General features: G+C 32.7%; 5 protein-coding genes across 5 annotated transcripts; 2 read left to right on the top strand and 3 right to left on the bottom strand.

The window, feature by feature from the left end:
* Positions 1 to 3258: 3258 nt before the first annotated feature.
* On the top strand, positions 3259 to 16449 carry LOC107162575 (chorion peroxidase-like). The gene is made up of 18 exons (XM_089223721.1): positions 3259 to 3370; positions 3434 to 3548; positions 6192 to 6332; positions 7114 to 7190; positions 7314 to 7404; positions 7548 to 7739; positions 7807 to 8003; positions 8080 to 8253; positions 8341 to 8565; positions 9406 to 9533; positions 9595 to 9708; positions 9819 to 9951; positions 10023 to 10353; positions 10737 to 10906; positions 10992 to 11100; positions 11202 to 11301; positions 12280 to 12872; positions 13402 to 16449. The coding sequence occupies exons 2-18, from the start codon at positions 3520 to 3522 to the stop codon at positions 14072 to 14074; spliced, it is 3477 nt and encodes a 1158-aa protein (XP_089079847.1). The 5' UTR covers positions 3259 to 3370; positions 3434 to 3519; the 3' UTR covers positions 14075 to 16449.
* Positions 14422 to 14998, bottom strand: LOC107162580 (uncharacterized). The gene is made up of 2 exons (XM_015509541.2): positions 14919 to 14998; positions 14422 to 14844 (listed from the first exon to the last, which is right to left on the bottom strand). The coding sequence occupies exons 1-2, from the start codon at positions 14996 to 14998 to the stop codon at positions 14577 to 14579; spliced, it is 348 nt and encodes a 115-aa protein (XP_015365027.2). The 3' UTR covers positions 14422 to 14576.
* Positions 16450 to 17240: 791 nt separating the features above from the next.
* On the top strand, positions 17241 to 20156 carry LOC107162576 (uncharacterized). Its single transcript, XM_089223478.1, has 6 exons — positions 17241 to 17358; positions 17505 to 17581; positions 17818 to 17925; positions 18028 to 18125; positions 18240 to 18654; positions 20040 to 20156. The coding sequence occupies exons 1-6, from the start codon at positions 17241 to 17243 to the stop codon at positions 20154 to 20156; spliced, it is 933 nt and encodes a 310-aa protein (XP_089079604.1).
* Positions 20157 to 21741: 1585 nt separating this feature from the next.
* On the bottom strand, positions 21742 to 24133 carry LOC107162592 (eclosion hormone-like). The gene is made up of 2 exons (XM_015509554.2): positions 22470 to 24133; positions 21742 to 22341 (listed from the first exon to the last, which is right to left on the bottom strand). The coding sequence occupies exon 2, from the start codon at positions 22305 to 22307 to the stop codon at positions 22047 to 22049; it is 261 nt and encodes an 86-aa protein (XP_015365040.1). The 5' UTR covers positions 22308 to 22341; positions 22470 to 24133; the 3' UTR covers positions 21742 to 22046.
* A 134-nt stretch (positions 24134 to 24267) lies between these two features.
* On the bottom strand, positions 24268 to 46453 carry LOC107162577 (uncharacterized). Its single transcript, XM_089222674.1, has 5 exons — positions 46320 to 46453; positions 28982 to 29075; positions 28689 to 28846; positions 28449 to 28584; positions 24268 to 26968 (listed from the first exon to the last, which is right to left on the bottom strand). Exons 2-5 carry the CDS (start codon positions 29040 to 29042, stop codon positions 25026 to 25028), a joined length of 2298 nt encoding a protein of 765 aa, XP_089078800.1. The 5' UTR covers positions 29043 to 29075; positions 46320 to 46453; the 3' UTR covers positions 24268 to 25025.
* Between the last annotated feature and the right edge of the window lie 7613 nt (positions 46454 to 54066).

Genomic DNA, 54066 nt, shown 5'->3' with positions numbered 1-54066 from the left:
TCACTACACATTATGTGGTGGACAGGGCAAGTATTTGAACCATATAGGTTATAATGTTATGTAGTTGTGCGGTTATTTTTCATACGTCATAACCACCAAATATTGTAAATGTTATAGGTACTGTTATAATGTAATTTTTTTTATTATCCAAAAAAGTATGTACACGTAATGATTTTAATAACATAACATTTTCACAACTATCCATATATTTTAAGCTAAGCTTGTGTTGGAGATAGAGAGTAACATTTTTTTAAATATAAAGATTGTAAATAACACAATCAATAAATAAATACAGTTAAGTAATATTATTTAGTAGGTACATGATAAAACGACTCAACACTGAATACAATATCAATCATAAACGAATAAAATCTTAAATGAAAAAATGACAACAAATAAAACATTGCTTAATGTATACAATAATTGTATTACAATTATTACAATATTTGATTTATGGTAAATATCACGATAAAATGTATGTATAGGTACTCGTACTTCATATCATTATTTTTACAAACAAATTAATTAAGTACTTTCTAGGTACTATAAATTGGTATGCCATTATACGTTATACTGTGATAAGTGGACGTCGGATATACTGTCATTAGTCTGTCAAGACTAGAATGTAATTTAGTTACTGAGTTGCTGATAGTATCTTTGTTTTAAGGTGCATTTACTCTTAATCCGGCCTGTTTATCATAAGTACTGGAATGTATTTAATTTTATTTCACAAATATAAATCAATAAATATAACAATATAAATTTGAGATTATGATGTCTCCAAAAAGTAATGATTGTGAAGGAGTCACAGCTGAGCTCTATAATTAAATATATATATCAATTTTTAACTTAACTTGTTAAAATATAAGAATATGTAATGTATAATATGAATAATACTAAAATATAAAAATGTCTATATATATAATATATTATATAACTTGCCACGCTCGGTCAATCAACTAGATATAGCTATAAAGTTGCAGCGCTCGGACCTGGTCGTATACTATAATTTTCGTATAATATATAATAGATAATACGACAATATGACGTTATATTGCTAAATGTCTGATGGAAACAATTCGCTTTTTTTAGTTTCACTGAAATCTGAGCTCACGAAAACCACATTTGACATAAGAAACATATTATCGACGACAAAAGGAGCCGATCAAGCGACAACTGCTGCAGGGGTCTAGCACCCTAAGCGACATAGTAGTCCAACGAAAACTATTTTATGATAATTCTGTGAATTTAGGGTATACACTACATCTTTAGTCACCTAGTCGATTACTAAAGTGAGGCCTAAACGAAAATTATTATGATGTGGGAACATATAATATTATTCCACGTATTGCAGGTATTGTGACGGCGTTTGTTCACCGATCAGTAGACTTGCAGGTTATCACTTTAAAGTGGACATTTCCTGCGGAAATTTTGTAATTGGGGACCGTCTTCATCTGCCATTTCTTCATCAAATCTAAAATTGACTAGAGCACGTGATTCTTCATATTTTTCTTCATTTTGGCTTAACCTACTCTGAAAGTTTTTTAGCCGTCATCATGACTTCACGGCACTTTTCCATGTCATTAATTTTTATTTCTCCAATCGATCACTCCTAAAATTGTTTAAGCCATTCTCGACCACGCCCATCCACCTTTTTCTTGGACGTCCTCGTGGTCTCTTCCCTGCGGGTTTTCAGGTCATCGCTGAATATGCGATAAAACAAAATTAATAATAATATCATTTTACGTCATTACATAATGTAAAGTAAGTAAAAAATTTTACACTTGTATAGTTGTATCCATTGTTTACAATAGGAGAAGTATTATACAGGTACCATATTCCAAACCATTAGAAATCAAAACGTCTACTATAAAGGTATTTACAGAAAAATGTATTAATAGCTTTAAATTTTGATTTAGATTTAGTAGTAAACGAATTCGGGTATTCAAAATTTCTGTCATTTAAAATTTGTATAACTTATAATTGTAATCATTGTTTTTTTTTTGTCTTTGTATACACCGTATAAGTTTTAAAGTAGAATAAATGCTTCAATCATCAACTTTGAGAGTAGTGCCTTATAGAAAATTGGACCTAGTTGTTATTTTTGAGAGGTAAAAATAATAAATGAAAATTTCCAGTTGGTACTTAGGTTAAAAAAATAATGAAAAGATTGATATTTTTACGTAAAATCAGTTTTTTGTCAAGATCAATCATCTTATTTTGTTATAATTCAATGAAGAATAACCGTTAGTACTTGAAATGTTCAACAAATGTTTATGTTGATATTCTTTATAAATTGTATTTTTTTTTTTGTTTTTACAATATTTTATTCAATCTGTTGCAGAAAAGAAAAACTGGGCAAGTAATAGATAGTAATAATAAAAAAAAAACAAATAGATAGATATAATAGAGCGTAGAAGCCTTCCAGTGGATGTACTACACTACAAAACATGAATATTAAGATTGGATTAGTTTTTCAGTAGATTTCTACACCATCTGTACTCAAATTGTATAATTTTTAAAAAATGTTTTGAGCTTAATTTGAGCAATACAATTAGTATGGACATTTTAAAATTTCTATAAATTAATGTCAATAAATATTTTTGCTTAGCCAAAAAGCCTTAAAATCTAATTCAACATTTCTCTTAACTAGTAATTGGTTCTAAAACCAAAAATCAAAATTTGATATTATACATTTTTTTGTAAAGACGTTTGAAGTTAAATTTTAGATAAAATTAGATATTCAAATTTTAAACAAAGAATAGTAAATTTAGTTATTCAATGTTTTGTTGTTGTTAAAAAAATATAATTATTTATAGTAATAATACTTGGCAGAAGCCGACATAAAAATACTATATAGACTATTTATCTAAAATGTCGGTATTCGCACACCCATATTCTCTGTATATTTGTAAAATAATATTTAACTGAATGCTTATAATTATTTATTTTACCATAATTAAGTTGTCATTTATTTTTTTATTTATAGTAATTAATGTATCTCTGACATTTTCATCTAAACTTATTCAATACACATTATTGTTTTATTTTAGTACGATATACCTATTGGCATTATTACACGAGTACCTAATAATTAAAAGATTACTTTTCTCTTTTTCCAGTCCCTTTTCTCGCAGTTGCAAATGAAATATTTAGATCCATGACGGATTTTCCCACTCTTCAATCTTCCCCACCCTATTGCTGCCGGGGTGTGCGCATCGAAATCAGGCACGAAAACTACGGTAAGTACGCGCTGTACAGCAACCAGTGTAGGGTCACTGCCGGACCGAATATCACTACCGTCTATAGCCACCACCAATCTGTTAACGATTCACTGACCGATTAATCGCTTTTCGCCAACTGTACGTCTGTACGTATATCCACATAATTGTACATAATTTATAACCATATTATATTTAAAACGCGATTTCAGACAATCGACGTTTCGGGTTTTGTATATCTTCCACCGCACACACAACCTGACTTGTCTGTGGAAAATTGCAAAGGCGATTACATTCCATGCGGATGGCCGCCATCATGGAGCTGCGGTAAGTTGACCAAATATTAAATTTTTATTATATGATATTAATTATTGTAAATTAATGATGGTCAGCTGGTCACAGTGATCGAGATAGTATATGACAAGAAAATAATGAAATGTTTACTCCGTATATAGTATGATATTATAATATATGCTTTAGAAAATTAGAAAATGCCAAGTTGAGTATTATTATTATTATGTATTATTAATTTAATAAATATATTAATGTTTTCATAATTAATGAATTATTTGAATTGAATTAAAAATTCGTATTGATGTTTTAATATTTATTCAAATAGAAATAAATTAAAAATATATTTTATTTTAAACGCTAGTTGGAGGATCAAGAAAGTTTAAGGGACATAATTTAGACATACGCTACAGAGTTTCCGAATTGAAATCTCTCGGTTGATCATAAACGTAAATCTCAAAGTCTTATTTTAAGTTATTAAATATCATCGCGATAACATTAAAACAACAAATATCATTCAGCTTTTTTTAAACACTCTCGTTGCACATTTTCTGTATAAAAGTTCGTGTAATAAACACTAACCTAAGTCTTAATCTGTCGCTGTTGCCACACGACAAAAAACTCGTATTAATTCTGTACAATCACACATCGTGTTTCATTATTATTATTGTGCATATTATATGTACAAAACTAATATGCTTAATTTTTACATTTAAATTGTTTTATTTAATATCCTTCCAAAATCTGAGCCCTACTAAGATGTTTATTGGAAAGATACACCTATATCTAATTTATATACAATATATTTTCAAATATAAATAAGCCTCTAATAGGCCACCTACACAGTAATATTAAAAACAACGTAAACGCAACATAGAAAATGTACGTTTAGCAGATTAACCCTGTGTTGTTAATGTCAATATTTGAGTACATTCATCTATTATCAAACTTTAAGTTAAGAACATTAACTGTATCCCTACGTTGCCGATACTATGATATTTAATTTTTCATCTAAGTTATGAGTGTGTGAATTATTAAAAATTAAAATATCGTAAAAAGGCCAATGTAGGTAATGTTCTTAGTTCAAATTTCGATAGTAATAGCTGAATTTGCTTTAATATCAAAATGAACAACGCAGGGACGACTCTACAGCTAAACCCTAATTCGGTATGCGTTGCTTGCGGGCCAGATAGATAAAACCATTCCACTATTTGGTGAGTTGACATCCTTTTGAGCATTCTGTAAGTATAATATGGTACATATTAGGTGTAGTAAATGTGCGTTGATTTTATCTTTGTTAATAAATTGATACGAATATTATTTGAACTGTTAAACTGTGGCTACATCAATGCACACATAATATGTTACGATCAACGTGTTTAATGCTCGTCATATTTGGGCAGCTGCTGAATCTGCTTTTAATTTGGTTATTATAAGAGTGCATAATAATTAGATATTGTCGATGTGTATGGATACAGGTTCGATGCGTATAATTATTTATTCGTGGGTGAGTATATAAGATAATATTATAACATTGGAAATCGACTATTATCATCATCTCGCGATGAAATCAACGACCGTCGTTTATTAATTGTTACGGATCCGTCTCTTGCACGAGTGCGCCCGCGCGTATAGCCGCAACGAACACACGAATATTATCATATTATTATTATTATTATGTTATATGGACGAGAAGAAATGTGTGTTTGCGATTTTAGAAAACTTTGTAATATATTCAATGTACAATCACATCACTATATTATACAGTTGTGTCGAAGAGTGAAATTTAAAATGTTCCTATTAATATGAAAACAAACACGCAAATAATTGAACGCTGCGAATTTCCATCGGTTCGTTTTCCACGTGCCAGGAGAAAAAACTTTTTTTTCACGGCTGAATGACTGGAAGAAATGAGAATCTTTTGCCCCTCCCCCCCCCACACACACACACCCGCGCGAGCGCGTATTTAGTCGGTTACGCATGCGACGCGTGTTACTTGCATGTGTACCATTATATTTTAAATTATTTTTTTATAGTATAAAATACAAAATATCACAACAAAAGAAAATTATTGTACCTATGCATATTATAACACACGCAAATTTGTCGTGAATTGATACATAATAATATTTGAATGATAATTATGCTTGTGTGTGTGTGTATGTGAACGTACATATTGTATTCTTTGAACGTTTGTAAAACTATATGTTATATAACCGTCGTGATTTCAATATATGTTTTCGTTCAAATATTATAGGTAATACGTCATGTTAGTTGTTACCTATAATAAAAACGATTAATATGATGGAAAATTATCTGAAAATTAAAATAGTAATCTAATTGTTTTCGTCCATGCGTATTATTATATTATACCTATATATTATTTGCATGGTAATCAATGGTGGAATTTTTTATTTTTTTACGTAGATATTATATTTAATTAGCATTGAAGCTTTTGGAATATATGATTAAGTATGGCTATGACTTACAACAATTATGAAGTGAAACATAAATTTCTTTATTTCATATTATAATAAATTGTGCACGTGCATGCATCTATGTACCTATATTTGTGAAATTAAAATTAAACTCATTTATCACTATGATTATTAAATTAAAAGAAAATTGGTTTATTATTGATCCTACCTCTCATTATAACCTTAATATTGTTGTTTACAGAGTGTTCGTGCTATGTTCGTTCGTCTGGTGTTTCGGACATGCCGCACAATACGCGCCGATCGACGGTGTGGACGGCAACGACTGTGCCGTTGTGCTAGAAGGATCAAAACATTTCATTTACAACAGTGGAAAGGGTTCACCGTAAGTCGAACAAAATATAAATGCTTCCATACGAGGTTTACTTCCGTCGATTCTTTCGACGTGAAGTATCGTTTACATCAATCTTCGAATGCACCCATTTTAAAAGTGAACTTCAATTCGGTTTTTATTTTCTTGCAAATGTTGTGCAATAATTATTAGAGAGTTGAATAATTTTTACTTTAAAAATATTCTATTGGTTTGACGTCCGATATTCATAAACATCAAAATGTTATGTCAGAATAGAAAATTAGTTTTTAAGAAAAAAATATATACCCTATAGTTTTTTGAACCACGTTGAAAGAATTGCCGGTCTAATACATTATAATAGTTATTGTTGGATTGGAAAAAATAGATGATTAATGTTCATCAAAAACATAATTAATGAATATACGTCTTACATTTATTAAATATTTCAAAATTAACCGCAATAATATAATGATAATAAAACAATTTAAAATTTATTAAATTTTATAATTATTAAAAATAAATAAAACAAATGTATACCTATCATTAGAGATTGATTTCACTAAATAGTTTATTTTGTAGTAAAATTGTATTTATTATAATAATATCAATCTAAATTATATAATGCATAACTTTAGTTCTTTATTATTTACAAATCAATGAAATTTAGTAAATTTAGTTACTTATATTGAAATTTACAAATCGTAAATACATTATATGGATGCTTTCATTAAGCAATTTAATCATTGAGTTTTTTTCACCCAATACCTATAATCATATATATGTTACAAAATTAACATAAATGTTTTCCTGACAGACACCGATCGGCGGCTCACATGTGTATCACGTACGATACGGTCAATAGAGCTTTTCTGGACGTCCAAAACCGTCACAGTGAGTAAAAAAAACACGGAAGACGTTCTTGTCAAGCCCGATCAAAATTTTAACGATGAGCCTTATAATAAAAATTACTATAATTCACAATTCATATTGTAATAATATAATGATATGTTTTAGCGCTGCTGGAACCCAACGACCAATGGGGCCCGGTGCACTTTGCTAGACTTGGAGAGTTGCTGCTCGACGTGTCACAAGTGCTCACAAAAATGTAAAGCCCAAAGCAACCAACACAATATTAATATATCAAATTTATAATACATAATACATTTATTAAATTAGTATTTTCAATATTGAATTTATCAATTTTATGCAAAAACTATAATATAATGCAGCAGTGCATTTTTTTTACAGGTATGACTTGAGCGCGGACGACGTGAACAAATTCTTGCCTGCCATTGATACGTCCAAGACGCTTATCCGGAACGTGTGCCCGTCTTGTTTGACGAGGGTGGTGTGCAAACCAGGCAAGTACCGTAGGCCCGACGGACTGTGCAACAATGAAGACAACCCGACGTGGGGCGCCACAATGTCAACGTTCAACAGGTATAGTCAGGATACCAAATTTTCGGTTTCGTACCAAATTTCACGGACCACTGCCTTCGTTTTTCAGATTGATGACACCACGGTTTTCCGACAAGTTGTCTGCACCCAAGGCGTCGGCTTCCGGACAACCACTGCCCATGGCCAGAGTCGTGTCCCGAACCATTCATCCCGACGAGGGGCTGCACGAGCACGCCGGTACCGTTATGTTGGTCGCTTGGGGACAGTTTATGGACCATGACTTGACGCTGACGGCCACTCCGTTGGGTAAGCACAACTGCAGTTATGACTTTTACTTTTGGATTCACTGACGATTTATATTATTATCCTTGTGTTCACGCAGACCCGGTGAACAGGAACGAACCCGAAGAATGTTGCGGCCGTCCGGATCACTTGAAGAACAAATACTGTTATGAGATAAAAATACCCGAGGATGACAACTTTTACAGGAATCACAACGTCAGGTGTCAGGATTTTGTACGAGCTTTTCCGGGCGTCAAGCCCGACTGTAGATTGGGTATGTGTATATGCGATATGGATCTCTCCGGACCCGATTAATTTTTCTTTTACATTATTTGATTTCCATTTCAATTTTGGATTGCAGGACCTAGGTCCCCGTTCAACCTACTCACCCCGGTGATCGATGGCAACACCATTTACGGAGTGGATGAAACGTTTTCTCGGTATCTTAGGTCCGGATACACAGGACAGCTGAGAATGAACCCGGCGTTCTCAAATTTGGGACTGAAAGAACTGTTGCCTATGAAATTGAACATCCCGGACGAAGGTTGCATCAGATCGAATTCTTCTCAGTACTGTTTTGAATCAGGTTTGTAACTTTTTTGTTTTGAATACTTTAACATAACATTATATTGTGATTATTAATCGGATTCGCATATCTGTATGATCGCATTGAATTTACCTATAAACATAGCTTAATGGTATGTAAAAATCTTGGGCGTGTATAAGGTGGAAGGGTGTCGCCATGTAGCAGTACTCCGAAAAGTATTTTTCAGGGCAATTAAAATAAAATTCCAGATACATTTTTACAATAGTAATTGAAAAATATTTTTTTAAATACATAGGTTCAAGTGTTGACAAAATGTATTGAATTGAAAATTTACAAATTGTTTATTAGATAGGTGGTTAAAAATTTATAAAACGTTAAACTTTTACAGCTAACAATTGAAAATTTTAAGCAAGGTTCTATATAATCTATTTATTCTGCAATAACCAAAAAATCTAAAAACATATATACCCAGTTTTTTATAGTTATTTTATGTTCAAATTATAACGAAACTATGTATTAAATAACTAAAAATAATGATTCTAGTTATATTATTTTTTATTTTAAAAACATTGTTCTTGTAACTTTTAAAAAGTATATTATTATATATAATACAAAAATAAAGATATGCAATTAATAGTAATTCAACCTATCGACTATAGTAATAATAATAACAATATATACATAATATATACTCGTATAATATCCTAGGCTGACTAACTGCCTCCACTCAGAATTGTTTTTTATTAGTGAGCCACTTGTAACCTACTGTACAGTTGAGCGTCACCAACTTACTTGCTCTTTTAATTATGAGGCAAATTGCTTCAAAGGAAAACAAAATATTTTAATTTTGGTTAATTTAATGCTAAATTTTTTTCTTAGGTGAAATTAGAGTGAACGAACAGCTCGTCCTCACGTGCATCCATACTCTAATGGCCAGAGAACACAACCGGGTGGCTAAAGAGCTGTCTCAAATAAATCCGCACTGGAACGACGAAATGCTCTATCAGGTAAACGGTATGACACGTCGCATACATGATGGATAGTTTCTAACATAACTTATGATTTTAGGAAGCCAAGAGAATTACTGTGGCTGAAATACAACATATAACGTACAACGAATTTCTGCCCATACTTTTAGGCAAAGATGTGATGGATAAACATAGCTTGACGAACAGAAAAAAAGTAATTACATATTATTCATCTTGAAATCATTAAAATAATAAATAATAATTTGTCGTATCGTCATTGTATAATATCGTTGTCATGGGTTTACGGAATATTTCGAATTTTAGGGATATTGGAACGGATACGATTCAAACGCAAATCCCAATATATTGGCTTCGTTTTCGGCGGCGGCCTTTCGTTTCGGCCATTCTCTGTTGCCGAATGTCATTGAACGCTGGAGCAAAGCTCATGGTTTTATCGGTATAAACCACGATATATTTATATAACTCGTTTCATCTTTTGACGCGATAATACGTTTTACACTGTTTCAGCTTCCAAAAAATTGTCTGACTTGATTCGTCGGCCGTTCGATTTGTACAGAGCAGGCGCCATAGACGAGTACTTGATGGGCCTTATGAATCAAGTTGCACAGGCAATGGACGATTCAATAACACAAGAAGTAACTAACAATTTGATCAAAAAGCCGGGTAAAGGGTTTGGTTTCGACCTGGTGTCGTTCAACATACAGAGAGGCAGAGACTTTGGGTTACCCGGTTACATGGAGTTTAGACGCCACTGCGGGTTGACCGTGGCCAACAGATTCGAAGAAATGGCAGGATTCATGCCTAATTCCACCATACAACGTTATCAGACGATATACTCGTTAGTTGAAATTAAACATAATAAGTATTTTATTTTATAGCACCTATGCGAACCACCAGAAAATGGTTTAATGTTTAGTATACAATTTTTTGTGACTGTGGACTATATTTACCTTTTTTTTCTTAAAAAATCACAAACAAATTTTGCACCAATCAAACAATTTTAAATTAAAATTTTTTTTTATAAGCACAAGATTATTTTCCGAGGTAAAAATTCTTATATTTTTCTTTTATATTTGTTAACTACTGTAATAGGTACACCTAAATCGTACATGATTATTGGTTAATAAATAACATTTCAGTAGTTCGCATATTAAAATACAGCCATAACATCGCTATGATTATTTTAAATTTTAATACTTAATTATTATTATTTATTATAAGATCACCGTTTGACATCGACTTGTGGTCTGGTGGAGTGTCAGAAAAGCCTGCACAAGGAAGTGTGGTTGGGCCGACGTTCGGTTGCATAATTGCATCTCAATTCAGTCTGTTGAAAAAGGGTGATCGGTTTTGGTACGAATTACCCGACCAACCATCTTCGTTTTCACCGGGTAAATATAGCTGACATAGGTACCTATGTCGTATGTGACTAGTATTTTGCAGTGGCCATAAAACTGCTTGTGTTTATCATTATAGATCAGTTACAAGAGATCAGAAACGTCCGGTTGGCGCGATTGGTTTGCGACAACACCGACATCATAGACACGGTTCAAATGTATCCGATGGTGTTGTCAGATCATGAACTGTACGTATAATATATTGATGTAACGCGTCGCAGCCAATTAGTAGTGATTATTATAGACCCGTCTAATTATCCAATCGACGTCTATATATAAACCTTTTTAGGAATCCGAGGGTCCCGTGTAGGAGTGGCGTCATACCTAGGATGGATCTGAGCAAGTGGGCCGATTCGACACTAGATACGGCCGAACCCAACACCAGACTTGTTAGTATATTATATATTATATTATTACTTTTTACTTTTTCTAAATTACAAGTTAGGCTTATGAACACGTTGATGATTTCTTTTTGTATCTTATTAATATATAATATATATATATATATATATATATATATATTTTTGGTAATGGTTTTCATGAAGTTATTTACCCCTTACCCTCAGTAATATCATTCGAAAGTGTAAGTAGCGCAGATAATTTTAAAATACTTTCTAGAATTTGAAAATTACATTAAAAAAAAAAAAACAAAATATTTATTTCCGTGCCTAAAATAAAGTTAGTCTAAAATAAGGTATTATTTAATCTTAAAGGATTTTTTAAATATGTAAATTTTGTATTTTTGATTATTTCAAGCTATATAATCTAAAAGTTAGTTCACAAAATAACAGTTATTTTTAAATTATTGGGCATATCTACGTATTTATTAAAACAATTTTTATAAATGTACAGATTTTTGGCCAACAAATCCTATATTTATGACCAGGGCCCCAAAAATGGGATTGTTGGACCTGGAGTACAGGGGTCAGGGGCCCTATTTTATGGGGTTGCTAAAATTAATTTGTATTTATTTTTGTTTTTGACAGGACTACTTATTTTATGATATAAATGTAATAGTAATTTCGTTATTTTAACCATTTGATTATTTAAAAATTGTATATTTATTGTAATGAGTTTTATTTTATACAATAACATTTAGTATAAGATTCAGTGGTGGTCAAACCGGTAGGGTAATATATCCTCCAATGACATTTTTTCAATGTTTAAAGTCTGATAACCATATATTATATTTTTAATGGAATATTATTTAATATTTAGTGCATGTTAAAAAAAAAAAAACTATATCCCCCTCCCAATAACAAAATTATTTAATGTGAGAGGTCTACTCACGTATACCGTATGTTTTGTCATAAACCTGCTATAGTTCTAATTTTGTTTTCCTTATGTTTTTTTTCTGGTGATTGCAGTCAAACGTAGAGAAAAGTCTCAAATCTGGTATGACGGAAGCAAAGATACAGTTCTGTGACAACTGCAACTCAACGGCTATGGACACAGGGATCGGGATGACAGACCCTGGGACGCGTGTGATTACGATCATCGAAGCGACGGACGAGTTGGATGGAAACACGGTAATAAACTCAAACTCCATATTCAGCGGCAACGACAAAAGGCTAAAACGAGGCGTGGAAGCCGCTTCGTTGGCTGGCAATGGTACGGTGGATAGTGACGACGACCCGTCGTTGTCGGACGAGATGATGCTGGCTGGACTGGACGTACCCAAGGCAACGCCAATCAAACGTGACACGGCCGACGGGCTGCCGGATATGACGCAAGCGATCATGGAACAGCGTGTCGACTACGACGTGGACGAGGAGTTCCAAGTGGCTAATGGACATGGGTTCGATTCACCTAGAACCAGGCCGGTGAACAACTACCGCGGTTACAACAACCGCCACCCTGATGAACACTTGGAAGACGACGGTGATGATTTTGATGATAGTGACCATAATTCGCACTACGAGTACGTGCCAATGGAGTTCGACGACGAAGGCAACCACAGGTATTTGTCGAGTTAACAAAAAAAAAAACTATATTTTACTGATGGTTTTACAGAGAGTTGATGAAAGTTCATAGAATACGTTTTTGATATATAAAGATTAAGAAAATATTTTCAAAATAATCAATGAATTTTTTCCCAATCAATTTGAGTTCTAGTGCCCGTTAAATAGATGTTGGTGCAATGTCACATATTTTGTTTTAAATTCCCACGTTTTACATGTTCTGGAAAAAAGTTTCCTTACATTATAGACATATATGTCTGCATTGGCCAAATCTGTTAAAATCCAGTTATCCAGTTCATATGAATGTTTAAACCCTAACATGAGCATAAATGGTAGTAAATACGATCACATACACGTGTATGCTGCCGGGAGTAACAGAAAGATATGACAAATGAAACGTACATAAAAACATATAAAATATATAACAGAATGTCATATCTTTCTGTTACACACTACTGTATACTAAAAATATGTAACTTTGTTGTTACACGATGAATTGATGCTATTTTTTTTCCCCATTTACTGCAGGCCACTAACTTTGCCAAACTACTTGGACTCTAAGAAGCCCGTCAAGTCCAGCAAGTATGGTGCGTCCAAGGCGCCATCATATCCACGGCCGCCCGCTTTTAATAGTTATGGAAACGGAGGCAGTAGTAGTGCATCTCCGCTGTTGCACAGTCATGACTTCGTGCCGCTGCGCGGTAAAGGTAATGGAGGAGGAACTGGAGGCTTCGGAGGAGGAAATTCGGCTACGGGATATTCGTATGGAGTAGTCGAAGGTCTGCAGTCTGATGGTGATTTTGATGACTATCGTGACGTACCATCGCCGTACTTAAGTCGACCGTTATTGGGTGGTGGCGATGGACCTAAGTCGTTCGTATCGATGACTCGCAGCAATTCAGACGAGGCCGATCCCGGTGACGTATTCAACATCGATCACGGACGTGGCTCTTATGGCGGCGTTAAGGGTCCACCACGTGATCACCGAGGTTACTCGTCCGCAGACCACGATTACGAGGACGATACATACCGCGGTCACGAACCTGCGAAGTCGGTACCGATTTCGCCGTACTACTATCGCTCTGGCGATTACGCTCACGAACCATCATCGACTTCGGTCCAGTCCAAGATACACGACACCGACGGAAAGCCGCCGAAGTCGAAGGCCTACTGGAGGATGTCGTACGTGCAGGACATTTAGGAACCACCTCACCGATCATCACCATCTTCGAACACCACCAATCACCTGCACCAGCTAGTTCTACCACTACCATCTTTACCAGTCTATACCATCATAATTAGTTGAGGATAAACCTACGACATTTTTATGGTTGTGCGAATATTTGCTTTTGAGTATCTTTAGTACTGAAAATTTACTATTTAAACGCCGACACAAAAACAAAATGTTATGTGCTATCGTATCATTGAACGGACATTTTTTTAATTGGAGGATTGGACTATTTTTTTTTTTTTTTTTTTATTGGTTAAGTCGTTCATTTAAAACCCTAACCATGTGCCTCGTATTTTGTACCGTAATAATGAACACGATTTTAATTTTGCTCGGAACAAATGATTTATTTTCGGATGTTTCAACAAGAAAAAAACTATGTTCATGTTACATATTAATCATATTTAACTATCAATATACATACATGTTTATTGTGTAACTAGTATATTCGAACCCTAGAATCGTTGCGTGTAGATTACTCGAGCTTGTTGAGAAACGGTGAAATGGAATCGATGTTCTCGCAGTCCGGTATCATTTTTCCTTTGAACTTCACGCAGGAGTCTGCGCACAAGGACCCCTCGAAGTAGTCACCCAACATCTTCTTACACTGTGCACAGTTCCTGATGCACATGGCCACATCCGCCATATCCGCCGCCGTGTAACCTATGATTGTAGCCATCAATACCAACGCCATGGCCAAGATGGCGATTTTCTTGGATGGAGTATTCATCGTTTGAGTTTTCCTTAAAAAAAATCTATGTGTAGTGTCGACGCCTATAATAAACCTTGTTCCGATAAAAACTGTAATCCAACTCACCTTTGAGATATCGTAAAAATTTCTTGCGCTAGTCGTAGGTTCTCGTAAGTCTGAACGTAGGACACTGACGAATTGAACATCGGTACCGGTCATTTTATACTCACGATTTGTATAATTCAATCGAGTATTTCGTTTTGAAAATACCCACTGCCTGCCGCGCACTAGCTTTTAGTTAATTCGATATGTTTTTGTGTTTGTCGGAGTATCATTAATATATTATATCGTCAGAATCGGGACGATTTAATTATTCTGGTGCGTTAGACGCGTCCATTACCGAAAATTTTATTTCCAGAGTTTTTATTAAATAGGTATGTAGAAGTGTAGGGTTAATTCAAATCATATAGTATTACTATATCATAAAAATATATCCTATCGTAATATACGTTTTTATAACATATCACAACACCGTTTTTACCGAGATTCACTCTAGAACACAATTTACTTTTTAACTGGTCAAGTATCTTAGAATAATCGATAAACAATATTTATTATTTTCATTAATATTATTATTATTATTATTATTATTATTACAAATATGCAACTTATATAGTTATTTTTATATTTTTATTTTGCCAATGGTATTGAATTGGTATTTTTTAATTATTCTTTAAAATATAGAAAATAGTATAATATGTTATAAAATATATCATGTACATTTTATTTTTTTATTTATCAATAAAAATATGATAACTATTCATGTTGATTAAAACAAATAACTCTTACCAGTTTCCATCGATGTCGATAAAATACCAAATAAAATAAAAATTGTTTTGACAATTCATAGGATTGTTAGAGATAGTGGTTGCCATTAGTTGCATATAATAATTTATTGTACTATACACTTTTATAATTTGTTATTACACATAATATATATATATATTATACAGGGTGATTCTTTTATCAAACAACGCTCATTATTTCAAAAACTATTGACTTTTTCAATTTTTTTTTTTCAAAATTTTACATCCATCTTGTTCTAGAACTATATATTTTTTTTAAATATTCTCACCCTTATATTTATCAGGTAATCCATTATCAACTTTTGATTTTCAAAAGACAACCTATACTTAAAATGTCATAAACTAAAAAGGCTATTTTTTCAATGAATTTTCACGTTTTAATTTTCAATTTTCGTTAATCCGTTTACAAGATATAGCATCCCAAAGTTAGGTGGTTTTGGGTGGTGTTTGTGTGTTATAGGTGTATGTTAGGTGGTATTACACACGAACACCATTTAAGTGTTGTTTGATAAAAGAATCACCCTGTATATGTTTTTACAAAAAACAAAAAAATTGTCAATGACTGGTATCTACCAGTCATTATAGACTATAGATAGCTATAGTGTAACATAGACGTAGGTACCTAGTAGATATCAACTACATTTGGATGAAATATTGTAGATTTTTGTATTTATTTAAAATAATATTACAAAGATTTCTAAAATATAACAGTGCACAATGTCCTTAATCATCACTTAAAAATCGCTTGATCATCTAAATTGTAATGTTTAATAAAATTGTAATTTCATTAATTTGGCTAGCGATATTATTTTTTTCTGTCTCTTCGTCTGTTTCACATAAGACATTAATATCTGATAAATCTATCTCCTTGTTCATATGAAACTTTAGAGCATAAAGAAATTTAAAGAAATTATTAAAAAGTTATTTTACGTACACATTTAAATATTTAATTAAATTTGATATTATCTAATCTTATTTACAGTAGTTGAGAATATTTTAAATGGTACCACTATTGTTTCCACATATTTTTGCGTGGTTCGTGAATATTATTATCACTGACTTTCCTGTAGTAAGGTACCGATAAGCAGTATAAGCTATAATAGTTGTTATAAATATATAATATACAAGTGTGATTCTAAAACGCCATAGAATCTATGGCAACGATAAATAAAATGAATGCAATAATATTTTCATAACATGGCATAAGTGTAAACATTTGATTTCGTCCATAATATAAAATAGTATTATTTTAATTAAATAAAAACAGAACTTATAAAAAAATAATTTTTTGTTTTTTAAACCAATTGACAAATATCTTAATAATAAAGAACTTCATTTGTTGCGTTTATCTCTGTAGTCTGTATTACACATCTGCCAATAGTGATAAATTAATTATTATAGTTAGTATATTTTGGTTTTTGATTTATATAAAAAAAGTATTTTAATAGTGAAGGAAATATTATTTATTTCCAAGATAGTTTTAACCAAAAAAGGCAATAGAATTAAGAAATATTTAAAATTATTGTACTTGTAATTTACTGAATATTTTTTTCTGCAAGGTTCTAATATTTCTGAGAAAAAAATGAATGACATACAAGAAAAATTTATTTTGAATGTAGGCGATACAAACGTCCATAGAATTGTTCAGAAATACGTGGAAAATCATGAAAATTCAAACGATTATATCGCAAATCCCAATGGTAAATTTTTGTAGAATATTAGTTTGAAATTTGGTATAAAAGTAATTTGGGTGAACGAGTATTAAAATAATATTCATGTATTTTATCTAAACCTAATTCATATGCGATATACTTACAAATTAAACATTACATATTACTCTTTATAGTGTTGGATGAGTATTTCTGCAATGATGGAAAAATATCAATTATTAGTGATGTTTCAGATAATTTTAAGGACGTCCAGGTAAAAATACGGATTCATAAATTTATTTAAATTTAGATCAGACAATTATTGTACAAGAAATATAAATAGTAATTAATGTTAAATCTATATTATAGTTTGTTTTTTTCAACAGAATAATGATACTATATAATCAAATTGTAATAAATAATAATTGAATTTAGAGTGGTTATATTAAATAGTTTAGGTTAATCATATTATCATATTATCTTACTAGTATTATAATTTTAATTTATTAGAGGAAAAAATCAGCACAATCTGATATTGAAGACAGTGGTGAATTATTATCGTACCACGAGAAGAATATACAGTTAGAAACAATCGAAAAAGAGTTCAAGGGATTAAATGTAAGAGTGGCTTGGTCGTCAAATGACGAGCGTATAAGCGTCCGTAAAGTGTTTAAAATATTTGCTAATTTATTGATTATAAATTATAATATCTATCTACAGATAAAAAATGAATTACTCACTGATCAAGTTCAAATAATCACCGATCGGAACAAGTTAAGTAACGATCAAATAAAGTCGATCAAAGCTGAAATACACAAGTACCTATACACAATAGCCAATATAGTCGCATAATATATGCATATAATTTGTTCATTATAGTAAACAGAATTAATAATATCATTATTATTGTGGTAACATTATTGTCTTGGTAGGATTCAAACCGAAATCGAAATTATGCACGACAGGAAGACAAATAAAGAATTGGAAAACGCTGCTTACTTTAAAGCCATCGTAGACAAAATGGTGGAAATCCATTGCCATATCGACCAATTTACAGAGGTAGTAAACGGTTTGAAGCTCGAGCTAGAAGATGCGTGTGAAAATAAAAAAACGATTACAGAGATAATGGAAGTGTCAGAGTATTTGAGAGCCTATTATTTTATGCGAGTGACCGAAGACCAGAGAAATTTTACTGAACAAATAAGTAAACACGCGAGCGAAATCGATCAGTTAAAAACGTTTGCGGATATTAAAACTAAAGAAGTAGATATGCTGAGAGAACGTGCTAATGAACAAAAACTTTCCATTGATTCTAATGAAAAATCGATGAAATACATTACCGATAAGGTATACATTATTTTATTTCATATTTATTGGCAACGATATAATTACAGTACACTTTTCATCCAAATTCGAGTGCATAGATTTAAATATTTAATCAATACCTATATTAACATTCAGTTGTTTTCTTTTTAGTATTAATAAAGATTAATTACAAAATATAATATATAACGTAATTTGATCACAATAATGTAATTATATAAAATATTATGTTTATGATTATGACATTTGATCGACTGCATATTATTGATCTATATTACCAATAGAACAGTTTATATGTGGCTTTGCGTGGCGCATTGGCTGTTACCGATTGCGGAATGCGACTAGAAGTAAGTAACGGCGACAGCCACTAGCTCCCAGATGGGTGACCACCCTACGTGTTTGCTACCTACCGTAACAACCGTAAAAACAACCTATCGTATCAAAACCTTACCCCTACCACAGTTCATATAGCCATTGTCGCCAGGCTTAAGATCAATAAAAAAAATTTAAAAAAAGAACAGTTATAAAAATATATAAATGAATAAAAAAAGTATTGAACCCATATAACACGCATAAAATGTAATGGGCAAATAATGGATTGAAATTAAAAATTCGAAAATTTATCAAACTAAAAATCACTATGATAGGGCGATATGATTGTTATTAATAAAAGTATTTTTAGGTGTTTGAGTTAGGTAGGGTTGTATTATGTGTATATGTGACAAGAATATGTTGCTGAAAATTCCGGGTGGTCACCCATCCGGGAGCTAGCAACTGCGGCCGGTAAGTACGCTCAGTGCATTCCCAAAGATTGAGCGTACGACCGCGCCTCACCGAGGCATTCAATATTTTATTATTATATTCTAATGTATGAAAAAAATTATATTTTTACAATTAATAACTGTTATTACAGTATCTTTAAAATATAACACGTGCAAAAGGGTTTGTTTGAAATGTCTTTCAAATTTCAATACCTATTAAATTTAAATTAACGATCAAAAACATGTATACTATGTTGCAATTTCTGTAGCATTCCATAATTATCATTATTATTATTGACAATAATTTATTGTTAATTGTTCAGTATTAAATAAAAAATATGTTAAATTTTATCAATCAACTATTGTAGACACCCTCCCTACTAATGCTCCCGCCATAAGCTATATGACTGAAGCAGTGCAAGGAGTAGGTATTTTTACTTCTAAATGTAAATTATAATATAGGTGTTATGTTATTGAGTTGAAATAAATATATAAATTATATAAAATTATACCTAATATCATGTTATTATGAATAGGTCGTACAACGTTTTGACATATAATCGAATTTCATATCCATTTATTATGTATAAATATCACAATCTACTATAATTTTCTAAAATATTAAAATTATGATTATAATTATTGCAGATTTCAAATTTTTTTTCGCATATAAAGCAACTGCGGGATGAAAGTGATCAATTATCAGTGCCAAACGAGAAACAAAAAGATTTTTTTTTACTATTAATTGTGAGTAAATTTAGATAGTATAGAGTTATTTATTTATTTATTAAATAATATTACTGTACAAGCCTTTTAACAATAATACATAAAATAATAATTTAATTTTTTTTCTGGTCTAAAAACAGCTTGAAAATTTAAAACAAGATTTTTCATAAATTTCTATAACCAAAAAATCTAAAAAAATATATAAACGTAAATGAAATGAACGATTTTAGTTGTTATGTGGTAATTTAATGTGATTGTTTGTGGGTACTTGAAACTTTTGAGACGACTGACAATTCTTTAAACAGTATTAATTTTTAAAAAATATATCAATTTCTTCATTATCCCAGTCCGAAGTGCATAAAGTTGCATAGAGTGGTTCTCAACTTTTCAACCTTTTCAATCATTATACATCGTGCTTTTTTTAAATAACATACATAATAGGTACTAGTTCATATATAGCTAGGTAAATACTTGTACTGATATATTGTACTTATTATGTTAGGTTACGGTTACTATATTAGGTTAGAGAAAAAAAATTAACAAATATAATTTATAGGAAAAATTGGATGGAATAAGCGAGTTATTGGAACCGACAAAAAAAGAACACATTATACAAAACCTTGACGAGAAAAAAAATTTGTTTTTCGTTTGAATATCATAAAACACAAGTCACAATTAATTAATTCTGAATGGCAATTACCAAACCATAATATTTACATTGGGCATGTTAAAAAATGGATTAGACTTAAATAAATGTTAATTTGAATTATAGACCAAAAAACGTTTATTTTTATATATAGTATTTTAGTGATCACAAATAATTATGAGATGATTTTCCGTAAATTCTGTACATTTCCGTACATTCAAATAGTTTTCATAGGCTTAGGCTTGTAGCCTTTTACATTTTTACAGTCCAACATTGAGTGTTCATAGTTCATGTAACATATAATATAATATTTATATGTAACAGTTAGGGATAGATAACATAACATAATAATAATATGGTCAATATTCATTGTAGTTACTTATTTTGCATATACAATACGCCGGGACTATGTTAGTGTGAAGAGTAGAATAAAAAAAGAATAATATTTTTTTATTTATATTATCATTGAGTATATGTATATTTTGTATACTTAATGAAATTATTCACCTTAATTTTTATCAGTATTTTTATAACGGTTTTTGAAATAACATAATATAAGCTATAAAAATATTAAACATTTTACAACTATATGATTATATTATATTATGTATAATCAAAAATATAATAATCATTTTCTATATTAACTTTATATTGGGTCTTAGTATTGTTTGTTTTTTTTTTATTTCACATAATTCAATAGGTATTTTTTATACCTTTTGGTACCTTTCCTTCAACAAAATTATGGCTTAAAAAGTAAAGTTGAATCTTGTCCAACCCCACACTAAAATAAAAAATTGTAAACATTTTACTTTAGATAATTTAGTTTTGTTCTATTATTCAAGTACACCAAAACCTATTCTATGTTAAAAGATTAATCATTGTGTTTTAACATATTTCTTCATTATTACTTAATAGTTTTAAATCTTAAATCTTAAAATAAATCATTACACATTTTTTTTTGAAGGATGACAACAATAATCGTAATGGTAATTTTGGTTTATTATATTAATAACTGTCGTATTTGATTACAATATACCGTACAATATACCGTACAATCGCATGTATTATGAATAATGTTTTTACTCATCTAACTGAGTGAGTATAGTTACATATAAAATCATTAAACTATAATATAATGTTTTATTAACACTATATGTTGATACTAATAACAATTCAGTAAGTATATGATGGCTGTATGTGACGTGTATACTATATAATCATTTTTTTTTTCTAAGCATAATAATAAATATAACCGGTGGTGACAGATTTTTACGAGATGCGGATCACTCGAGTTTGTTGAGGAACGGTGCCACGGATTCGATGTTCTCGCAGTCCGGTATCATCTTGCCCTTGAATTTGACACACGCGTCTGCGCACAGCGAACCCTCGAAGTACGCGCCCAACATCTTCTTGCACTGAGCGCAGTTCCTGATGCACAATCCAACGTCCGACATGTCGGCCGATACGTAACTGACGATCGCAGCGATCAATACAAACGCGGTGGCCATCATGGCTAATTTCTTGGTGGACGGAGTGTTCATCATCGCCTGTTAATAGTTTTTTCGGATTGAAATTTTCCTGTGAAACAAGTTTAATGTCTTATATAATAACCTTTATTATTATTATGACCGATATCACTGCGGGAATGTCTCTCTGGTGGGTCAATGCACGTCTTGCAAGTTGCAGTTATTTCAATAGGTACTCACTTTTACACGGCAGTCGAAACGTCTTTTTCTTCGAACCCTTTCAACGATTTCGGACGATGCTGCACTGATGGAAATGACAATGGTCCCTTTGGTTTTATACGAGTGATAATAATTATTAATCGATAATAATATTATTTTCGTATGTATATTCGGCGACGGCGAGTGCTGTCTAATGTTGTAGCAATACGAGTTATTGGCGCCATTCGCAAATTTCCCGCTGACGCGAGGATTCGTAGTTAATTTGATATTCGTCGTCGTTCAGCAGGCGAGTAGAGATGCTCATCAGAACATTATTAATTGGTTTTATCGAAAAACAGTAATTCTGAGAGAGGATAAAATGTGATCACGGGAATAATTATATTATATACGAGTACATTATGTGTTGTCAATGTGTTTATACATCGTTCTGGTATTTCAATAATCGTGTTATTCAACCAAAACAAAACTTTAAAATAATATGTATGTGACAGTAGTAACTCTGTCCATAGCAGCTTTAATTCAAATAACTATGTTGATATAATAGGTTAAGCTTATTGCACTATAAAACTAGTATATAGCCAAGATTTAAGAGAATTCAGTTAATTAATTTAATTTTTATTTGGCAAAATTTAGAAAATTTTTTGAAAACGTTTAAGCTGGCGACAGTTTAAACGAGTTAGGCTAACATAACCATACCATATGAGTTATGAGTATAATATTACAATTGATACATACTATGCCTCTATTTCCAGTTTTATAATTTAAATATTCATAATATTTTATAATGATTATTATAAACAGTAGAAAAGTATAGAAATAGAAGAACCTATATACATTTAAATTTTTATGTATACATCCTGGTATTTCATTTTAGTACATTTTTTTCCATTTACATTTGTAGATTTGTTAAATAAATAACCAAAAGCCATCAATAGTTAAATAGAAACACCAGTGTTAAAATCTCCAATAACAACTTCATCAACATCTTAACTTATTTTAAATAGAAACGTTAAAATCGTAATCGAAACACAATTTTCGTGAAAAGACTTGGTTTCCGGAATTTAAAAATATTATATAAATGATAAATTTGAAGCATTGAACAATAATACAAACAAACTCAATAACTGGTTAGCAACATTCATTATTATATTTATATTTATTCAGTCATTTTTGTTTGATTTTTATGCTTTTCTGATAAACTTCGTATCATTTCCAAATCCTTTGATCTGTTTCGTATAATTTATTATACAGCATGTTTTATAGTTCCAATCATTTTTAATATTATATAAAAATATATCTGCGGCGAACCAATATTTTTAATGTGGATTTTTCTTTGAAAATTCCAAATTCATAAAATAAATTGAAATCCATGTACACTATTAATATTTAGGTACCTAATCAATTATAGACTAAGGTGATACAGGACTATGATTAAATATGATAAATAATACATGTTTCACTATTAGTCTTGAAAAGTTAGAAAAATAAGATGGAATGATGTTGATGACTCAAGCAAAACTATTAAAAATTTGGATGCTTAAAATTTTTAACTGTTATAAATGACTAAATTACCATTTTTCCTTATCTATTTTTTTTCTGGTTACTTTCTAAAGTATTCGGGATTTTCAAATATTTTGTCTTTTAAAAGTACCAACTAGTACTGGATCATATTTCAGTGGTTTGTTTGAAAAGCAAATGCAGAAATATGTTTGAGTAAATAACACTAACTTGCAGTTTATGCTAGAGAAACTTATGCTCAAAATCTAAAAGATATTTTAACTAAAATCCAAGGAATTGGTTAGGAAAAAAATAATTATAATACAAGAAAGAATAATTTTATTACTAAATTATAAAACATTCATACAAAAATCAAATGTATTTATTATTTTAAATATTAATTAACAATTATACACGAATGATGTATTATAGATGATATTTAAAGTATAAAATATTTATTTAAGTATTGTTTTATCCATTTTTTTGGACGCCAATTTAAAGTTAGATTTATTTTTTGTTCACTTGTGGCTAAGAGAAATACAATAAAAATAATATTGCATCGATAATTCAATAATATAAATTAACAGTCATTTAAAAAAAATTAACGTTTTTTGCACACTGCAAATTGTACCGCCAGTTTTGTATATATTTCGATTGTTCACGAATAACTAAACTCGGTGAACCATCTGGTTATACAATCATACCAGCCGGATTCTGCTAAGCGTGTATTAGAATTTTCACCTGAATGATAACCAAGAGCTTAATGAGTTCTTGTGGGAAGAGGGGGACGAATATTTTGGAAGCGCTTACTCGGGTTCATATAGAAGGTGTTTGGGCGAACCTCAAGTCTGTTCAAACCTACGTTTGACCAACATATCGTTGTCGAACTGATTGGCACTGAAGAATTTGCTTCACGTGGCCAAAGAATATAATATACCATTATAACGTATTTTTTATTAAATTTTATAATATTATATATTTTAGACGTAAACCTACGATTTATTTACAAAAACTTACAATTTAAAGGCTTTTGAAAGTTTGTGGGGGGGAGGGGTATTTAAGTATTTACTTAAACATTTTCTAGTTGCGAATTCTAGAAAATTCTTCGTGCACCACGTCGGTGTAATCGTTATGGTTGCTGTCGTCGTAGTACGCATAATCATATGACGAGTCCTTGTCTTTGGTGACGGCCTTTTTGGCACTACCGCTCGGCCCAGCGCTCACGAAAGCCGTGGTTGAGCTGGCGGTGACAAATTGCGTCGTCGAAGGAGGCTGTTGCGTGGTGAAAGGCCTTGGCTTTTGCGTGGTCGGTGCAGGTACAACGACGGTGGACTTGGCCACTCCCCCGTCCACCTTGTTGAAACTAAACCCGACGGACAGCGTGGCGTTTATCGACTTGGGCCTTGGTTGGATGAGTGCATTAAGTTCGCTCGGCCTCAGGTTCGTACTATGCGCCGTCTTCAGTGTCTCACCAGCTTCCTCATTTGTGCTCTGGTGGTAGCTGTTGTATGGGTCAAACTTGGCTTTGAAGTCTTTAGAAAAGTGCTCGGTGGTGGACTGGAACAGTGGTTGCTGGGACGACTGTTGGAACGAGTTGCCCGCGTTGTTTGGTGTCGACGACTGGAACACATTTGTGGACTGTTGGTATGCGATCGGTGACGAAGGCTGATATGAGTTGTATTTTTGCGTAGTGGGAGTCACGGTTTGGAAATTGTTAGCTGGTTGGAAAGTGTTGGGTTGCTGGAAAGTGTTGGGTTGCTGGAAATTGTTGGGTTGCTGAAAGTTGTTGGGTTGCTGGAAATTATTGGGTTGCTGGAAATTGTTGGCTTGCTGGAAATTGTTGGCTTGCTGGAAATTGTTGGCTTGCTGAAAATTGTTGGCTTGCTGGAAATTGTTGGCTTGCTGGAAATTGTTAACTTGCTGGAAATTGTTAGGTTGCTGGAAATTGTTAGGTTGCTGGAATGTGTTTCCTGGTTGGAATGTATTGCTACCCTGTGACTGGAAGGTGTTTGTTGATGGGTTCTGTATGTATTTTTGTGTCGTCGTAAAGATTTTGTCTGACTGGAAATTTGCTGGGTTCAAGTTTTGCGTGGTTGTGGAGTAAGTAGTTTTATCCGACTGGAAACCTTGGTTGTAGTTGATGGCATTTTGCTGGAAAGTCTGAGGCTGGTCGTTCGTCTGACGGAACCCGTTATTCGTCTGGAAGTTAGTAGGAGGCGCCACGTTAATCCGGGCTGATTGGAAACCACCACCGATGTTGTTATTATTTCTTGATGGTGTAATTCGTAGGAAATCGTTGTTTTTTGGCTGATTATTTTGCTGTACAACATTGGACACCTGCGTGGTCTGATATGTGTTGTCGATGGCAGTTGCAGTCACAGTAGGTTGTGAACGGTACGTATTACCGGTTGATGGAGCGAACGTCGTGGATTGGATGGTGGTGGCGGGCTTTGCTACTTTTTGACTGTCATATTCATCAGCTTTGGTTTGTTTGTCTAAGTACGTCTTGTAGTTCACACGGCCGCGGTCTTTGCTCCGGTACGTGGTTGGCTTGTAATTGGGCTGCCTGACTGTGCTTGTGATTGTAGCAGCGGCGGCGGTGGTGCCAGTGGTGCCGTAGGCAGTGCTCGGAGCACTCGTGGCAGATTCGGAAACGGGTTTCTTGCCTGTTAATAGTTTTCTGAATGGTGCTTTAGTGTTTTTCTTTGGCACATCTTTAGATGAAGTAATCACCCGACCATCATCGTAGTCGTCTGGGTTCTCGACGCCTCTGTTCTTGTTGCTGAAGAAATTTCCCGAGCTGCTGCCCCGCAAAAGGTCATGCTGGAGCTGACTGTCAGAGACATCGCTCCTCTGCAAGTAGAAATCATCATCGTTCTCCGACACTGCGTTGTTAACGGGAGCGGAGAGTGAAGGTCTTCTAGGACTGGATTGTGGTCGGGCTGCTACGTTCGGTGATGCGCTGGATGGGCCCAATGGTATTGGTGTGGCTTTGCCTGATGTGGCTGGAGCTCCGCTAAAACCTACGTAAACGTCTACGGATTAGTACTCAATTAATGTAATTTATTGGCATGAGCCAGGAGTGTTTATCATCTCCTACCCTTTTTTCTCATCAAAATCTTGATATAATTTATGATATTATTACGATTAATTAATTGGTATTATATTATATAAATTAATTAATATAATGAATTTTACACAACAAATAATTTTTATACATATGTAAGTGCCAATGGATAATAGGGTATATTACTCATGAGATTGACTGAAAAATAGAGCGCTTCAGCGTATTTTAATATAGCTCCTGATAGATCCAAGCTGTACGAATTTTGAAACAACGTTTAACCCTAACCTCGAAGAAAATTCGAATAATAGAAAATCTTAATATATTGGTAGATACCACAGTATAATAAAATCTCCGTCAATTTATTGAAAGCCTTATTTTTAGAAATCATATGGGAGATTTATAGGATATTAAATCAAATGGTGTGAATAAGTGAATACATTCATTGTGAAAATACAAAATTATAAAACTTAAATACAACGTAAAATCATTTCGATCTATAAGGAATACGACAATATATTTTAGGGGGTTTTATCGATTCCGCCGTTTTAATATCAATTCCGCCGGCTATCGACTCCGCCGAGCTTTTTTATTTATTGATTCCGCCAGCTATCGATTCCGCCGAACTTTTTTATTTATTGATTCCGCCGCCTATCGATTATTATAATTATTTCTAATAATACCGATGTACCTACGTGTAATAAAATATGTCTCTTTTCGATACAATTTTATAGATTATATTGATTAAGATAAAACCGACACGATAATATGCGATAGCTATACGTATATTATTATAGAATATGTTAGGGGAGATTAAGACGTTTAGTATAGTTGGAGAATTCAAAATTCAAGTTATATATTTAGGTAATGCTCTAAGACTACGAGTGTTTTTACAAGTGAATTGAAAATTAATTGTATATTAATTTAAGCCTTTTATATTTTGTTTTCATTAAAATAAATAATTTACAAATATTAACCGGCGGAATCAATAAAAAGAAAACTTCGGCGGAGTCGATAGATTTTTCACAGGTAAAAAGGTCATTTCGGCGCAATCGATATATGCCCTATTTTAGCTGTGACCCTGTGACGGTAATCTTATTTGGTTCTTAATTAGAACTGTTATAGAAGTATTTTATAGCTTTTCGAAAACAATAAACTAATTTTTTGAGTTCTATTGTAACCAATAATAAATATTATAAATAAATAAATAAAATAAATATTTTTAAACTTTTGTTTTGTCAAATATGTTTTAAATTAAAAATATGAAAATATAATATAAAATTTATCAAAAAAAATAAATTGAAATAAAATCGAAAAATTTAATTGAAAAAATTATGTTGTTTTTGTTCACTTTGCATCAATACTAATGTAAATGTTTTAAAAAAGTACTATATAGGGAGCAATTCATGATTGACTTTTAAATACCAATACTAACTTACCGAGTTTATACAAATCAAAATTGTCGCTGTAGAACAACGTGGCCGCCTCGCAGTCGATGTTATACCAGTCGTCGCAAATCTGATTTTCTTGGTCAAAAGCCGTGTTGTTTGGGCACAGGAACCGAAAATCTTGAACCTATAAACGATGTTTTACAGTAATGTCCATTTCAGATAAGCAAAGATAAGTAAGGTGTTTAACGTTGATAAGAGGACAAACAAAATCCATTGCGATTTACTCACCCCGGTTCCAACAACGTTCACACAGACGTGGAACATTTGACAAGACGTTTCGGGATCCGCGTAGTATCCTCCCACGATTTTATCCTTGCAGCTGAAACTGGTTGGTGGCATTTCATTTTGTTGGTAATTTGGTGGTTTTCTCTGACCGTACACCACACCTAAATTTTTATAAACACAAATGTATTGACATATTTTAATAAAAATATATTTGATTGGACGTAAACGTCAGTTGATATTTATTATTTATTGTGTATAATATGATATAATATAAAGGAAATAAAAATAATAATTACAGGTGAACATCGTGAGAAATGTCCAAATCTTGATGGCCATCATCATATTATTGAAAAACATGATGTATATATTTCAATTATCAATATGTAGTATCTGAAACACGTACAAATATAATATGTTTTAATACATAAATTGTAATTCATTAATAACCGTGAAAAGGTGAAAGGTAAAACGCCACCGCTGCGTCCGCATAATAGGTACATATTATTATACGACAACACCAACGGGTCGAGGATTTTTAATTTTTTAAATATTTTATCGACATTTTAACCATAATGTGACTCGCACTGAACTCCGATAGCGATTTCCAGTGTCGTAATATTATATTACACCGCATATCTATATGACGAACGAAACAAAATAGCCACCATAATAATTCTTGTTTACGAATATTATTACTTATAAATAAATAATAATATAATATGTTTCATTTCAGAGAGGATCGAAACAGCCGTCGATTATAATTACATAACAATAGAACCGGAGTGGCTGCCATTACATAACATACAAGCGCGCGTCTTCTTCGGTACTTATACAATATACATATTATACAGCACTGACGTGTGAGTATCGTGTAGTATGAGCAAGGCGTATAAAATACTCCTACGTTTTTCGTATTGTTTTTATCCGTAACGATTGCATCATCGATCGTTAATCGATGTCTTCGTCGTAAACGGAGCTTTCACTGAAAATCGCTGCATCCGTTCCGAAAGTTCGCGCGCGTGCGTCAGGTGAATTGAAAAATGCAAAAAAAAATCAAATACGTTGTGGGAAAAAATTGAGTATTAAATGTCACGGTCGTCCGGTATACATACCTAGCCACCTAGGTAGTAGGTACATAATGGTACAATATATTATACGTGTTATAAATAACGCATATTATATTAATCGTCGCGAAACTGGTTTAGGAGGATTATGAATAGACTGTAAGCACGAAGTAAAGATTTAAACGAGAAAAACAACACGCGATCGTTGATCGTGTGATCCGAGAGTGTGTCATCATTTCTGATGGACTTACTGAGGGTTACCTATAATTTGTGCAAATTTCGTGTCAATAGACAGACAGACCGATTTGTACATTGGGCCTGCAACAGCAGGTTGCAGCTGGTGATAAAAATGGAATTCGTTTCCCAATATTGTAGACGCGAAATTTCCCGAACGAAACCGCGAGTGGAATGCATTGTGCCGTCGTCGTTGTGATTAATATTATATAATATGCGTCGCCCGAAGATCTAGTTATCGATCGAATAATAACCAACGTCGCCGTCGACGAAGAGTAGAAAAGATCGTCACGACGAGCGGATCGCAGGCGGGCGGGAGCCTTCTACCTATATTCTAATGCCGTGAGAACGTTCGTGCCAGTCACGAACCCGACCCCCCAGGGTCATCGAGCTCAGGACCTGCCGCAGGATTGAAATCCTTCATGGTAATGTATTGCAATAATAGATCTCATAACACGTGGTATTTTTATTCCATTTCTTCGTCGTAAGTCTACAAACGATTGGAAATGGCTCTGTGATCAATCTGCTAGATTTCACACAGCTGCTACATCAGTTTGTTTATTTACTATAAAATAGGTAACGATTATATTATTACTTTTATAACCCGATCTTACCGTTTTTTCGTCGGATCGAATAAAATCGATACAAACAAAATACACGAGATGATGATCAGATAATAATTATTCCTCGATGGTTGTAAATATTATTATAATATTGCATTGAGCATTCATAAAAATACTCTCTTGCAAAACCACTAATGAGAAAGCACTTGAACACTAGCATTTGGAAAATTATTGAAGAGTTTGATTGTGGCTTATAATAACTTCATTTTTTTAATACTTTGATAATAAAAAAATTATAATTTATAAAAAAAATATTTCGTTTAATAAATTATAATATTTTATATTAAATTTTTTATAGCACATGTGCCATTAATTGTTCATTGTTAAGCTTGGAACACAGGTTATTATTATATCAGTTAATTTATATACTCATAATATAGTCATATACATTAATAGTTGTATTGTACTCTATGAGATAAAATGCAAAGAAAACCTCGTATTGAAAATTAAAATAATACACACGCATCATTTTGATGAGAAAAGTCCACTGAAAAATAAAAATAATAAACAGAAGGTACGTTCCCTTACCTAACCTTCGAGCTTATATTTTATGTACTGGCAGGCTGTTGAAATAAAATAACACAATAATTGGCCAACTTGAGCACGAGTGGTTGGTTATTTAAATCAAGACTAAGAAAAAACACATTTATATGTTATTTACGTCATTATAAATTATAATAATGTTCCGACAGAACCTGACTTCTATTATGAAGATCGTAAAAGCGTGCCTTATAATAATAATTAATATTAATGTGTTTCAAAATCAATATATAGGTACCTACATTATAATCAGTATACACCAGCAACAATGCTACAGATACATATTGTATATGTTTACCGATATATGTATAATGATGCTATACAACTCAAGTGTCAGTCTAACGAAAATGTGATTGATGGTCGTTCTATACGGATGTATATAATGGACGATATAAGAGACTGTTTGCGATTTAATCGTGATCGCATGGTTATGGCTGTATGTGTAATAATATTAAAATTATTGTTACCTATGCAAATTAATAGGAACGATTCACTGCAGAACTGAACCACTGAAAACGATATTTCACTCGATGTGTCCAATGTAAATGCTTATGAATATTTTTCTTTACAATTTCACTGCCTCTTTATCATAACCTGTATCGTTATTAATATATTATATCTATAGTTGATATTCTTGCGTATTTTGTATTTCGTTGGTCGATATTGTGTCTCATTGAAAACTAAGGGTATATAACACGTGATTCGATCGATCGTGTGCCACATTGACCGCGACGACATTGTCGCATTAATGTATTATAGTTCAAAAGCACAGGATCAAACGAAAATAAATTATCAAGTCTATAGTCGTCACCGGAATCGAAAACTATTGCACCTGCAGTTCGTTAGCAGATCCGCGAAAACCCAAATGCAGCGCACTGCACACACGGTTCCCGAGTACATTATATAATCCACAGCTGTATATTGTATATTGTGCAGCTCATAATATCATAATATGGTCAATGTATTTTTGGATGTGCAAAGTTTGACAGTTCGTATGTTCGTCGTAAACTCGATCGCATGAGGGATTTGATTTTGTTGTTTTTTGGCTTTAATGGATGATGTTTCACGTACGAGCGCACACCACGCACGTGTGTCATGGTCTATCCGCGAACATATATTAATTATCATAATACATGCATACAGCAAATACACAGCTATATATATAAGCCTATAACTATATTAACTATTACCGCAATATCTGCAGTTTGCCACCGTCACAGATGCACTTTCACCCGTGCTATAGCCTCGCGTTGCCGCCGTGTCTAATGACGCTACATAATAATATTATAATACTGTGGACGCTCGTATAATATATGATTTATATTTTATTTTTATAATTGTTCTGTACAACTAGCCTATGTTTAAACTATCGGAGCGCCCACGTTCACGATATGATAATAAAACGAAATTAATACGACATGGTTATAGTAATAATAATATGCGGTGGTTGTGTTTGGCAATTATTATTTTTTGGTTCTACGATTAGTGACGGAAGGTATATAGGACCGCGTCGATTCACGAGCATAAACAGTAGTATATAATAGCGTAGGTATCTAATTAATATTAACATAAGTAATAAGTGTAATATAATTGTAAGAGCTACTATTATAATATTGGTTACTATATAATTTCGTGATTGGAACGTGTTCAACGAGCGTAACGCGTTTGAACTATATAACATAATACAGATTAATAACTGTGGGTCTAATACAATTTGAATGTTTTATTTATATTTATTTCGAAATCGATAACTTGATGAGTAGGTACCTAATTGTTTTAACATTACCATTGTTGCAAATAAGAAACTCTTATATTTTGGGAATTTAAGGGCATAATATATTTTTTCAATTCATTTTTACATGTATAATCTTATATGTATATTAATATTCTAGGTATACATATTAGAGCGCACTTATATTCAAAGATTTTTTAGTGTAAGTTCCTATCTATAAGATATTTAAATTCATTGCCCAGGTAATGTTTTTTGCGTAAATTATTTATTTTACAATGACCGAAATATTCGAGAAATACGTTCGTGTTGGACTATTATTGGTACTTTATAAATTATAATTTACCAATGTTTCATACAGCGATGTGATCGTCGACTATTTTGTAAACATTATAATACATTGGCGATGACCAATGGCGCGGGTGACTTTAACGCGCGCAGTTACATAAGCATATTATGCGTTTCAATTTCAACACGTAGTTCGGGAAAAAAACGTGTTGTTATCGTATATGATTTTTTTCGGATAATTAACGAATTTGATTTTATAATAATTTTGTTGAAATATATAGGTATTTACCGTATAACTATACGGTATACATACCTACACGACAGATTTAATTTGAGTATGCGTTACGATAACATAGCTCGTCTGCAATAGAACGAGTATGATGATAATATGGCTTATGAAATAAATCGTGAAGTGTTATATTTGTTTTGAAATTCCTAATTCTGAGGATGAGGTTTTTTTATAATGATTATCAAATCACTGTATCTAATAGTAAAATGTAGATAAAAACAAAATCTCTGTAGATATAATCAATCGATACCTAGGTATACCATAATATATAATATTATATTATTATGAATATTCATCGACAAAATCAAATATAGAATCCCGACAATAATAGCTTATGAGTTATAACATATGTGTATATAGGTACTTATTCAAAAGTATATAAAATTATAAACATAACAGGTATTTTGAAATCTGTATAATAGTTTCTTTATCTAGCATATATCTTATACATGATGATAATATATTAAAATGCATTGATATACATATTATGTTACGTTCGTTACCGATGATTTTTAAATGAAATAATATAATGATTGAAAGTTACAATTTATTACTAACAAAAAAAAATAATACTATCGTGTGCTCTTAACGTCTGCAATTTCGTTTAGAAATAAATTGATTATAACTAAACGTGACATAAACTTACAATTATACATTCACTGTATTCGTATATTACTGTGCAATGTCAACAAAAACAGATCTAGAGAGATAATTATTATATATTGCCACTAATTTCTGTAGACAGTACTCTCTCACTGATATCAAACAGACAAGCGGCTTAATCAGCGATAACTGACTGTGATTGATAGTGGTCGACCTACACGTGGCCATACATAATGTTAACCTTTCTCCTAAAACAACATCGAAAGTGTACTTATGTCTGAAAGCATATTAAAGCAAAGCAAAGTATCGTCAGCATGTTCGTTAATTCTATATGCCATAAATATAAAATATGTAGTATTGGTGAACATAACGAAGAATAATTGTTGAAAAAGTTGTTTATAATGAGATAACATAATTATTATTAATTGAGAAAATTCATAAAACAAAATAATTATCTGAACTAAGTCTGACATATTTATAAAAAATGTGACTAAAAAACAGCTCTGGCGATAAGTCTTATTTTACTTTTATATTTAGACGATAAAGAAATACTATATTGAAAAGTGATATAATTTAATATCAAAATCTTACTTTTAGCAATTCTAGGAATAAACTGTATATTGAATTTGATATAAAGAATTATATGTGCATATAAAAGAAAAAGTATGACAATCGAATAAAACTAAAAAAAATCGTCAATCCACCCGAGTGATGAGCTTCCTCAACTGTTGGGGAAGGGGGCATATTAGGCTAGTGGAAATAGTCCTCACAATTTCGGAAGTTCACTCAGCACCGCTTGTCGTGGTATAAAAGGGCCACAAAGTAATATCTATGGCATAATTCGCGAGCATCAGGGCACGACGACCGTGGCGGGAAAACAGTGTATTAGCGAACTAGCACGAAAAATCGTCACTTTCACCGCAACAATGAGCGCGGGGCGCACGCGTGTGTGAACCACTCCGCGGAAGGTGGAAAACGGATGGCACTTTAAACGAGCGCAAATTGCGAAATGCAACGGGTCGGATTACCCAACTGCGTATATACTACGCGTTCCCACATTAAAAACGGAGATGATCTGACTCGGCGGCGGTGCAAGGACTCAGCCGTGCCTTAAGTAGGACGCATACCTGCAGCTATATATATATATATAGGTAAAATGTAATAATATATAGGTACCTAATTTTATTGTAATATTATGTACACCGTATAGCCTTCGTATACCGGGGCCGCCGCCGTTGCGGATTCTCGATATCGTAGTTCTGATAATATTATTATGTTTTCAATCGGAACGTCGTTATATTATTCTACATTCTTATATTACGTTTCGGAAACAATATAATATAGGTTATAATAATAAAACATTATTGTTATACAATATTGTTCCGCGCGCACGCGCACGTTCTATATTTTGTGTATGCGTCCTCACCTTTTCCGCCCGAAATCACGACGAAGACGAACGACGCGACGACACCGTGTAATTATTACAATCATCGTCGTGTATAAGCGTATTTTATATAATATTATATGCCCGTGCACATCTATATCAAGGCCGGTCACGTGCAACGGTAACGCGCCCGAACAGGCCCGAAACCGGTAAAACACATCATCATCGACGTCGATCGCGATGCAAATGCTCGGCGGTCCATTGTTCGTCCGATCCTATTCTAGCGATATATTATATCACCTCGTATTTTTTTCGTGTAGGTACATAATATTATTGTAATATTTAATATTCATCAAAGCCGTCGTCTCGGTCGTGTACTTAATATTTTAATAATAGTCTATACGACAACGCGATCATTGTTATAATATGTGCATTAGGTACATATATTATATAGGTCTGCTATAGCAGTGGCGTAGCCCCCAAAATTTTAGAAAAATTAAAATATAATTTCTATTGTCTATGAAAGTTCATGCAAATAAAAATTCGTATGGCGGTACAGGAACCGAAACCTAAAATAATAATGTTATCACTGTTTTGAATTTTCCCCCTTACCTACTAAAGTGCCACCCTAGGCGTGGGCCTATGTTGCTTACCGTTTGAGCTAGAACTGGTAGTTAACCCTAGTTAAACAAACTCTGTGTAAATACATCATCAGTCTCAACCCTAAAAAAAAAACCCTGGCAACGGCACTGGAATATGGTCTATATCGGTGTTAATACAACATTATATTTTTTCTAGAATTCCTGCAAATTTGAGTTAACGTGAGAATTCACCGATATAGGTACGCGATTAAACGTATATGTATAGTATATTTAGCATGTGACATTGGTTGTCGATTGGCCCTGTGATTCACCCGCGGCCGAGGTCACCCGCCTCGAAAACGCATTCATCACGACACCTCCAAAATTATAAAATATAATGTACGCTACAGCATAATATTATAATAATATCGTCGTATTACATATAACATAAATCTAACCTAAAAAATTATTAATAATTATTACTGTGATTACAATTGTATTATTATACCTATTCGGTATTCGTTGATGGTGGTGCAGGTGGGCGAGGGTTCACGAACGCGGCTTTCGTGTCGGCGCGTGTGATGCAGTATGCTGCAGAAACGTTCTTAAAATTGAAAATAGATAAATTTTCAAGCGACGTTTAACGATTATTTATACTCGATGCTCGATGTCTCGATGTTTAAATTACGGTCCGATTTCCGTTTGTCACGCGGAACCGCGTCGTAATGACGTTTTTATATATACCTACACTGCAGTTATCGTTTCCGATCGGAAATGCCTGGTACGAGTTAAACGGTCGATGTTTTCGCTTTGGTCGCCTTTTACGTTTAGATAGTCGTGTTTGGGTGTGAGGGAAAGTCTGTTTGGCTCTATCTTCGCTGCCGTCGTACTCTTTTACCGTATACACTCATAAACATTAAGTATCTATAGTAGGTACCCATAAAATAATTATACAGTTGGTAGTGTAAAATGCGTATACGTATTCTCATTGTGAATCGCGAAATATATTGTGAATATTGTGTTGGGTGAACTCAATGCGTGGCAAAGAATTGAAAGAATTAAATGGAAATATTTTCATTTGACACATTTATAACTCTGATGATATTATTTATTACAACAACTAACTTCTTAAACATTCTAAAAAACAGAGGTCGGCGACTTGCGGACCGTAGTGTCCCTTATTGTTGAAGTTTTCTGTGACCCGCTAGTAAAATTTATAATTTATATAAAAATCACGAACCAAGATAGTATGGACTAGACACACGTGAATCAAAACTTGTTTCTTTGCAGGTACCTATGCCTTGTTATGAACTTAAATACGCCAAATTTGATATAAATAAACATTTTTTTTTTAAATAAAATAATTCTTATATTCAAATTATAGCTCGTGAAAAATCTTATATTTATTTTGTTGCCCTTGACATAAAAAAGGTTGAGGATCTCTGCTATAACGTGTATCTATATTGTTTTTACAGCTATTTTATGTACGTGAAAATGAAAAAGTCGTACTCCCTCGTTTTCCTTACGTAAATTACTTTATAATATAATTTAGTGATATTGTGTATATAGTCCTAAAAACATGCCTTTCCAGTTTGATAAATAGTAACACTACGACGTACTGAATTAAATCAAACCATTTTGTATTTTAGCAGAAGTTGTGTGTGGAAGGGTGGAACCGAGTGGACCGACTGCAAAAGTTCTGTCGCAGGTCATGAACAACGGCGCCGGTACTGTGTAGCTGTGGAGAAAGGAAGGATCTAAAAATGTCATCGTTGGTACCTACACCGATCGTCACGAAGAAGTCGATCGGTCTACCAATTATCGCTTGCTAACAATCCGTAGGCGTCTTCCAAAAATAGTACTCTTCCCCCCCCCCCCCACAAAAAAAATGAGCGTCGTGATACTAACACAAAATAAAGTATGTGTGACGTTAATGGCTAATGGCTATCATCAGATAGTTTCAATATGTGTATATAATATAACCTACCTATATTATATATATGGAATATTTGTACATTGATGGCAATTAATGTCTGCGGACATAAAACATAACTTATTTTAAAACCCGAAAACTAACCGTTTATGGTTTATACCGAGGTCAATATTATAATAATAATCGATCTTTTAAAATTAAATTTGGTATCGGTGAAGCATAATAATTAATAGATAGGTTTTAATATTATTTATCACATTATATTTCAAAAGTGATGTGTGGACTGCACGGTCTTCAACGGAGCAAATTTAACATATATAGACATGTAGCCATATAGGAATCTGTTTTACACTATTACCGGTGTTAGAACAAAGGATCCCAACAATAATAATTGTAATATAATAATATGTGCTGTGTTTGTGCGACCTATTACCCATCTATAATGTACGTCAATTTATGGTAGATATGTCGTATGGTTACGTAACACCAAATAACGATTTATAATAAGCACACTAATTTCGGAACTATTTAACTATTTCGAACTCTTGGTGTATTCGTATAGATCGTACAGTAAGATATACCTATATCCACTCTGTTGTAGTAAGTGGGATTACATTACATTATTGCTGATTGCGTACATTTCGAAACTGTGATTGTCGGATATATACAAAAAAAAATTTAATTGACGACGGACTAGGTACGATATTTATACTTATATAGTATATATATATATGTGTGTGTGTGTGTGTGTATAATATTTTATTTGATTTTTATCTGGACGTGCCCGTCGGTGACTGGTCGGCGGGTGGTGAGGAGAATCGTTGGCAATATATAGCCACTTTACACACCGCGGTGGTTTTCTAAGTCGCAGAAAGGTTAATGCTGTCGTAAACCCATCAAATTATATAAATATATATATTTCCTTTTCGTTATTAACGATTATTTGATTTGTTCGATTATATATTATTGTACATAAATATATGTTTCCTTTTTGGCATACTGCATCGGCGCGTATTACATAAATCACGGTTCGTTATTCAAAAGTATTTACTACATCAAAGCGAAAGCGACACAGACATTATTCGAGCATTAACAGATATTAGGTGGTGAATAATAATACAAGTATATGTATTCCTACTTGGTTCTGTGTCCAAAAAAGGCAAGTTTAACAGCAGTTTACCGTTGGGCTCATATTTAATGCTGAGCAATATATTATGCGCCTTTACCGAATCCGTTCGTACACTTTTGTCTTTACTATAGCGTATAATATTCTATAGGTAGGTACATGTTATTTATTATTTAAACTACAATTGTATACGAGTGTTTTTGTTATTACATATTTATCATGTTTTAGGTATGTAGTTCTCACGGTTTTATCGTGTGGTATTGTGAGGACAAACTATATATATATATATATTACGGGCATTACGTCGACTGGTTATAAAAAAAAAAAAAAAAACAACAAATAATGTAATTGTGTGTGTACTTTGGGACTGTGATAGGTGAAACTATTTGCTTATGCCGCATAAGCTCGTCGCATTAGCGTTTCGCCGCTGCACACATTGTACATGACGGGCTTAATTGTTGTTACGACGGTCGAACGGAACCTGCTGCGGCCAGTATATAAATATGGTCTAACGATCTCTCATATCGTACAAACCATAGACCTATTATAGGCTAACCTAATGGTACAAACGGTATCTACAGGAGTGAAGTGCGGAGGTAAGAAAAAAAAATTTTTTTTTAAAACAATCGGATACCGAAGACACGTAAATGTCATGAAGTACGGCTTGCGATGTCCCTGCTTATTATAATATAATATGCGAGAGCGAAATCTGGGAAAATTCAAGATTCTTCATGCCTATATATCATACGATGTACTTGACACTAGTAATAGGTATTATTACCTATATGTGTTACTTCGGACAATGCGAAAGCACAATGTTTTTTTTTTATATATATATAATATTATTATTTTAAAGTCAGCGCACAGTTCGTGTTGTGGAGGTAATATTATACATTATTGCTCTCTAATCGTGAACTTCCATCCGCCGACACCGTTTCCCGACCCACCACGTCCCGATGCCGATCGGAATGTTCTGCACAACCTTCTCGTTTACGTAATAATAAAAACGGATGCGTGCAAACACAGGTATTATATTATTATTATTATTATTATTATACAGGCACAATCGTCGTCGTCGTCTCCTTCATTTTTCTTCCGCGAGCTGCCGCGTGGTTGCGACCTTTGCCCCGGTGACTTTCGATTTCGTCTCTCACTCCGACGCGATTTGGCTCCTCCGGCGTAAACGTGTGACCGACGAGTTACACTCCAACAACGCGTATATATCATAATAATATTATAATATATAAGCATATTCGCCAGCACAGTATATTATCATAATAATATTATGTGGCCCACAGGTGACGAACCGCGATATTAATAGCAACCGCGCGTTTGACCCCAAACCATGACCCTCCCCCTCCCGTCACCTACATCACTTAACCGGCAAACTGACACCGTCAGCCACCCGACGACTAGTGTATGTATACATCATATATATGTGTATGCACCTCGAATACGCACTCACGGATTGCATTTATGTATATATAATAACATAAAGGTTCACAATAATAATATAGGAGACTTGCTTTCTCTTATTTTCCTCTAATGACTGCCGTCCGCGCGCGTCTTTCCGGAAGAAAGTATTACCTATACGTACAATATTATTACTATTATTATTATGCATATACGGCATATGTGTGTTCCAATGTAACACGAAAAATACCATGGGGACACGGACGGGCTAAAATAAAAATAAAAAACTGACGAGTCACCGGCCGCCGCCACCATTAACGCGTAATTAATATATAATGCTTTCGGACGAGTCATTTTAAAGAATAATTCCACTACGTTTCACCGAGCTGACGATTATATTATTATTATATTATGTATATAGGGACCATCATACGCGCACGTGCGGAGCTTTAGAATAAGACTGGTATACTATAACCATTGGCGCTTATTTTCAGCTTTGGAAAAAATAATTACACACCTACAATATTATTTGTATTTATCAAATCAGATTTGAAAGTCAGACGGAAACGTGCACAAGTTCCTGGAATCCGATCTTATTGTACATATACCTATACAATAGTAAATTGTTCATTATTACGCGAAAACGCGTTTTACGTTTAGTGACGACGCAGATCGTTTCAGTAATTCCAATACGTAATATAAACGATAACACGTCCTTTTCGGTTGAGTAATAATAATATTTTTTTACACACGCTCATCGTGTGATTTATGAGCTCGGGAATGTTTGTATAATATAAAATAGTGGCTTATATTATTTTAATTATTAATAACTTTATCACAGTATGAGTTTTATAGTGTATAAATAAACTACCTAATATATTATTACAATACGTACACCCAAACCACCCGCACGTTTCTGCCATGATGATGTCACTGTAAAAGTGTAGAATCTGATCTTTATCCTACACAGTCATAAGTATAGGTACGCACACTCTTTGAATACCTCATTTTGTAGTCCCACTATTTTGTTTGAATCAGGTGAATACAATGTCGATCACAAATCGCACATAATATTATATAGGTGCGTAGTTAAGATTATTTGTGTATTAAAAAAAAATCAACGCATCGGATGAACATAGAGTGTATATTGGTGGCGATGGTATATACGAGTAATGGTTTGAATACCGTTCAGCTACAATATATTATTATAACATCACGAAATTAGAATAACAACGAATGGTATCAGTTTTGCGGCTATATTATCATAAATCCATCACGGACAGAGACGACAAACATTTTACGCTAACATGCTTTTTAATAAGCTCACACTAATTATTATGCCCCACACGGCCCACACGCGTTTCATATAATATAATATTATTTATAACGTGCACGCGCAATACCGCCCATCCACCGTCGGTCTTCAGCGAGGACGACCCCCGCGCATTCTTTACCGACTTTTCGGCGGCGTCGGTCGTAGGTATATCAATATAATATCACAACACTGAGACAGTGAACTTAACAATGGTACAATAATATTATCATAATATGCACACGTTAAAATTCAAACATTAACAATGATAATTTACTTGGGGTTTGCATACGTAACGCAATTTAATTCCATCGTACATGGGTCAAATGTTGTATTATTATTTATTATTACTATTATTATAGGAACAATAGGATTCTGCAGTACCTACTCGTCGAATTATCGCGCGCCCATCGACCCGACAACGCGAAGTCCGCGGCAAACGTAGCTATATATTGGTATTCGCGAAGAGAAAGTCGAATAATATATCAGTCAAATTTTTCCGTCATCGATTATTGCGTCGCTTAAATTTCCAACACGAGTAGGATTGTGAATTAATTAAAGCATCATTCGCGTGAATTTTCTTGTCCTAAATCCAAGCACATGGGGAATAATAGTATGTTATCTTTCTTATACTTATTAATAATAATAGTATTATGTAATTTATTTGCCAATAACAAAATTGCATTGAGTTACTAGGTTTTTTCCTTGCATATTTTATTTCCAGTCAATAATATAATTTGGCTATTGTTTACGAACAAATTATTATTTGTTGATGGTTACCATCATCTGCAATACAGACGATTGTTGATGAATACCGATAAAAAAAATCAATGAAATTGACAGAATGTTGACATTCAACTCCAAGCTATGCACTTAAATAAATGATACAATTATTATGTAAATAAGGAAAATAACAAACGTGGTCGCGATAAAGGTTTTGTACGATATATTTTTTTTTCCATTAAAATGTAATAATTTTACCAAATCATTTAATTATGACAATGTAGTTGTGCGTAGATTGATATTTTACCAAATTTTTAATTATCCTCTGGCCAATATCATGATATTGTAAGGGGCATGTTACGTTTGCGTACCGCGCAAATACCTAATATTTCCCAAAATTGTGATGTGTTACTAATTATTTTTTTAACGGACGATATTACACTAAAATAACAAATAAAAGTCAATAAATACAATATGGTGAATACATCTACTTATCTACTTCGAGATCATATCAAATAGTAAATATCTATTGGGGCGCATTGAATTCTGGTCCCAAATGGAAGGGGAAACTTCGCTCCGAATGTTATTAATAAACCCACTATATAATATTATGTTGACACAATCCGAATGTATGATATTATTTTATTATTTGAATTACAAATCACGTTGATTTGAACAAAATATGTTATACAATGCGATCTACACTCGACGATGAACACAACTGTGGTATTATATTCATGTATTCATACAAACAGAAATCAAACGAACGTACCTATATTTGCAACGTTTGTATTGCAGAAGCTGTACGATTACGACATGCGAATATTAAAATAATACTTATAGGTTAAATTATCTTTACAGACTTCGGTCCTATGCCTATATACCATTTAACCATTATAATGTATCTACGAGCCGGCATTTATATGTGTATCATATATATTTAGGCATACGGTGGGATGCGTACCTATAATATATAATATTATTATTATGTTTATGCCGTTCGACTCCGAACAATATAATATATAATGTAATATTATTATGTTATACAGAAGAAAATCCGTCTAGGTTGCGATTGAAGAAAATAATTTATTATTGTCTTAATTCGGTCTGACGAAATGACTATACGCATTGGGCCATTGTTCGTTTTATATACACACACAGGTCATACACGAACATTTAAATACGAATGACTGTGATGCCTCGATCGTGTTATGTAAACGCGTGATCTGCGGTACCTAGATGTTTGGGTAATCTTCAAACTAGTTCCATTATAATGTTTTTGAATTAATAATCGAACAGGAAACGATTGTACAGACCACGACGACGACGTCGACGACCACCACCACCACCACCGCTATTGGAACATTACGCACAAATTTAATATTTTACATAATTAGGTAATTATATTTTATCACGTGCATCGCGCAACAAGATCGATTAATCAACCTTTACGAAAAAAATTTAATTAATCCGAAGATGTATAAACAAATTTATGATACTCGTAACATGTATATTATAATAATAATCAATAAGTCGATGTCGATAAGAAGTTTATGTAAATAATATTAAACATGATTATTATACCTACACAATCTATGCATCGTAATTGCTCTGAAAACGCTCAAAGCCTCAAAATACTCAATGATATACTAGAAAACAAGGTAGGTATCAATATGTACTTATACGTATGTTTAAAGAAAATTACCGATCGTATATAACGAAGGTTTAACCTTCGTAAAGATTTCGAATTGAAGAAAAAAAACGTGATGATTGTTGAAAATTCATTTCTATGGTGTCGAGAATTACTAGTTTTTTTCTTATACGTATCAAAACGTAAAGTCTACCTACAGTGTATTATGCATAGATTGTATGTGTATTAGTATTTACTGTATTAGGTAAATAAGTTCAGTATAGTAGAAGGTACATAACATAATAGCACACTCACGTCGTGTGCCGTCCGGCCTGGCGGACTACTGGAATTCGATCAATAAAAAATCCATTAGACATCGATGAATTCCGTGATGGCCAGACTAAATCGTTAGACGGATACAATTAGGAAATTATTAGGTATAAAAATAATATTATTATAACAACGCGACGAAACGATGAATTTTCTGTACGTTCTCACGCGACGTCTGTTTTTTTTTTAAATACGATCCTCCGGAGAAAAAAATCGTGTTTTATCGTCGCAGCAGATTAGAGTCAATGCTAGCGATCATATTATTATAGTGCACCGTCTGGTTCAGATTTATTGATGACATTTGTATGTATATGTACGCGGAATCGAATTACGTATTTTCGTCACGATGATTAGCCGTCGGACCGGTATTATAATACAGTATACACACGAATATATTAACGTAATTATTATTACAAATATGTTTGTCGAACCTTTTGTGCCACATGCAGTATACAATAATAGTTTTTTTTAAATATTATAAATTATCATGTATTACGCATAGTGTCATCCGACATATAATTATTCGCGGGAGACACCTGCAGTATATCTACCATCGTATATCATAATTCATAATAATTATGGTTATTGGTCTTATTACGTGACACATTATATTCGCTCGCGATTTTCCCGTATAAATCGTACGATGTCGAATTATTATGTGCGCACATAATATTAAATATAATATATATTTTACTTGAACTCCACACTCCGTAACAATATACGACGACGACGACGACTATTATTGTGACCGTCGATAAAAAATTATGCAACGATGATGGTCTTCTCCTGCTACGTCGCAATAACGGTCGTGTATATTATTCAGATGCGGTGGACGTTGCGTATACAAACAAAACGTACATCGATGAATTATATGTACGACATCGTTCTATTTTAATACTATACATATATGTAGATATATATATACTATACGAACAGGTTGTACTTTTGTGACAAGTGCTTATGTTATGCCGATGTACAAATCGATAAGACGCTCGCGCAGACCGAACGCCGTTTTACCTATATTGTGTACCCATATTTTTTATGTGTTACTGTTTGTTGACTGTGCTGAATCGGATCGAAAAACGTTAACAAAATAAATGGCGGAGTGATCGCGTAGATATATTGACATTATATTATTGTTACAACACAGCGTTGTTGTGCGAATCGTTCACAAAATAATGTGCGTATATTATATATTGTATTTGATGTATGTATTGGGTTCGGAAAAAAATATATTATTATATACCTAGTATTATACCTACCTACCAATGTTATGTTATTGGAAAAAACATAGTATTTTGTATGCTATAAGTAGATATGAAATTAAAATAATATTTTTTGTTGAGGTACCTGTACACTGTAGAGATAAATACAGCTAGAGTTAGATCGGTCTAGCTAGACTGCACTAGAAGTATGTTTACACTATGATGAAATGTGCTCTAAATAGAGTAGTCGTAGACAGCGCATAGATCAAATCTACCTAGATAAGTCTACGGCCCATGTACATTAGTCAGACTTGATAGTCTAGATAGTTCTCATTGAGAGAGCATTTGGTTTAACTTTTGTATTTATCATTTAATAACCTCGAGACGTTGAAGCCTTTATCTTAAATTTAAAAATAAAATTATATTTTTAAAACTTTTCTCGTCGAAAACATGAGTCCTATGCTTTTTTTCAATAATATCTAATTAAATTAATAATTAATCAAAGTTTATAATGTTTTCGTTTTAATTTCAAAAAGTCTTCTTGGTAAAAATACATGCATTAATCGACACTAATAAAAAATAGTAATCAAAACAGTATAGTAAATATTTTATCTGAAGTCGATTTACCTGTGTGATTCCTTTTAGCGTGTGCAGCAGTGCATTTGTAAACTCACCCGTCAGCGCGCACGTACTGAAGATCGTTCGGGTAAAAGTGATGATGAGCAACAGCAAAGGGTTCCTTCTTCTTCTTCTTCTTCTCCTCCTCACCGACGGTCACTATTATTATCGTTCCACCACTCTCGGCGGCGGCGGGGCCGAGTCCTCGTGTCGCGACCTATCTCAAAACACGATCGTCGTCGACGTCGTAACGATTGTGTTGAACATTATTATAAAATAATTTCGTTTTCGTTTTTTTTTCCCATATTTCAACTACGAACGCCCGTTACCTAATAATAATAATATTAATAATATGGATGGTCGTCTGCCGAGGTATAGCTAGGCATCCAAAGAATGTGTGAACGTGTCTATATATAATCGACGACCAATCGCGGTATATACATTATCGCCTGATGTATACCTAGCTGTAGGTACTATTACTGCCAATCACGCTGATTACTGTTGTACTCGCATACTTTTGTACATGGGAAATCGTTAAAGTTCAGTCCGAGATCTCATGCGACAGCTGACGTCGTTGCTATATATATATAGCTAACATCGTATCGTGTCGTAGAAATCCGATAATTTATCATTTCGAATTGTATCGCAGATATACGCAGGTACAATATATTATTATGTTATTGTAGTTGTGATGCCTGTGAGAACTCGCGTGTTATATACATATATTATATTTAATAATATCTATGTACTTATTATACGCGTGTTATCGGTGGATTTGCAGCCTCTATCGGACGCTTTCCAAATGGCACGATTCGCGTACACGCTCCGAGCTTTTAGTACACATTATATTATCATCATCATCATCATATACCGTATACAACGAGATACGAGATAAAAACATTCCCGATTCCTAAACGGTTTACGTTTAGAAATATTCAATCCTATTTTTTTTTTTTTTACTCTTAAAACTTAAAAGTGATTTTTCTACGGACAAATCTTAATTCATATGACGATTGTATTTGTACATTTTTAGATATACCCAAGATTTCGTGTTGTTGTAAATAAAAATTACGCGCATTAAAATAATGTACGACAATTATTTACGTATTTAACAGCGCATGCAAGTCGTATTCAATCATTTAAATCGAATTCGAAAATAAGTAGGTAGGTTATAGAATATTAATATTCCAACGCATAGATGGATAGGCCTACTGTGCAACCGGGCAATTTCCGGTGGGCCCCCCTTCGTATTTCGGTAATGGGGCCCTTTAATATCATATATTATTAAATTTTTTTTCATGTGGAGACCCCTTTTTAAAATTTTGGCCTATCCGCCCATGTTCCAACGTAGTTTATAATTTGTGGAGTGCAGCAGTCATCGTGTATTTTCAATTAGAAAAGTAATACGAAGAGTTTTTTCGCGGTCTCAATTTGATTTTACATTTACATATTCCAATTTCTGCTATATCCTAGCACCTTTAATGTTATTGAATAAAAGACGCCCAACAATTCATGATATCGGTTTTGTTTTTGTTTTTGACGGACTGCATAGTTTTCGATAATATTCAAGTTTTTCTTAATGTCCGTCAATAGTAGGTATATCTTTTGTAAGCTTAGGTTTTTAATTACAATATTATATTATATTTCCATTTGTATATCGTTCGTATACCATTTTATCTGTCAAGTTGCATGTACCAATCACAAATACTGCAAATCACATGACAATATATCCGTATTATAATAAATAATTATGTGTATATATATATATATATATACTAGCTGATCCCGTGCACTTCGTTGCCCGTTAAATGTACTAAATTTATATGACTCAAACTTTGTTCAATTCGTTATTTAATAATCGGTGTATGGATTTCAAAACTAATCTTAACTTTTCCGTTACCTGGAATAAAAATTCTGATTTGCAAAAGTATAATATTATCAGGTAGGCAATCTACCTGCGGTAGATCGCGGACTTGGTGCTGTTTGTACGTAAGTTTATGATTTAACTCTTAAGTATTAAAGTTATACCATTATACCAAGTTTCCATTTTTACTTAATTCCACTAACGGTGAATTAATATAATCAACTAATATAAAATCCTTGATTATGCTAGCAGTATATTTTTATACATATAAATAGATAGCTGAATTACCCGGCGTTGTCCAGGGAAAAAATAGCCCGGGAGGTATTCAACTATTTTATATAAAAAAATGAGGATGAAAAAACTACTATTTTCTTATATTTTGTACCTTTTTTATTTATTAATTTATATATTATCTCTGTACATATTTCTATTAAGGTTATAATACTTCTTTGTAAACAATATTTATATTTTTTTTTGCTCATTTTTGCTGGACAGATGGCGAAACTGTCATTTCATCATCACCTCGTCGTATTCCTCTAACCCGGTAACTTTCTCAAATTTTTCATGCCCAAAACCTTCTCTGTGATGTCCTCTTTAATTAAAAAAAAATTGCAAGACGATCCAATAAGTAGTTTCGAAGCCAAACCGTAACAAAGATTTCCTCTTTTGCTTGATTTCGGTTTTATATATATATATGTACCAGTAGTGTACTTACTATATCTGAAATGTATTGTAAATCTTAACTTGGATTTACAAGTAATACAAACAATACAGTAATATTGCCAATTCATCGAGTAGTTTAATCTCAAAAAAAAAAAATTGTGTGTGAACAGAGAATAACTTTGAACGATATCGAAAGCGACTCGCGTCAAAATAATGGTAGTTATATAACAAATTAACAATGCATTTTTATTTTTATTTGTGATAGTCTTTTGAATTGAATATCTTTCATCATTAACATTCCATATATTGGCCGTTCATAGACTCTGCAGCACGCTTACCTTACACCCACCTGATGTGGTATTTATAGAATAGAAATTTTTTTAATGAATATTCCTAGCCTATTTTATTGTACTCGATGCCATACTACGCGTTATCAAAATTAATTTCGTACTGAATAATTTATTAAAGAACTCACAGATGAATATAAGTATATAACATCATTTGTACATTTAGTCGATTAGTCCTCAATTTATCATAAGCAAAGATGGGCAAATATTTTTGAGTTTTTTTTAGTCTTTAACAAAAAGATATTATGATTTGAAAATCATTTATTCATAATTGGAATAAATTGATTGCACAATGCACAAGGTATATTGAAGGATATATAATTATTAGAAACATTAAATTATAACTTATAAATTAACAGTATAAGTATACTTGTATACAATAACTCAACTTAACCGCTATTAACATTTTTAATTTACAAAGGTTTGTACTGTTAAAAATGATTCATAAAGACGGGTATTCTTTCGTATTGCAAATTGTAATGGTAAAATTAATTATAATAATATTCTATTTGTATTAACTAAATTATTAAATCAAGAAATATCTATAGTTTATAATATGCTTACTAATTAAGCAAAACAGTATTTTCTCTTACATACTATAGAACGTCGCATAATATCTAAATATCTTGCAGCACGCGCTATATTATATATTATGCATTTTTGCATTTATTGATGGAACACGGATGTTGTGGATTCGACTTTATACATAGAATTTAATGTGCGCATCATGCGTCTGTGCAGTTGCAGACTGCAGTGTGGGTTTTTTCCGTGTACCTACATATATATATATATACACGTGAAGTAGGATGGTGCATCGTAAAAAAACGAGTATATCGCGATTTATTATACAAGGGACTTAGTAGTTGCAATCGAAAACAGTCGACGAACATAATATACTACATTACAGAATAAAAGCTCATCGTGCACCTGTACATATTATTATAATGACGAAAACGCTAATAATATTATACGACGATGACGAGAGTTCGATGGATGGGCGCCGCACACGAATATAATATATCGCCATTGGGCAACGACCACGTTTCCTCGAGAATTTATTAACATATTATAATACCTACTTAACTCACGGCACCATATTATATTATTATACATGTAGTCGGTACCTATATGAACATAACAATGTGCGCGTTACGTCGTTTCATCGCGAGAATTTCGAAATGCGTCCGTCTTGCTGTACGAGTGCATCCGACATATTATAATACCGTTGCATTTATTCTTTTTTTTCATAGGTAATTTTGCGTATCCAAACGATTTATTGAATAATAATAAACTAATACATTACGTTACCCTATATCTATATTATCGTAGCCGGACAGACACGCTCTCGGGACTAATCGTTATATATTATTATTATTATATCGTCCACATTTTTGTATGTAATATATTATATTACTATACTTGTATAAACGGATGCGTACTATGTACGTGATTTGCTGACTACCATCGTATATTGTTATGTATATATAGGTATTATATTCACTTTTCATATTTCCATCTTTACACATATTTGCTTGTGGTGACATCCTGAAAGTTCGAAATATCATAAAAGTCTGCACTCTGCACACAAACACACCAAAAAGATTTTCGTTAAATCAGTGCAGAATTACGTCATGACCACATAATATATTATTATGGCTACGCGGCCAACCTTCGAAAGGTGATTTAACGAATTTTTATAGGAAAATCGAAAAACTGTTGTAAATTGATACAGATATATTATATTTTTGAGTTTTTAGTAGGTATATTATGTTATGAAAATATTCAGAACAATAATAAAATTATGATATCAAAATGTGATATCAAAGAACGAAAAAATTTCGACCTAACGACTTTTGACAGTACAGTCATCATTCATAATATAGGTATTAGGTACATGACACGCACCCTATCGTAATTCTGCGCCGATCTAATGACAAACATTTTCATATTATTATAGTCGATCCTGACGGATAATACATATAATAATTCTTCGTTTTATAGAATCTTCATTTTCTAATAAGTATGCGGACCACAAGAAAAATGAAAACGATTATTAGAATCGAGTACTACTGTATATTGTATATACATGCATTAAGTATATCTATATTTATCGATGTATCTATTATATATATCGTACTAAAATCATCCTCTTGTACAGATTCCCTATACAGTTTAGGCCTTAGAGTAAACTTTAAAATAATAATATCTGCATGCACAACTCGTATCATTGTGTAGGATCATAAAAGTTATTCTAAAAATTAGATTTTACCAGCAATTTTGAATTTTTGCTAAACAAAAACTTAAACTAAAATTAAAATTAAAATTGTCAGTAAAAAAATCAATATCAAAAATGTTACACTGTTCTTGTATAAACAAATTGAAATATTTGTTAGAACAAAAAATATTTATTATGTCACATCAGCTTGCAGTACCTATAATATTATTTTGTGGACCACCTTAAAGTGAAAGAAAAACGCGTATAAATTAGTAGTTACAATAGAACATATTTTACGAACATATAATAAGTAATCATGTTATTTTCAGTATAAATTCTAACATATTCAAACACAATACAAATGCTTGTCTGTGTTTCAGATGGAAAAAAACGGTTTTAGTGCGCACACGATTCAATTGTAAAATGAAATGAGAACAATCTCGGTGGTATATTTAACGCGGAAATGCCTTCGCCATAATATGTATTATTTTAATAATTCGTAAGTAAAAGTAATGTGTATATCTATCCCACATATGTATAATATATAGGTATTATATTCGCGATCAGAGGTTATGTTTTCACACAAAAATATATATGAACAATTTTAAAATGCGATCAACGCTGTACCGCCGTCACCGCATGTAATATTATTATATTATTATTATAATAAATAGCTTTATAATGCTGTTATACAATATAGGCGATTACCGCGTTATTAAATCTTTGGATTCGCATAGTGTATGACTGTGTGCTCACGTATTATATTGTATATACAATAATTATTATACATATATTACCGCGACTACACATATAGAACATCATGTGTATAATATACATATGATTTAGGAATAATGAATGTAAATAAATTAGTTTACACGTTGCATTACGCTGTGGAGAATCATGCGTAGTGCTTATTGTTCGTTACCGGTTTTGCAATATTATAGTATAGGCGTATTTAAGCAGTAACCTAATAATTATTAGGTTCTTAATTAACATTGTGTCTCGAACATCCTATGACGAAATCACGTCGTCCTGTGCAGCTCTGTATAATCTTTGACAATAGCTATATATAGGAACTTTTGTATCATAAAAGACAAAAATAGGTAGTATTTAAATTATTAATAGTATGGTACTTTAGTATACGCAATATAATACAACAATGATATGCGTAATTCTCGGTAGTAGCATATTAAATCAATAGCAAATAATAATGGTATAAGTACAATGGCAACAGCTGATGTATTTTTTTGGTCAATTATAACCAACAATAACCTACCCCTTTATGGAATTCAGTTCCAACTGAACTACACCACTGGTAATAGTGGTTATTAATAATTACAATATTATTGGACACATGTCACTTAATAAACATATAGTAGGTATACGCGATGTTTCTGGAATACATTTTTCTCCTCGTATATTTTATAAATTATCTTTTTTTTTTTTAATTATCCCGCGGCAACTAAGGCCATTGGGAAGGGGGTAGTACTGTAGGTTCTTATGGAACTGTAGGTTGGTTTTACACGTGGGTGAGAGTTTTGGCAGAATTTCTATTGGGGCACCCGTAGGTTTCTGCCATGCCCCGGAGTGGGGGATGGCGGCACTATTGTTCTCCGGACACCGTAGTGACTTGCCCAGAGAAAAATGCCGCCCGATGGTCGAGGATCGAACCCAGTCCGACTGAGCCACAGCCAACGCGGTAAAATTATCTTTTGTATACTAAACAGAATTTAAAACATTCAATTTACTGTATTGTTCAAATATAATAGTGTATGATCACATTGGATTAAAGATATATATTTTTTATTTTTTTATTTTAAGGTCTCGCAATATAGCGTTGGGAATCTAGACATTCATTTACTGACTTAATGTACACGCATCGACGGCAGATAACACTTAATAATTAATACTAATATATATGCCCACATCACGTCTTATATATCCGTGCAGATGTACCAATGGCCACTGTGCAGCATTTAAATAAGTATTTTACCCATGGTAGATGGAACCAAGACTGATCAAAAACACTAAACACTAATACGTTATACGTTTTATGTATTTAAAAAAAAAAACTTTATAGACGCCGTCGACGAAAATATTTGTGGCGAAAAAAAAATGATTAATTAATAACGACTAAAAACGTCTCCGCTTCAACGCCGAGTCGTACAACGACAATGCTAATTACCCATTTAGACGGTGTTGTAGGTATGTATGCGATAAAAACTATTATTATAACATTACTGTGCGCCTCTGCCTCTGAGCAACAATTTAAAAAACCGGCGAGCCATCTATTTGTCCAAACAACACTTTCGCGCCGTCGTTTAGCTATATTATTTCGTTGTCCTTCGGATTTTTTCGACGCGCCGCTAATGTTTTTTTTTTTTTGCTATTAAAACGTGTCTCCGATATCGACCCCAAGCTCTTGCAGAGTGAGTTTTCAGAGACATCCCTAACAGAGTTGGAGCAAATCTTACATTCTTATACTATTACGTCTTATAATATGCTTATATTATTAATGTGTATTATAGTACTGCAGTGTTTACTGACGCGTATACGCACATAATATAATATTCGGTTCACTGTTATTTACAGTTGAGCGCCGTATAATATTCACAATTAAATGTAGGTGTTTGATTAATTTCTTATCAACATTGAAATTACAATAAT

Source organism: Diuraphis noxia, unplaced genomic scaffold, assembly GCF_037042655.1.
Source record: "Diuraphis noxia isolate RWA-SAM2 unplaced genomic scaffold, SU_Dnox_SAM2 contig0003, whole genome shotgun sequence".
NCBI classification, from domain to species: domain Eukaryota; kingdom Metazoa; phylum Arthropoda; class Insecta; order Hemiptera; family Aphididae; genus Diuraphis; species Diuraphis noxia.
This window is presented reverse-complemented; position numbering and strand designations above follow the sequence as displayed.

Excerpts from the sequence above, each read along its gene's own strand:
- LOC107162592 (XM_015509554.2), bottom strand. The coding sequence starts at position 22,307 with ATGATGAACACTCCGTCCACCAAGAAATTAGCCATGATGGCCACCGCG.
- LOC107162577 (XM_089222674.1), bottom strand. The coding sequence starts at position 29,042 with ATGTTTTTCAATAATATGATGATGGCCATCAAGATTTGGACATTTCTC. Across the intron at positions 28,847-28,981 it reads ATTTCTCACGATGTTCACCT|GTGTGGTGTACGGTCAGAGA; the intron begins GTAATTATTATT and ends ATAAAAATTTAG. Across the intron at positions 26,969-28,448 it reads TTTTGATTTGTATAAACTCG|GTTTTAGCGGAGCTCCAGCC; the intron begins GTAAGTTAGTAT and ends ACGTTTACGTAG.
- LOC107162575 (XM_089223721.1), top strand. The coding sequence starts at position 3,520 with ATGCGGATGGCCGCCATCATGGAGCTGCG. Across the intron at positions 3,549-6,191 it reads GCCGCCATCATGGAGCTGCG|AGTGTTCGTGCTATGTTCGT; the intron begins GTAAGTTGACCA and ends TGTTGTTTACAG. Across the intron at positions 6,333-7,113 it reads AACAGTGGAAAGGGTTCACC|ACACCGATCGGCGGCTCACA; the intron begins GTAAGTCGAACA and ends TTTTCCTGACAG.
- LOC107162580 (XM_015509541.2), bottom strand. The coding sequence starts at position 14,998 with ATGTTCAATTCGTCAGTGTCCTACGTTCAGACTTACGAGAACCTACGA. Across the intron at positions 14,845-14,918 it reads ATTTTTACGATATCTCAAAG|GAAAACTCAAACGATGAATA; the intron begins GTGAGTTGGATT and ends ATTTTTTTTAAG.
- LOC107162576 (XM_089223478.1), top strand. The coding sequence starts at position 17,241 with ATGAATGACATACAAGAAAAATTTATTTTGAATGTAGGCGATACAAAC. Across the intron at positions 17,582-17,817 it reads ATAATTTTAAGGACGTCCAG|AGGAAAAAATCAGCACAATC; the intron begins GTAAAAATACGG and ends TTAATTTATTAG. Across the intron at positions 18,126-18,239 it reads ATCAAAGCTGAAATACACAA|GATTCAAACCGAAATCGAAA; the intron begins GTACCTATACAC and ends TTGTCTTGGTAG.